At 41.8% G+C, this 72089-nt stretch overlaps 2 protein-coding genes across 4 annotated transcripts; one reads left to right on the top strand and one right to left on the bottom strand.

Moving 5' to 3' along the window:
* Positions 1-3073: 3073 nt before the first annotated feature.
* On the bottom strand, positions 3074-5087 carry rh50 (Rh50-like protein). Its single transcript, XM_078236130.1, has one exon. It carries the CDS (start codon positions 5083-5085, stop codon positions 3655-3657), a length of 1431 nt encoding a protein of 476 aa, XP_078092256.1. The 5' UTR covers positions 5086-5087; the 3' UTR covers positions 3074-3654.
* Positions 5088-32139: 27052 nt separating this feature from the next.
* Positions 32140-71839, top strand: arfgap1 (ADP-ribosylation factor GTPase activating protein 1). 3 transcript variants are annotated; one of them, XM_078236546.1, is made up of 14 exons: positions 32140-32306; positions 33559-33652; positions 42119-42183; positions 43611-43720; positions 44979-45147; positions 48926-49026; positions 57269-57349; positions 57456-57567; positions 59238-59294; positions 62100-62132; positions 64027-64083; positions 68033-68092; positions 69149-69231; positions 70059-71832. In XM_078236546.1, exons 3-14 carry the CDS (start codon positions 42124-42126, stop codon positions 70357-70359), a joined length of 1224 nt encoding a protein of 407 aa, XP_078092672.1. In that variant the 5' UTR covers positions 32140-32306; positions 33559-33652; positions 42119-42123; the 3' UTR covers positions 70360-71832. The 3 variants fall into 3 exon arrangements, with proteins under 3 accessions (XP_078092672.1, XP_078092674.1, XP_078092673.1); XM_078236547.1 differs by lacking the exon at positions 32140-32306 and adding an exon at positions 32546-32873; XM_078236548.1 differs by lacking the exon at positions 64027-64083 and having other exon boundaries at positions 70059-71839.
* The last annotated feature ends 250 nt before the right edge of the window (positions 71840-72089 follow it).

Raw genomic sequence — 72089 nt, 5'->3', positions numbered from 1 at the left:
TACTTGCTGATACAACTTGAATCCACATATTCTGGTGGATGGACTATCAGAGAGGATTGCTATAATATATTTACTGCTAATGTGCACAGAGCATATACCTTGCACGAAACACCTTTGAGTGTAACGCATAGTTGCATTTTTAAAAAAATCATAGAATCGGGTTGCTATGCCAAAAAATATTTCAATGTCTATTTTGTACAAAATTCTGCACTTCATGTGTACTAAAACATAATATGATCCAAGTTTCATGTAAAATGGTGCCCATTATGGTATTTTCTTCTGAACAACAAAATGTCATATATGTTTAGGCTTGTAAACATGTGAAATTGATTCTGTTCATATGTAATAGACTATCAACTTCGGCTTTTAGCTAAACTATAAGGGCACCGTAAAGTCATAGTGGTCTGATTAAGCTGAGAACCCAAGATCATTACCACATTAGTTTCTGTACTTGGGCTTCATGTTTGTAAACTGAATGCTAGCAGTTCATATAAGATGACTTTTCTTAAGCCGGAGCGTAGGAGAGATATTGGTTTTGCCTAAACTGTCAACAGTGCATGCAGCAGGAATATGGCTCAAAAAATGAGCAAACAAGGGATTTTAGTTCTTGGTAGCAAGTCTGGTGGAGAGTAATGGGATGAAAAGGCAAAAGAATATTAAATTTTGACATAGAAAAGTCAAAACAGAAAAGGAAAACTCCAATTTGGGGTGGAGGGGTGGGAATTAGAACAAATGATTCTGTTCACATGTAATAGACTATCAACTTTGGCTTTTAGCAAAACTCTAAGGGCACTGTAAAGCCATAGTGGTCTGATCCAGCCTGGAAGGGAAGATTTGAAAAAAGGATTAGGTAGATGTCTATAGAAGAAAATATCCTTACAAGAAAACGATAAAGCTTCATTTCTCAAAGAAACTATAACTGAAAGAGTCCCGGAGTTGTGGAAAAGTGGATTAATTAAGATAAGACCTGAAAATTTAGGCTGGATGCTCTGGAGCAGAGAAGGTTAGGTATTCAAAACCTTGAGGAGAAGTATTAAATAATTACTTGTGAGTCAGTAGCAATGGTTATGAGAAGAAGGACAGAAATTACAAGAATATCACTTGTGTGAAAGGTTATTAGAGTATGGAATGCAGTCCCTGCAAGAGTAATGAAGCTAATCAATCCTGGCATTCTAAAGGGTATTAAATAAACTTACGAAGAAGAGGAAAATAACAGAGTATAAAAGAAAGGAAATGGGATTAAATAGTTCCACTGCGCAGCTGGCACTGTTTCAAATATAAACATGTGCACATGGAATGAATGGCCTCCCTCAGCGCTGTAATATTTAAGTCTCTGTCACACACCTATACCACTTGGTGTGGACCATACAGAACAGAAAAGTTTCCATTTCAATTCCTGATTGTGTTATATTAACTGCTGGGGCAGTGGTGGGAATGCTGCAGTGTCCCTGTCCTAAGAAGATGAAGAATTAGCCCAAGTTCCTCCTCCTGTTGCTATTGAATGATTCTTGTTGGAAAGCTTGTGAGGATAGATGATTCAAAAGGGTATGTCTGAGCTCAGGTATGATAATGTAAATAGCTGATCAACACTCCCTCTGAGCATACAAAGCGTGATTGAGTGGGCAAGGTGCTACTTTCTGTACCTTGGGGTGAGGATTGCCTTTATGAGAGGTAGGTAGAGAGAAGATAAAGAAAGTAAGTTCGCTGGTATACAGGTACTGAGAATAACAGAAGTAGTGCAAAAGTTCAAGCATAAATTTAAAAATCAATACCTGAAAAGGAAAAGGTTGAGACTACTGAAAAATTAACCACTTCAGAAATCCTTCAAGATCTTTAAATTCAACCTTAAAATTGAAGAACAAAACAAGGGAGGTATAGAAATTGGAATGGATGATGGTGTGTCGGCGGGGGGGGGGGGGGGGGGGGGGGGGGGGCAGGGAGAAAATGAAGGAGCAGTCAGATAAAGTATTTATAATGAAGACAAATAGTTGTAATAGAGAAACAAAGTATTGAGACGGGTAGGAAAGGTCAGAGCTGAAGAAGGAAGCAGAGCTGACTTGATTTAAGTTAGTGAAACAGGCCAGAGGAGAATTGCTCCAGTGAAAGAAAACAGTGTTAACTGAAGAAATAAAAGGAAAGAATGAAAGGTCACCCATAATCAGTAGACAAATGAACTGGCCGATACTTTAGACTTGTTTTGCTACAATTGTTGGTAACCTTCAGAGAGGAAGTAAAGGTCACAAAAATAAGGGGCTGTAAGTAGAAGCTTCAGGACTTAAAGGTGAACAGAGGGCAATGAAAAGCATTTTTTTAAAAAACACTGAAGGAAAGTTTGCTCTTGCAGGCACAGTTGGCAAATGCAATACAATCCTGATTTGCAAACACAAAAAAGACACCAATTTTGATTCCACATTGAGTTATTTGCTGTTAGCAGCTGGGGTGTCTTTAGGGTTCTATATCTGACCTCAGAGTCTATTGGCTAGGAAGGAAAATTGGGCAAGGTTCCTGCTGGCAGTGTCTCCTGCCAGAAATGGTATTGGAATGGGGAGGTGGGGTTGGGGGGGGGCGCGGGGGTTGGTGGTGAGGCAGAAGCGGTGTAGTCTGAGTGCTTAATGAACTGAACGGTTTCACTTCAAGATGATGACAGGATCTGGCGTGAGTGTGAGCTCTCCCCCGCACCCCCCTCCCCCCTCCTCCCTGCCAATAACCTGCCAAGTGTCATTATCGCAGCTTCCACATTAAGAACGGTTTAGTTGTGAAACATTCTGGAGGATCCCAAAAAACTTCACCATTTTGGGAGAGGGAGGGTTGGGGGGGGGGGGGGGGTGGGGGGGAAACATTGGCAAAGATACAGATTTGGGTGGGGGGAAAAAACTGAAGCAATTAATAAAAGTGAAAAAGAACAGGTTGCTGGAAACATTGCAAGACAGGAAATTACTGAACACTCTTGATCATTGTGTTTGAACAATTTTATTTGAATTTCTTAAAACTATTCATTACCTTAACCAGAGTAAATAAAATTCTTTTAATTTTATCTTTTTAAAAAATTCTCCATTAAATTCTTAACGGTGTGCAGTTTAAGAGCAATCAGTTACTGACTTTATAAAAAGGAAAAATAGAAACTCACTCTTACACAAGTACTGGCTGAATGGCTCATCTGTGTAGACTTGACCTGGCTGGCAGATAGACACTGACATTAATGATTAGCATGTCACTCTGTATGTTAAAAGGCAGGTACCCCAGACTTGTGAATTTGTACCTCATTCGCCGAATGTTGTAGGCGGAAAAATACAGTAATCATTTTTTAAAAAAAGACAAGGCATGAGAAATATTTTCTGATTCACATTCCGAGTAATGTGTTATTGCAAAAGCTCATAGAATATGCAGGAGCTGTGAATGATTGTTTTTTTTTGGTTGGAGGAGTGGGGCACATCCTGATTTTGGAGGTTTGTGCGATCCTGAAACAGTAATTTTCAACTCAAGTCAGGTTAAAGGCTTCTCTTTAATAAGTATATATCTGGTAAAGTATTGGACAATTAGCATCAAGTATGCTAACCACAAGGTGTCGTTTTTTTCTCTCTATGTTGGCATGGGCACGTCCCGAAAACTGGTGTAAAGACACGATGCTCGGACATACAAAAGTGAAGTTAGAAATCAAACCGGCAGTTTAAGGCGCTGGTTATTGTTCGCGTTGTTTTTATTGGTAAATTCAAACTCTTCTTTCTCTTCCACCTCGGGCACTTCGAAGTAAGGGTCGTCATTGAAACAATACTCGTCTTTAGGCTGTGCCAGAAAGGGGAGTTTTAGTATGAAGCCAGTCACTGTCCCTCCCAGGACAGCGATGCCCAGGCACACTCCGATAGCCGCCGCCTGGTACTGTGCTTGGTCCCAGGCGCTGCGACCCCCCCCAGGCTTCAACTGCGGCAGAAGCCGCACCAACTCGGCCAGCTTCCTATCCCCTTCCTTGGGCACCCTCTCGGGGAAGGTGTCGTACAAGCCGTGGCCGTACCTCTCGTCCGCCGCCAGCAGGATGGTGACGATGCCGGCGATCGCCCCCACGAAGCCGGGGATGCCGTGCAGGTTGTTGATGCCGCACACATCTTGGATTTTGAGTCTCTTGGCCAGGAAGGGGGTCAGGTACTTAAATCCCACCGTGCAGAGGACGGAGGCGATGCAGCCCAGGGTGAACGCCCCGGCCGGGGTCACCATCATGTCGGCCGCCGAGCCCACCGCCACGCCGCCGGCCAGCGCGGCGTTCTGGATGTGGGCAATGTTGATCTTGCCCCGCTTGTCCAGCAGGCTGGAGATGGCGAAGGTGGTGAGGGTGCAGGAGCTGAGGCCGATGTAGGTGTGCAGCACCGCCCGGTGCTGCCCGTGGCCGCTGGACGCGAACACCGAGTTGAAGCTTGGCCAGAAGACCCAGAGCAGCAAGGTGCCCAGCATGGCCAGCTTGTCCGAGTTGTAGTCCGCCCCCTCGTCCTTGTGGCCCCCCTTCAAGCCGGGTCGGTACAGCACCGTGGTCACACTCAGGCCAAAGTAGCAAGCGAACAGGTGGATGGTGATGGACCCTCCCACATCCTTGATCTTCAGCAGCTCCATGATAATCCACTCGGTGGCGGTGAAAATGGGCACCTCCAGCAGGGACAGGATGAGGATTTGCACCGGGCTGGTCTTGCCCAGCACGGCCCCGAAGGAGATCATGACGGTGGCGCAGGCAGTCTCGGCGGTGAGCAGGTTGTACACCCCGATGTGGATGCGGCCGTGGTGGAAGTGGTAGAACCAGCCCTGCACCAGCAGCGCCCACTGCACCGAGAAGACGGCGATCAAGAAGTTGAAGGCGATGCCCCCGTAGCCGTACTTCTTGAGGAAGCCCATCAGCAGCCCGAAGCCCACGAAGATCATCACCTGCACGTCCTGGAAGACGGGGAAGATGGCATAGAGCTGGTTGTGCTTGTGGTCCGTCTCGTTGCTCTGGGCTGCGGCGTCCGAGTGCTCATCGTAGGTGACGAACAGGGCGATGAGTACCAGCAGAATCCCCTCCAGGAAGATAACAAGGAAGGGCAGCCGGCAGCGGATCGCGGACATCTCCCCAGCCCTGAGCTTCCACTGTGAGGACTCCACGGAGAGTGCAGCGGCTCAGCTGCTCTGCACTGGGCACTCTGCACCAGTTTGCTGTTTGTGTTGGACTCCGAGCGCTGACTGGCTGCAGAGGGCAACTCAAACTGCACTTTTATACCTGGACAAGGGCCACGTGATGCTAACTTTCAGCATTCACCGCACCCGCTTATCTTCTATTCGGTAAGGAGTGGAAAGGATCAATTATTTGCATTTTAGCTCAGCTCCTCTGCAAATTACTTTCTAAAGGAGGGAGGGGGTGGGGGAACCGAATGTCAAGTGTCCACCTGGGTATGGCACAATAACGCTGCTTATTAAAGGCGCCAGTTCACCATTTCCACCGTTTTCTGTTTCGTTTACATACCTCGGGGGCAGACTCTACCCCCTTTCGGCAGCTCAGCGACTTTGTCAACTTGTCACCATTCCTTCTGCTGCGATTCTAGCCAGTGGGACTTGAGCACCGGGATGAGTGGAAGTGCACGGTAGCTTGTGGCAGCTAAAGTTGACTATAGTAAAGTCTCATTGTGTCCGGAATTTGTCGCGGCCGATGACTTGGAACTGCTGCATGTTTGGGAAAGTGCACCGGGTGTATTGCCAGGGTTTCTTTCCCGCGATGGGGGAGAGAGAGAGCTGGCCCTCGGGGTGTTAAGGTCATGCTGACCTGGGGGAGGTGAGGGGGGATTTCCAGCGGGGGGCGGGTGGTGTACAGGTCTGGCTGACTATCCCTCCCTGCTGCACAGAGTGAGGACAGTAAGAGTTTTAACAACACCAGGTTAAAGTCCAACAGGTTTATTTGGTGAGGGACAGGGCTACTCGTGACCCTGACATGAGCAGGATCCGGCTTAATTGCTTCAAATCTTGTAGCAGAAGATCCTGATCACGTCCACAACACTGATCCTCGGAGCGTCAGAGGCTAGAAATGAAAGGACTTGGCAGCTTTGATGATTTCAGGAGCGCTTCAAGGGCCAACGAAGTGTTTTAGAAATATGGTCAGTGTGTGGGAGGGAGGTCTTGTGGCACTAGTGGGTAGCTTCCCTGCCTCTGAATGCAGAGATTCTGGGTTCAAGTTCCACCCTAGCACTTGAGCACCAAGCAAGATAACGTGGTCAAACCGATTAGTCCTTTATGGCAAGAGCGGGAGAGTCTCTTGGTCAGTCAGCACCAGTGGAAGGTAACAACTAACTACTGAGATAAAGGCAAAATACTGCGGATGCCGGAATCCGAAACAAAAACAGGAAATGCTGGAAAATCTCAGCAGGTCTGACAGCAGCAGTGGGGGAGAGAATAGAGCGAATCTGGATGTCCCCTCGTCAACTCTTTTCCAGCATTTTCTGTTTTTGGACAACTAACTACTGCCGTACCTTAATGTAGATCAGGGAATCTCTGCAGCCAATACAGAGGAATGTTTCTTACTAGACTTGTAGAATGGCAAGACTGGCAACAGCGCAACTTTCAGGAATCTTGCTGACCCAGCAATTTTGCTAACTTCATTCACCAGGACAGCGAAGATCAGTTGTGAGTACAAAGTCTCTGAGTATCTTGAGTAAAGAGAGCTTACTACTGGTACTGAGCAAACACGTGTTTTTAATCTGTCTCTTCTGAGTGTTGTCTTTTTTTAAATCACTGACCTAAACTCTGGTCTGACATGTGTTCCTAACACTGGCTGCCGTGGTTGTGGCATTACTTGATTTGGGATCACAAAGTACAAGGTGCTGTCATTAGTAAACAAATAACCAACTACCTTTCCCGAAATGTGCATTCTCTGAGTTAGTCATATATGCCGTTTCACAGCCCCGGGGTTCCACAAATTCTATCCCTTTTGTTCAGGGCGTAGAGATGTTGTTTCTTTATTGGGGCACTACAGCGAAGACTTCCTGCAATGATCGCCTTCAGAATTTTCCATCCCAACCTGCACCCCCCCCCCCCCCGCCCCACACACACATATCTATTTCATACTGCTCTGCGATTCATTTCAAAGAGTCAGTTTCTACAGATATATAGGATACTGCCAACATCAAGCTTTCTCACTGTTTCGCTTTTCTGGACCCCACAATCATTTCTCTCCTGTTAGGCTGTATGTTTGACATTGTTGAGACAGAAATTCCTCCAGCTAAAGTCCCGGAGGTTTGTAGCTATTTCAGTCCCGATCCAAAATTCGCCTCCCTGCCATTAACTTTTGAAGTTTATTTATCAGTGTCACAAGTACATAAGTCACAATATACACAGCAATGAAGTTAGGGTGAAAAAGACACAAACTCAATTTACAAAATAATGGTTGGAATGCGAGTCTTTACAGGTAATCAAGTCTTAAAGGTACAGACAATGACAATGACATTGTTTGTGTCTTTATATGCCCAGTTTGTGAACAGAACTCCCACTTACCTGATGAAGGAGCAGCGCTCCGAAAGCTAGTGGCTTGTGCTACCAAATGAACGTGTTGGACTTTAACCTGGTGTTGTGAGACTTCTTACTGTGTTTACCCCAGTCCAACACTGGCATCTCCACATCATGGCTACCATCTCTCTCAGGTGAGCCAGACCATTACAAGCTTCACCAGGCTCCTGACTAAGGTATCAGTTTCAAAACCCAGAACGGTAATTTTCCGACTGCACACTCCCGTTGCGAAACCATGGGGACAAGAGGGTACATATCAGGCACGGCTATAGTTTTGCAGGAGCTTTAATGGATAGTTCCTGGTTGGTAAAACTCCACGCTAGGAATAAATGTTTTTTAAAAATAACCCTTATAACCGATATCATCAAAACTATTTTTCAGCTTTTCACCATCACCCACCTCTACCTTTATTTAATCCCAATTGCTATCAACATTCTTACCCATAACTTACTTCAGCTCCAGACAAAATTCATCTGAAGGGTGCTTTAACAACTTTTTCAAATGGCAAACACCTCTTACAATGCAGTATTCCCTTAGAATTGCACATATTTGTTACTTCCTGTGATTCCCTCTTTAAACCTTTCCATTGGTTTGTCTTTAAAAGCACACTCAAAACGCACCGCTTAGACCAAGTCTTTGGTTATCACTTAGCTATCCCATAAAAGAGTTATCTGTTCCTCTTCCTCTGTTCAGGATGTACTTCACTCCCTCGTCCATTGACCCATACACTTCCAGCAAAACTCATTGGATAGTGATCAACATCGTTAGTTATTTCTACTTCCCTAAAGGGAACAGAGGACTATTGTAGAGGTGAATGTGCTCCAACATTTACTAATCTGGTGCAGATGAGGAATCAAACCTGACTCATTCTTCATTGATGCCACTCCACACTGGATAATTCACCAAACCATGGATCGATGAAGAATGAATCCCTCATGAAGCTGGTTGCTGTTCTTAATTGCAAAATACTGGAAATTATTGCTCTAACTCCAGACTAGGTATCAGAAAAATTACTCCTGGATTTTAAATGGGAAATGTCACAAGTGAACTGATTTATTGACGATGAACATGGTTCTGAGATTGTGGAAGAATTACTTTAGGAATTGATAAAAATACTAAAGTTTACAGGGGGTCTGATGGTCATATTCCATTATTCATTCAAATAAAGTATTGTCAAGATGCCACAGGTGGAGTGAAATGCGGTTCCCTACTCTGTATTTCCCTCTTTGGTCATTGTCTCATGTTGAACTAAACTACTCATCTTAGTATCTGACCTGGCGATAAGCCTCAAGCTATATCCTCTCCATCACAAAGACTGCTTACCTCTGTAATATCATGTCTCCATCCTTGTCTCAATCCATTCGAGGTCCTATTATCTTCAGAATCGAATATTCCAGTACTGTCCTGGTACTCCTCCCCTGATCATTCTCCACAAATTGAAACTCATTCAAAACTTTGCATCCCATATCCCAACACTTGCCAAATCCTATTCATCTGACATCTTTGTTCTTGCTGACTGACATTGGTTCGTGGTTGACGAATAGTTTGGTGTTAAAGTTCTCGAACCGGAGTTCAAATTGGTCCCTAGATTCATCCCTATCGCTGCAGCCTCCTGTAACCAACGTCTTCGCTAAGCTGTACAGATGTACGGCCATGCAGCAGCCTGGAAAGTACAATGAAGGCCTTGTTCCATGATAAATTATGGGTCAGCATGGCTGTGCAATTCATTCGAAAAGACTGCCCATTGACAAAACTGTCCCAGCATAATAACTACATTTCAAAGAAAACATTACCCATAGCGCTCTGAGAACGCTGTTCCTTCAAGAGGGTTTCTTGTGCAACCCTTCACATCCTTCGTGCCACTACTGGCAGCCATTCCTTCAACATGCGATGCCCTGACTTCTCAAATTCCTCAAATCTCCCCTTCTACTAAAATACTCCCAAAAGTCTATCTTCACCTTTCCCAAAACTGTCACCTTCTTCAGCATGAAATTCTTTTTTGTCTGATTAAACCACCGTGAAGCACCCTGTATCATTTTACTATGTTGAAGGCATTATATAATTTCAAGTTGTTGCTGTTGTATTGATTGTAACCATTTGATACAGAATTAATGCAAACTTTCACATACATTTTTCATATACAAACCAGCTTCCTATCCATTGACTGTCTACACTTCCTGCTGCCTTGGAAAAGCTGCCGGCATAATTAAGGACCCCAAACACCCCGGACATACTCTCTTCCACCTTCTTCCATCAGGAAAAAGATACAAAAATCTGAGGTCATGTACCAACTGACTCAAAAACAGCTTCTTCCCTGCTGCCATCAGACTTTTGAATGGACCTACCTCGCACTAAGTTGATCTTTCTCTACACCCTAGCTATGACTGTAACACTACACTCTGCATTCTCTCTTTTTCCATGAATGGTATGCTTTGTCTGCATAGCGCGCAAGAAACAATACTTCTCACCGTATACTAATACATGTGACAATAATAAACTGAATAAATCAAATCAAATTAGCGGGTCATAGCATCATTATATATGCTGCTGTTATCGAGATGTGACAGATTGCATACACATGATATGCTTTTGATCTTGAAGTGAATTCACAGGCAGTGAATTTGCTGCTGATTGTGTGGATGTTTAGGTCATTTGGAAGAGTCAGAATTATCCTAAATTACCTTCTCTGTATAATCATGGAATCGTTATCTGTCTTAGTTCACATGAAGGTTGTTTGGAAACATCTACTCAGTATGTCAACAGACCCATTTGGGCTTGCAATTCGTAAAGTAACTTGCCAACTGGTCATTTTTTTTTCATCATTGAACAATAATGACCTTTGAGACCAAAGACTGCTTTGGTTCAATGGACATGTTCAGATGGTTTAGATGATTAAACATTGACTAGGAATTCAATTGTCGAAATGGAAAGCTTCATGGTTGATAACAGAAACAGCGTCAAATACCAGCAAGGTTGGGAACTTCTGGATCAACAGAAATAACAGGAATCCATGAACACAGAAGGTAATTGCAGCATTTTGGGACATACTGAAGTTACTGCTGCTGCTCTTCTATATCCATATTTTCAACAGTTTTCTTCTTGTAGTTGTTAATTGAGGAAGAGTTAAAGAAATGCAACAAATTCAAATAATACAATATATTTCATAATTATATTTAAAAAAGCATCAAGTGTTACATCCAAGGTACATTGTTAAGTTTATTTATTAGTGTCACAAGTAGGCTTACATTAACACTGCAATGAAGTTACTGTGAAAATCCTCTAGTCGCCACACTCCGGCGCCTGTTCGGAAACACTGAGGGAAAATTTAGCATGGCAAATGCACCTAACCAGTACATTTTCGGACTGTGGGAGAAAACTGGAGCACCCGAAGGAAACCCACGCAGACATGGGGAGAACGTGCAGACTCCGCACAGACAGTGACCTAAGTCGGGTCCCTGGTGCCATGAGACAGCAGTGCTAACCACTGTGCCACCGTTAGGAAGTTGGGGTGGTCATCATTTCCTCTTTAAGGTATATGGTTAGATTCAAGGGCAAACAATATAAAATACCAAATGACAAATATATTAAATGAGGCATTTTCAAGTTAAATTACGTACTTTGAATTCATTTTCCAGAAATACACAGTAAAATGTAAAGAGTATATCAGTTGCGCAAGTCTTGTTCACTTGTTGTGATGGAAAAGTTAAGTGGACACCATTTCATTGAGCTTGATGCAGTTTTGTAGCTTGTGTAAATAGCATGTCTGCCAAGATTCTACCTTCAAATCCCAAACCTTTACAGATGGTGTTTAGTTCCAGCTTTTTCCGTTTTTATTTAAATGTTAGCACCCATCACAGTGAAGACACCTGTGTGTATCTTAACTTTCAAATAAGGGGAAACTGTATTCTGGATGTAGCTTAAATTTCAAGCTTATAATTAATTATTTGGTTAATGGGAGCAAGCAGCATTTACTACTAAATTTAAATTGGTTAATAACATAAGATGATAGTGAATGAAAAATTAATATGTTTTGATGATATCAAAAACATAGAAGGCTTGAGCTATTTTCAATGTTATTAGAATCCAGGTTTAAGTTCTAGTAAAGTGGACGTTCACCAAGTGAAATCACACTGCAATATCAGTATGAGAAAGTGTTAACATACCTATGTAACATCCAAACCTGTGACCTCTACTGCCGAGAGGAACAAGGTCACTGGGTGCAGGGCAACAGCACCAACTTCAAGTTCCCCTCCAGGACACACACCATCCTGAATTGGAAATAAATCTTTTCATCATGCTGGGTCAAAATCCTGGAACTCTCTATTTAATAACACAGAGTTCTAGGAGCCCTGTGAAGGATATTTAGGGATCCACAAACTTTGCTGGCTTTGCCAGTGACACCTACATCCATGAACGGATAAAAAAGAAAACTGTGGTCTATTGTTTTACCAAAGTTTTTTACTTATTAAAAAAAGTTCATCCTTTATCAACATAATCGACAGAGGAAGTTGTTATTGATGCATTTGTGAAGCAATGTCACATAGCACAAATTTATTCCATTGCTTCCTTCCTACACTTGAACATATATAAATACATTAACAACTTGTAAATGGAAATGCTAACATAGATTTTAAATGATTCAAATGGAGGAAAATGCAACTAAATGTGAATTTGCCATAAATGAGTAATTTTGATTCTGAATTACGTTAGGCTGTCATCTACACCCACCATCAATCTCTATTTGTAAATTGATGAATAAATTCAGCATTTTTCAAGAAACCTGCTAGGGCTCCCTCATGATCTGGAGTAAAAACAGAAAATGCTGTAAAATGCTCAGCAGGTCAGGTCACGTCTGTGAAGAAAGAACCAATGTTCCAGGTCATTAACTTTTCTTAAGAATTGATTTGATTTGATTTATTATAGTCACATGTATTAGTATACAGTGAAAAGTATTGTTTCTTGCACGCTATACAGACAAAGCATATCATACGTAGAGAAGGAAAGGAGTGGGTGCAGAATGTAGTGTTACGGTCATAGCTAGGGTGTAGAGAAAGATCAACTTAATGCGAGGTAGGTTCATTCAAAAATCTGATGGCAACAGGGAAGAAGTTGTTTTTGAGTGGGTTGGTACGTGATTTCAGACTTTTGTATCTTTTTCCCGACTGAATAACATGGATGAGAGTATGCCCAGGGTGTTTGGGGTCCTTGATTACGCTGGCTGCTTTCTCGAGGCAGCGGGAAGTGTAGACAGTATCATTGGATGGGAGGCTGGTTTGAGTTATGGACTGGGCTTCATTCACGACCCTTTGTAGATTCTTGCAATCCTGGACAGAGCAGGAGCCATAGCAAGCTGTGATACAACCAGAAAGAATGCTTTCTATGGTGCATCTGTAGAAGTTGGTGAAAGTTGTAGCAGACATGCCAAATTTCCTTAATCTCCTGAGAAAGTAGAGGCGTTGGTGGGCTTTCTTAACTATAGATTCCGCATGGAGGGCACAGAGCAGGTTGTTGGTGATCTGGACACCTAAAAACTTGAAGCTCTTGACCAGTTCTACTTCATCCCTATTGATATCGACAAGGGCATGCCCTCCACTATGCTTCCCGAAGTCGATGACTATCTCCTTCATTTTGTTAACATTGAGGGAGAGATTGTTTTCATTGCACCAGTTCACCAGATTCTCTATCTCTTTCCTATACTGTGTCCCGTCATTGTTTGAGATCCGACCCACTGGGATCCAGTTGCAGAGGGAGGAGCCGAGCCCCAGGCCACGATATTTGGAGATGCGTCTCATAGGAATAATGGTGTTAAAGGCTGAGCTGTAGTCTGAATAGGAGTCTGACATAGGTGTCTTTGTTATCTAATTGCTCCGGGGTTGAATGTAGGGCCAGGGAGATGGCATCTGCTGTGGACCTGTTGCAGTGATAGGCGAACTGTAGTGGATCCAGGCAGTGCCATGATTCGTGCCATGACTAACCTTTTGATACACTTCATAATGTTGGATGTCCAGAGCCACTGGGCGATAGTCATTAAGGCACGTTGCCTGGCTTTTCTTTGGTACTGGGATGATGGTCATCTTCTTGAAGCAGATAGGGACCTCAGATTGGTATAAAGAGAGGTTGAAGATGTCTGCAAATACCCCCACCACCTGGTCCACGCACGACCTGAGTGCTCAACCGGTTTCCCCATCTCGGTCAGTTCCTTTCAATGGGTTGACTTTTGAGATGGCTGCTCTGACATCAGCAATGGTGACCTTGGATACAGGTTTGTCCCAGACTTCCAGGATGGAGAGCGTGCTGTCGCTGACCTCTTGCTCAAAATGGACATAGAATGCGTTGAGCTCATTGGAGAGTGGTGCATTGGAGCAGCAATTTAACCTGCCTTCATTTTGTAGCTTGTTATGTCTTGCAGACCTTGCTATAGTCGGTGTGAGTCCGTGTGGCTAGCTTGGGACTCTAGCTTGGTCCTTTTGACATCTTTGATGGATCTCCGTAGAATTGGCATCTCAGTCTCATTACAGTGGAGGCCTATTAAATGCTGGTTGAGAAAACTAAAGGATTTAATGAACCACGTGAATGGGACCATTGTACATCACCTCGCTATTGGTCGGGAAGAAGGTGCTTTGTCTAAACTCCTAAAAACAGATCCAGTTGAAGGTGGGAAGGATATTGCAAATCAATACCCTGATCCCTTTGGAAGATGTGCTTCTATAATTCGGGAGATATCTGTTTATGCCTGACTTTAGCAGAAGAGGCTGCCGAGCTTTCATAAACATGACAAAAAGTTGGTCTCCTGTGATCTTTGAGCGCTGCACCATTTGTGTTAACGGTGTGCCCTGTGGGCATTGTATATTCTGTGGAAGGTACCTCCTCCATTGAGGATGAGTGGAGGAGAAGGGGAATGAGGAGGCCAGCTGTCCAGGGGCAGGAGCAACATGAGGTTCAGGAAGGTGGGCAAGCAGCTGTGGAGCATAGGGCTGCAGAGAGGAAGCAGCAGAAGGCACTCCGACATATCACATTTACAGGGTACAAATGTTGTACCTTCAGATGATGGAGTGACAGTGTCTCCATGGGATTCACTTTCACGAGAGACCATCATACCGCTACGTGAGATGCTTGTGCCTGAGACAGCCTCCAAATGTGTGGGTGGCCACCAGATACCTTGGCATGAAAAGTGAAAGTTGTCTTGAATTTTTCACCACTGTGTCATTTAAGGTCTCCTGTGGAGACTTGAGTGGTTTCACTCAGTTTGCAAGACAGCCCAAGAAATATATTTATTTCACTAAAGACAGCAACAGTCAAAAGGAACGAGCCATAGCCTTTGCAGCCATGGCTGTCTTCCCAAAGGCATAAGGGTCATTGATTGTACCCATGTAACATCAAGGCACGAGCAGAGTAGCTTTTAGGGCGGCACGGTAGCACAGTGGTTGGCGCTGCTGCTTCACAGCAGAGTAGCTTTTGGGGCGGCACGGTAGCACAGTGGTTGGCGCTGCTGCTTCACAGCTCCAGGGTCCCGGGTTCGATTCCCGGCTCGGGTCGCTCTCTGTGTGGAGTTTGCACATTCTCCTCGTGTCTGCGTGGGTTTCCTCCGGGTGCTCCGGTTTCCTCCCACAGTCCAAAGATGTGCGGGTTAGGTTGATTGGCCAGGTTAAAGGGTTGCCCCTTGGAGTCCTGGGATGTGTAGGTTGGCGGGATTAGCGGGTAAAATATGTGGGGGTAGGGCCTGGGTGGGATTGTGGTCGGTGCAGACTCGATGGGCCGAATGGCCTCCTTCTGCACTGTAGGTTTCTATGATTCTAGAGGTTGTAAGGGATACCATTTCCTAAATGTGTGTGTGTGTGTAACTACAATCAGCAAGTCATGCAGGCGTGTGCAAGGTACCTAGAAAGCAGCTACGACTCATATATCCTCAGACATTCACAGGTGCCAGGGATGTTTATGAGACTGGATATTGTATGGATGGCTGCTCAGAGACAAAGGTTACATCCTGAAAAGTGGCTGATGCAGTTCAAACTGGATGGAAGCTAAGCACTGTGACAATGAAAGACATGCCACAAACAGGTCCATCAAGATGACATTCAGATGTCTGGGCAGATCAGATGGATCATTCCAATACGTTCAAGCCTGAGCCCCCTTATGGCTGTAGTGCTGCTGAAGAGCAGGAGGATAAAACACTGACTTATCCTGGGATTCTGCATAGGGCTGAGTGTGTGGAGGACAGTTACACACTCCAGTGAAGTTGCCACACACATCTGCTATGCAGCATACAAGGGTCTGTCTTCTCTTCAATCATCTCCGTTGTGACCCCAATGTCTGTTACATATTTTATAGAACCATAGAATCCCTATAGTGCAGAAGGAGGCCATTCTGCCCATCGAGCCTGCACCGACCACAATCCCACCCAGGCCCTATTCCTGTAACCCCACATATTTACCCTGCTAATCCCCTTGACAGTAGGGTCAATTGAGCATGGCCAATCAACCTAACCCGCACATCTTTGGACTGTGGGAGGAAACCGGAGCGCCCGGAGGAAACCCATGCAGACACAGGAAGACTGTATAAACTCCAATGACCCAAGGCCGGATTTAAACTTGGGTCTCTGGCGCTGTGAGGCAGCAGTGCTAACCATTGTGCCACCGTGCCGCCCCTATTTTGAGAAAGATTTTAGTGAATATGCACAGCCGGATCCATGATTTCCAGGCCTGTCTTTTCTTCAGTCAATCATCTCTGTGATAAGGAACAGAGGAAATTATTTTCCATTTCCTGATTATCCATTCCCCTCATGTTTTGTGAATTAATTGGTACAATATTCTCATTTACAATGGTAACAGTCTCCAAGTTGGCCCGTGATGAAAGTGATTAAATTGACATAAGGTGAAGGAGTACCAGATATGATAAAATCCCTACAGTGCAGCAGGAGGCCATTCGGCCCATCAAGTCTGCACCGACTTTCTCTGACAGAGTACCTTACCCAGGACTTTATCCCACCCTATCCCCATAGCCCCATACATTTACCATGGCTAATCCATCTAACCTACACATCTTTGGATTGTGGGAGGAAATCGGAGCATCCAGTGGAAACCCACACAGACACGGCGAGAACATGCAAACTCCACACAGTCACCCAAGGCCGGAACTGAACCCAGGTCCCTGTGAGGCAGCAGTGCTAACCACTGTGCCACCATGCCACCTCTGTAATGAGATGGCTTGTCAATTACAGAGAAGGATATTGGAGAGGAAATAAATCCTGAGATGGTTAGAAGCTGGATGAATGAAATTATAATAAGTAAACTGGAACGTATGAGGGAAATTAAGTATGAAAAAGAGGCAAAATATTGAACCTGAGAAAACTGGTGAAAGATATAATGGAGGCCCTAAAAATGATGTGTTGAGTTTTTCCAAGGGCTTTGAGACTTTGGAATCAGGACCAAACTGAGATCTTGAGTTCACGCTTGCTTGTAGTGAGACGGACACAGGGATGTTCCAAGCAGACAAACCCTTCTGAATGACTCACTGTGGATGCAGGGGCTCCCTTCTTTCCCATGGCTACCTCTTTGCAACATGGAACCCCTGGATTTGATAGCCCATGGACTGCTGCACGGAGGCTGCATCAATGGACTCACCTGATGAAGGAGCAGCGCTCCGAAAGCTCGTGCTACCAAATAAATCTGTTGGACTTTAACCTGGTGTTGTGAGACTTCTTACTGTGTCCACCTCCAGTCCAACACCGGCATCTCCACATCAATGGAGTTGGAAGCCTCCCCATGTGCCAGTGGGCTAGAATGCCGGTGGGCCATCTAAATCACCCATAACTTGGACCTTAAATATTGTAAATTGTTGCCTGCCAAGTGGAGATAGATAACTCATCTGGGTCACTGCACACTGCTGGGAAACTTCCCAGTGGCAGAAATATGTTGGGAAGCTATACTGATGTAGCTACGCCTGCTACTCCTGGACCGGGAAAATGTTGCCGTATATTCCAAAGCCCTTTTGAGAGTGGATGTATGCCAGGGGAACTTGAGAATGACTAATGTAATATGCACTATCAAAAAAAGGAGACTGCTAATTTAAGTAACTAAACTAAGGGCCACTGAGTTTAGCATCTACGGGTAGAGAAAATGTTATAACCTTTAAAATGACTAAATATCTAGATGGAGAGAAAATAATTACAAGCTGCCAATATAGATTTCACAAAGGAGAATTGTGCTTTGCAAACTTGATAAGAGTTCTTTGAGGAGATGACAGAGATGGTGGATGAGGAAAATGTAGTCTAGACAGGCTTTCACATATTTTTGATAAACTAGCAAATAGGGTATAAACAGAAATGTTTTGGGGGGTTAGAATTAAGAGTTGAAAATTGGCTTAAACTGCTCAGAAGGGAAGAAACAGTAAAAATAAGTAGTAGCGTCCCACAGGATTCTGTCTAAGACCACTATACATTAATGACTTGGATGCAGGAAGGATTTTGAGGCAATAGCGAGCATAGTGTAGGCTCACTACTAAGCTTCTGGTATCAAGAAACACAAATGCAAAGAAAAACTTGAAAAAAAAACTGATGCTGTTTTCATTAAACAGGAAAGATTATAGAATGATTTGATAAAGCTGTTTTCATTACGAAGAGGCTGAATGCCCTATCTCTAGTTCCTATGTTCACTATTGAATGTAATAGTACATAAGAAGGCTGCTTGCACCATCAAGCCTGCACTAGTTTTCTGATACAACTATCTAATTGATTCAATTTTTTGAGACTGTTTTTTTCTTCAAATATTTATCCACTTCCCTTTTAAAATGATTATGGACTTTGCTTCACCCACTGTTTCAGACAGTGCCTTCCATGTGCTAACAATCCTCCACTTAAAAGAAATCTTCTAACCTCTCTTTAATGACTTCATGATAAAGTTAAACTTATAAATGAAGGGTCATCACGATCGCGAATGTTAACTCCAGTTTCTTTCCATGGTGCTGTCTGACCTGCTGAATATTTTCAGCATTTTTGCTTGTATTTCCGATTTCCAGCATCTGCAGTGCCTTGTGTTAAATTTATGCCCTCTAGTTACTGAATCACTGATTATGGAAGTAGCTTTTCCTATTTACCTTGTCAATGCTTCTCATAATTTTGAACACTTCTGTTAAAGCTCTTCCTAACCTTTTCTGTACTAGGGAAAATTATCCTTATTTGTAGTCTCTCATTATAACTAAAGCCTCACCTCTCTGCTATCATCTTCATAAATCTCTTATATACCCTCTCTATGGCTTTTAGAACTTTCCCAAAGTGGAACATCCAAAATTAGACACAGCATCCTAACTACAGTCTAGCCAATTATATGTAGTACAAAAACAGAAAATGCTGGAGAAACTCAGCTGGTCTAACAGCATCTGTGGAGAGAGATAATATGTAGTATTTGTATTCGCGTTACCGCTATCAAATTTAAAATTGAGTACCTCTTTTTAGTATAGCTTATTTCCCTGTCCTCTCACTGACAAATATTTGTACATTTGAAATCCTAAGTCTCTCTGTTCTTTAACTCTGTATCAGGCAAACAGACTTCACCTGTATGGGTTTGTCAGGAGCTTGGTTTGGGGTTTTTAATGAGTTTTGCAGGAGACACCAAACTGACTAAAGAGTCAAAATCAAATTAACAGCTACTACACAAAATAGCAAACTTAACAAGGTGCAAACTGCTCTGCTGAATTGAATGCAGCCACGGTAAATGATTTTAAGATTAACAGCAGATTGATAGCAAACACTACACATAATAGCAGAATTAACAAAGTACAAAATGTCTCGATTAATTTACTGTCGCTAAATCATTTACAATTGTGTCAACTGTTGATTTATTAAAATTGATTTACTAAAAGAGACCTACCACGGGTTTGAGGCTTGGCAAGGTTAATCGATTTAGCTACAAATGAAAACTTGTGGTAACTAGTTTAAAACTGAATAACACTGGAAAATACAGTGAGGTTTTCCTAATCTCTCAACACTAGCTTAGAAGACATCCTGAAGAAACAGTATAACCGGGGTTTTATAGTCATATCTCTAGGGGTTTTGCCAATCTTTGGCTGGAAAACCCTTTTTGAAATTCCATATGGTTGTAAGTTAGGAAGTGAATTATAATAACTTATTACAAATTTTAAAAGTTGCATGATATTGAGGGATGTAGGATCAAAAATAGGCCATCTAGCCCTTTGAGCCTGTCTGCCATTCAAAAGGACATGACTGATCTGTATTCTCAAATTTAAAACTATTAATTAAATTGGCATGTACAGCTCTTTGTTGGGGAGAGTTCCATACCTCTATTACCCTTTGCATGAAAAAAAATGTTACCTAACTTCTTTCATAGAATCTTTACAGTACAGAAGTAGGCCATTCGGCCCATCGAGTCTGTACGGAACACAATCCCACCCAGGCCCTATTCCCGCAACCCTCATTTACCCTGCTAATGCCCATGACACTAGGGTCAATTTAGCATGACCAATCAACCTAACCCAACATCTTTGGACTGTGGGAAGAAACTGGAGCATCCGGAGAAAACATATGCAGACATGGGGAGAAAGTGCAAACTCCACACAGACAGTGACCTGAGGCTAGAGTTGAACCTGGGTCCCTGGTGCTGTGAGGCAGCAGTGCTAACCACTTTCCTGGATGGCCTGGCTCTTGTTTTACGGTTATATGTCCACTTGTGTTACAGACTCCTCTACCATCTGAAAAATATGCTATCTTCTATCGGGAGTCAGAGGCATGGCTGCCGACAATTAATAAACTTGATAAGACAATTAAAAGTGCAATTGACTAGTATTTCACTTTTCCCATGCAATTTTTAGGTTGGCACATGGGCAGATGACCATCCCTTTTTTTCACATTTCTCATCCAAGGGCGGGATAAAAACAGGGTGGAGCATTGGCTGTGTGAGTTGTTAGTAAGGTGAGGTAAGTGTGCTGTCGCATTAGTCTTAAGATTTCAGACTTTTGTTTTCTTGAAGTATTTGCTTTGTTAGCATTGTTGTGAGGATTCTTTTTTTCGTCAACTTTGTTGAAGCATTTCTGCCCTTTGCAGCCTTCAGGGGATGGGCAATGAATGCCATCTGTATTTCAATAGATGGGGTTTGTGTACTCTACTGGAAGCATCTCACCTGAGGAGGAAGAGAGGGGCCAAAGGGAGAGGAGGCCAGGTTTCCACAGGCAGCATTGCAGGGAGTGTCCTGTGGGGGAGAGGTGCAGGCAAAGAGGGTGCAGGGCCTGCAGAGAGAACAAGGTAGACAGCACCACAGAAGATATCACTATCCTGCTGTCAGAATGTACAGGCAGTGATCAAGTTATCTCAACATGTCCGAGATCCAGTGCCGCAAGAGGCTTCACTTCTCAAGAGACACTGTGACTGCATTGTGCCATTTGATTGGGCTAGAGTTCACCTTGTGTGGGTGGGCACCCAATGCCAGGAGCTCTAAAGGCTCTCAATTTACATGCATGCGCATCATTCCAGGAGTCTGTGGGGGATCTGTTCAGTCTTCCAATCAGCTCCTCATTGCTGCATCATGCCCATACCTGACACTGTATTCAGATGGGTCCACATATTCATTAATTACTGGATGGACCAAGCCAGCCAGGCTTAGTCCATCAGTAGCTGCCAGTAGCTGCAATTGGCATTGCAGCTACTTCTGGGTTCCCCCACATCCAGGGTGTCATGGACCACATTCATGTGGCCATCAAGGATCCAGCGGGTCAGCCTTTGTGAATAGAAAGTGTTACCACTCCATGGACATCCAGATCATATGCAACCACAGGACCCAGATTTTTCATAACTGTGCAAGGTACCCAGGCAGCTCCCACGATGCATACATTCTGCGACATTCCCAGGTGCCAAGGCTGTTCATAGCTCCAGTTCAGCTGGATGGCTGATTGTTGGGTGACAGAGAGTATCTGTTGAAAAGGTGGATCCTGACACCACTCCAGCGCCCTAGGACAGAGGCAGAAGAGAAGTACAATCAGTGTCATGCCTCTACAAGGGCGGTGGTTGAGAGGACAATAGGTCTACTGAAGATGAGGTTCTGCTGCCTGGACTGTTCCAGGGGTGCTCTGCAATATCCTCCAGAGTGAGCATCACTTATCACTGCAGTCTACTTCGCTCTACACAACCCGGCATTGGAAAAAGGGGAGCCACTTGAGGAGGTGGATACCGAGACAGCTTCAAAACCCTCAGTCGAAAACTCTGCAAATGGATTCAATGAGGAGTGCAAGCAGGCACAGGGTGAGGATGAGAAGCCAAACAAGAAGAACCTTCAGGGAGGCCAGGACACAAGGGAGGCTTTGATTCAACGCTCCTTCAGCTGGGCTGCCAAGACTTGCCTTCCTTCTGAGACCAAATGCACTGTTGCCTTCACAAACATTTAAGGCAATGCCCTGACCTCAATGTTGCCTCATGATCTCTATAATAAAGTTTACTATCCCTACCATCAATTATAGAATCCCCACAGTGCTAAAGGAGGCCATTCAGCCCATCGAATCTTCACCAACTGTCCAACAGAGCATCTTACCCAGGCCCACTCCTTACCCGTAACCCCAAACATTTATCCTGCTAATCCCCCTAACCTACACATCTGTGGACACTAAGAAGCAATTTAGCATGGCCAATCACCTAATCTGCACATCTTTGGACTGTGGGGGGAACTGGACCACCCGGAGGAAACCCACACAGACATGGGAAGAACGTGCAAACTCCACACAGACAGTCACCCAAAGCTGGAATCGAACCCAGGTCCCTGGCATTGTCAGACAGCAGTGCTAACCACTGTGCCACCCTGATCAAGCCCACACCAATAGAAAACGTGAAGAACACTAAGGGCATTGACACAAAATCTTGAAATATCTTTATCACAGAGATGCAATCTAAAAACAAAACATACAACAGTTGAGATCGTCGCATAAAAAGAATACATTGCATTGGGACAAACAAGGCACCTGTGAAAGTCCCTTCTTGTGCTCAATGTGCCTTAAACGTGAGCTCCTGAGTGCTATGCCTTGGTGCCCTTACACTCATCCCATGTCGGTGGCAGCAGCTTGGTGGCAGATTGTTGACTCTGCTGTTGTGTCGGCCTAGATGACTTTGGCGGTCATCCTCTGGCTGCCGGGGCCTAACCAAACTCTGTCTGGAAAGGTGCGCCTAGCGACATGGCTGGCACTCAGTCAGCGTGGCCTCTGAAGATGGTACGGTGATTGGCAGAAGAGCGGAGGAGCTGCCCCCCTTGTCTGAAGCCCGGTGAGAGAACTCCACAGAGACAACAGGCAGCTTATCCGCCAGTGTGAGATATGTCTGTACCTCCCTGCTCATCAGTGAGGTGCACCTAGAAAAGAAACTAGGTACTACATACATCTCCCACACTGATCATGACCTCCTGATGTAATTGCCTACGTGAAGACTTGTAGGTTCAAGCCCCACCCCAGGAACCCATTATTTTATTCCTGGAGCTGCCTTTTCATGAGAGTTGCCATTCTCTCAATAGGGGAGGCAGTGTGTTCGGGGTCAACACAGTACTCATGCACCACATGCACACCTCCGTGACAGTGATAATGGCACACAGACCCTCAGGGATCTCAGCCAGATCTTTCTGCACATCCAACTGGATATCCAGCATCTGCCTCCTGATGGACAATTCCAGAGGCTCATCATCTGCCTCAGACTCAGTGTGCCCCGTCCTCAGCAGTCCTGTGAATGCCAGCATCCATGCCACTCTCTGCCTTTGCCAGCTCCTCATGGGAGCATGATGTGCCCTCACCACTGTGCACTACCAACTGAGTTGATGCACTATTGCCCACCGTTTCTGTGCTGGTGCTTGGTGCGGAGAGTGTGACCTGGGTGCATCTGTCATCAATGCTGGAGGGTCCCGGAGGTCCCAGCTGGCTCTGCAGGATGGCTCGTCTGAGAGAGGAAAACAATTGGTCAATATTATCACTCATCACACAGTCAATGTCCATGCCAGGTGGCCAGGTTCCGCTGATATCAACTACATCATAGGACTTTGTGATTGCTGAATTACTGGGTTCTCCTTTTTAAAAGTCATGAGGGATGAGACAACCCTACATTCTTTTCGGGCTCTTCCTGTCCTGCTTCTGCCCACTGGACTCTTACCTTCCTTGAGAAACCTGCCTCTCTGCAATCTGAGGACCTGAGGCATACCTCCCTTAAATGGACCTGGACTTATCTCCCAGTCTTAACACACACAGGCAGATGTGTCTTCCATAACTCTGATTCCTACACCCCAAGCACAACTAAGGACAGACACCCTTCCAGACTTCTTCACCTTGAATCATGCCAATTTGGTACTCACCCTTGCTGAGCCTTTTCCAGCACTGTATCTATGTGCGCTGCACCACATCATGCCAGCTGACCTCGGCAGCAACCTCTACCCAGGCCTTCTTGGTGGGGTGGCTTCCTCTTGCCATGCTGTAGCATAAAGATGTCCCACCTGGCACTCATTGCGTCCACGAGAGTGTGCAGGCAGTCATCAGAAAATGGGGTGGCGGGGCGTTGAGGGCCCACCTTCATTGTTCTCCTGCCTGGTGGTCCCTGGGTGCTGATGCCATGGTTTCTGGAGAGCTCACTATGCTTCCTCTAAAGTCTTCTGGGGTCTCAAATAGCCGCTTTTAAACTTCCTGCTGAGTCCCCATTAGAGCCAACATCTGCCCCTGCCCGCTTCGCTGCACCATGTCCAGGGGTGGTGGTTCACACTGGCTGGTGCTTAAATGACCAGCAACATAATAATGCGTTTTCTTATCAGTATCAGATGGAAACGGAAAACATGGCTACTTCCAGTCCTGCTCTTCTTGCGTGCCCAATATGCACAAAACTAAGATCCAAGTCTTAGATAAAGCAACATTCCTCCCATTTAAACATTCAGAACACTGAAGTCATTATGTTCAGTCCTTACCATAAACGCCATAAACCTGTGCTATCTGTTCGATCTCTAGCTGAGCTTCCAACCCACGTTCTTTCCCTAACTGTTGGTGGCAACGCCACTGTGCTAAATGGGACAGATTTAGAACCGATCCAGCGGCTGTAAACTGGGCATCCATTACCGACTGCAACTAGCGGCAGAACTGTATTCCACCACATTCTGTAAACTCATCACTCTGCATATCCCTAAATATCATTACCATCAAGCTAGGGGGCCAACCCTGGTTCAACAAATAGTGCAGGACAACCTGCTAGGAGCAACACCATTTCGAAAAATGTGATGCCAATATGGTGAAGCTGTAACACAGGAATACGTACATGTTAAATAGCAGAAGCTGTATGATATAAACAGAGCTCAGTGATTCCACAGTCAACAGATCAGGTCACATTTCTGCCATCTTGCCCCATCCAGCTGATTGGTGGAGGATAATTAAACAACTAACTGTGGGGAGGCCGCTCCATAAACATCCCCATTCTTAATGATGGCAGTCCAGCAAACTGAATCATTTACAACCATCTTCAGCCAGAAGTGCCAAGTGGATGATCCATCTCAGCCTGTTCCTGTCCATCATGATAAATGCCAGTCTTCAGTCAATTTGTTTCACTTCATGTGATATCAAAAAATGACTGAAGGCACAGGATCTGCAAAGGTCATGGGGTCTGACAACATTCTGGCTGTGTTCCTGCTGATTTGTGTTCCAGAACTAATTGCCCACAAATGTTCTGGCCACAAGAAACAGGACAATTCCAATCTGGCCAATTACCACCCTATCAGTCTCTCTCAATCATTAGCAAAGTGATGGATGGTTTCAACAACAGTGCTAAGGAGCAACTTACTCAGCAACTAAGTGTTTATTAATGCTCAGTTTGGGTTCCACTAAAGCCAGTTGCCTTAAATTAAATTAATAAATCTGGAACATAAAACTAGTTTCAGTAATGGTGAGCATGAAACCATCCATCAATTACTGTGAGACCCCATCTGGTTGAGGTTGACACAATGGTTAGCACTGCTGCCTCGCAGCACCAGGGACCCAGGTTTGATTCTGGCCTTGGGTAACTGCGTGAGGTTCCTCCGGGTGCTCCGATTTCGTCCACAGTCCAAAGATATGCAGGTTAGGTGGACTGGCCATGATAAATTGCCCCCTACTATCCAAAGATGTGTAGGTTAGGTGGATTAGCCATGGTAAATGTGCTGGGTTATGGGGATAGGGCGGGGGTGGGCTCGCTGAGTCAGTGTGGACTTGATGGGTCGAATGGCTTCCTTCTGCACTGTAGGGATTCTATGGTTCACTAATCCTTGAGGGAAAGAAATCTGCCATCCTTACCTGTTCTGGTCTACTTGACTCCAGACCCACATCAATATGGTTAACTCTTAATTGTTCTATGAAATGGCCAAACAAGCCACTCAGTTCAAAGGCAATTAGGGGTGGGCAACAAATGCTGGCTTTGCCATCAACGTCCACATCCCATGAAAGAATAATTTAAAAATCTCTCAAATATTTTGTATGTTTCCATCCAGTGGCACAGTGCACCAAGATACATTGTACACATAACCACTCAATCGCACAGCACACCTCACTGGACATCCTGTGCACCATCCACCAAGCAACACACTCCAACAGTTACTTTGCACATATCATCACTGGGTATCATCAATGCAGTAGTGAGAGAAGGCTGCATTACTGGAGGTGCTGTTTTCCCAATGAGATACTATACTGAGGTCGTATGAAGTGTACACTTCAGCTAGTCCATTGGGGTTCTTCGGCAGCACTCTCCAGAGGGGTGAAAGCATGCAGATAGAAGTAAAAAGCACCAGGAAGCATGGCATCAGCTGTGCTTGTTGGTGGCCTCTACACCAGAACCACACACTTTTCCACAGTACGAGCTCTGTGTAGCAGTCCCTTCACCTGCAGATTAAGTGGACTGCAGTGTAACTATGAGGCATCAGTGTATCGAATGAGAAGCCCTTTATGCATGGGCAGCACAGATGGTGGCCTGGCCACTGCAGCCCATGTCTCAGTCCCCCCCACACTGAGGTAAGTTTGAACAGTCAAGGTTTCACAAACCCAGCAGCGTGGATGAGGTCGTTCATCCTTTTCCTTCACTGTGGAGCTGTCCTCTGGTGTGAACTGTTCGCACTCAAAACCCTGGCGACTGCCTTCCATGCAGGGTTGCTGAGTCCATTATGCCTCCTCCTTCCATCCCTGTGCTACAGAGACGTTCCTCCTGTCCTCCACTGAATTCAGCAGTACTTTCAGGGATACATCACTGCATCTTGGTGCTGGTGCTGCCGGGAGGCTTTGAGTCATTTCCTGGGCCACAGTGGGGTAAAGCTGCAGCAGTCCAAATATGATGGCAGGGCTTGCATTCCTGCCCACCTGGCCGTTAACAAGTCAGAACATCTCTGGCTGCTTAACTAAGGAGCCAAGCATTGTACAATTTCCCACTAGTATTTCCCAGAGGGAAATACCTGCACTTCCTGTCCCACAACGGGAACAGAAAATCCCAGGCAATCTTTCAGGTCGGTGTCCCTTCATCAGAAGAAGTTTGAGATAGGTTTGAGTAAGAGATGCGTGGGACAAGGACAAAATTTCAATGGTCTCCTGTCTGTACTCTTCGTAAATTTGAGCAATTTGAACATTGCTGCCTGTAGCCCAACTTGCACCAAGTTTCAACTAGGACGGAATCTTCCCCTCCTGCCATAAGTTCCATGGCGGGATGAGAAAGGTGGAGTGAATCCCACTGTAGGGCAGGGGGGGATTTTACGCGCAATCGTGCACTTCCCACATCATTAGTTGTGCATGCATGCATTCTGCACCGAGTCTCGTGGCAGGGCGGGCAGGAAGTCGGGCCCCCCGCCATCATGAAAGCTCATATTTGAAAGGTTCCCAGGCAGCCTTTCACTAATGGGAAGAAGGAAAGCCATTGCTGCTGCTTCAGTGATACATCCCTCGAGTATCTCCTGAAGGTACTGCAAGAAAGGCAAGATGTCCTCTTCCGCATGGATGACCCTGGAGGCCGTTCCAGCTGTCCAGTATAGCCCGGGAGGAGGTAGTGAGTGCAGTCCATGCTCGAGCAGTGCAGAGGAGGACTGCCCTGCAATGCAGAAAGAGGGTCAATGATTTAATTTGCATTGCAAGAGTAAGTGAACCTTTTACCCTTCCAACTATCGCACCCCATCTGTGTTTGTCACATAGGACCTAGGCATTACTGGCAAGATGGTGGGCTGCTGCCTTATTGAACATCTGCAGCCCATGTGCTCTGCTATTAGCAAGGGGATTGTAGGGTTTTCATCCAGCCACAGTGAAGTTACAACCATAGCGTGTCAAATAGAGGGCAACATGCAGATGTTGCTGCCCCCGTCCCTCCAGCTAGTAGAGCTCGCAGGGCTGTTCAAGCAGCCGCGGTAATTTGCTGCAATGCATCACTGCCACTGAGCACAGTTGGTGGAGGTTGTGAGTGCTGGATGGGATGTCAATCAAGCAAGCTGCTTTGTCCTGGATGGTGTCCAGGCTCTTGAATGTTCTTGGATCGGCACTCATCCAGGCAACTGGAGACTACTCCATCTCACTCCTCACTTGTACCATGGTTGTGAATTGGAGAGTCACAAGGTCAGTTAGCAGCCACAGAATTAGCAGCCTACAATCTGCTCTTTCATTATACATACTCACAATCCTTCTACTTGTCTTCATGTAGAAGGCAGCCCACAGCAGGAGGGAGAGAAAACAAAAGGGGGCATGCCTGAGCTCTGGCTCCGCACACAAGTTGAATAGCCCACTGTCAAGCTGTCAGGAGAGGACCATTACCATGCCTAAATTCCAACAGTGAGGTTGGCATCCCCCAAGCATCTAGTGATGAAGCGTGAATAATCCAGACAGCCTCGAAAAATCAAGGTGAGTTCCAAGTTTGAACCAGCTCAGATAGTCCCTTATTCTCTCTTCTCTCCATTCTAGATGCCAGCAGGAAGAGGGGGAGGCCAGCTGCCACACCTGAATTCAGCCCCAGCCCACAGGAGACCTCAGAAGAGGAGATGTGTCAGAGGCCCTCAATAGAGTGGCACATGACACGGAAGAATCCATTCGCATGCTCGTTGATGTATTGGCTCCAAGATGTGAGCATATGAAAGTCTCCATGGGTAGGATGGTGGACGCCACACTCCCGCAGAACACCCAATTGCTTCCAGAGATGTGCTCAGAACCGCACTCCATCACTGTAGCCATGGGTGAGCTTTCACAGTGATTATGTGTGAGTGGGATGGGGCAAACTGATCCTCAAGGAGTCGGGGGTGGGGTGGGGGGGGGGGGGCCTCAGGTACCCAAAGGGAGGAGCATCAGGTGGACACTCCAGGGTATCCACCCAGGATTTTGCAAGGGTATCTAGGCATTCCCAACCCTCAGCTCCAACTGCTCAGGCTGAGGAGGGTGCACCAGCACCTGAGGACCAGACCCAAAGCAAGCTGGGGTCCTCCAGGCCTCGGTCCTTCATAGGAAACCCACCAAATTCATCATAGATAACATGGCATGCTGGGCAGCCTCCATCTCAACTGCGGATGTTGGCGAAGTACCTTGATGTAGCAGCAAAGTAAGAAAATTTAAAAGTAATGAATGAGTATGGGTGATCAATCATTGTAAATCGATTCTGCACTCCCAAATATCTGTAATGCTGCACTGTTTGGAAGCCCCCTGGATTCATTCTTGCTGTGAGTAGGTTTAGTGGTCGCAATGACTCCACCCCTTTTGGGGGGGGCGGGGGAAAGACACCAAGAATGGGGTTTCCTCCTCCTAATACATGACCGTGCATGGAGACATCGATCATTGACAAGGGTGATGACTGCCATATGCGAAAAGCCTCACACAATTCCACTTGCATCCACTGTTTCTGATACTATGTGGATAAACCTTGTCACAATGGAAAAACTAACTATATGAGCCTTGTCAAGCAAGTCCTTTTCCATGGGAGGATGGAGGTTTGCAGTCACGACTTGGCTGCTATTCACTTACACACCCCTTGTAGGCATCGCCCTCTCTACCTCCCACCCTCCCTTCTTCTCTAACTCTGCCTGGAAGTGATGACCAATGGCTCAGAGTGAACAGCAGCTATACACCTTGTTGGCATCTTGTGATGAGAACAGTTTGCTGCCGTCTGGCCTTCACCAAATAGTGAGGAATAGAAAAACAGAAAGCTCTCATAATTCTCCACAGTTATTAGGGTTCCCTTTAGTTGTCCGGTTGTACTTAGCTTCAGCTCCACCCACCTCAGTCGACCCTTGCCCTATCTTGATGTTTGTAATTGGACATCAAGGGCATTGCCTTGGCCTGGAGCTAGCTGTCTCTGGATGGTGCATATTTCATTTCAAACTGTCTTCACTACCTTTTAAGCCCCCCCCCCCCCGATATTTTCCCCCTTCACCATCAACAGCCACCCCCACCCCAATGTCACCTTCATTCTCCCCTTGGTTACCCTTGAGGCCCCCCCACATCACACTGAACCCTATCACTGTTAATCAGCACAACCTTTACCTCCCCAATGAGCCCACCCTGAGCCTCCCTATTCCTGTGATCCTTGTCACCCCCAATAACTTCCCCAGTATATCCGTTATACTTGGACACTGAGCCTTCCACTCTAACGAGCCCCACTTCCCTCCCTCAAAGGCACCATTCCCTCATATCACCATTACCCCCAATTCACTCCCTCAGGATTCCAACTTTGACTTGTCTGACCCTTCCCTCTGAAGCGCTCTCCCCACCCCCCCATGCTTTCTTTCCCCCCTACCATTCCATTGTCATTTGGACTCCCTTTTCCTTTGCCCCCTTCTTCTGTTCTGGACACCCCACAATCCCCCTCCCCCCAATTCTTCCTTCTCTTCTGAAACCACTATCCCCCGTTTTGTGTCTTGCACCCACCATCCGGCCCCCTTTGTGTCTTCCACGTACACCGTACCTGCAGCCAGCTCTAGTCGTACAACTAGCTTCATTTCCAACTAAGTGCTTTAGAATTCTCTCTTGCCGGGTACACACCAATCAGATTATGGAACAGCATAAATTCCTGCTGATGGGGTGGAAGATTTGATGGAGGCAGACAATTCCAGTTTCTTGGGGTTTTAACGACAATGCATGAGATGCAAAGTGGGTTCTCGCTGACCTTCAGCCGAGACCCAATCTCCCATCAACCCGCCATGAATGTCGGGAGAGATTGATCCTGACCTAGTTTCTCAACATTGGGAAACCAATTTTTCGCTCCCTGCCATATGTTTCACCCTGCCTGCTACAAATTCCACTGATGGCAGGAGGCAGATTCCAGCCCCAAAATTTGTTGTCCTGCATTTGGGTCCTTATCTGGCAATGCCTCAGTTTTAAAATTTTTATCCTTGTTTGCTAATTCCATGGCCTCACCCCTCCCTAGCTCTGTAACCTCCTCCAGCTTGATAACTCTCCAAGGTTATCTCTTCCAATTATGTTTCTCTTATGAATCCCTGATTTTAATCATTCCCCACTGGCATCCAAACCTGTGATCACTTAAAGTTTATTTATTAGTGTCACAACTAGGCTTGCGGTTAAATGAAGTTACTGTGAAAATCTTCTAGTTGCCACACTCCGGCGCCCAGTCAGGTACACTGAGGGAGAATTTAGCATGGCCAATGTATCTAACCAGTACGTCTTTCGGACTGTGGGAGGAAACTGGAGCACCTAGAGGAAGCCCATGCAGATTCAGGGAGAACAGGCAGACTCCGCACAAACAGTGACCCAAGCCGGAAAGCGAACCCCGGTCCCTGGCGTTGTGAGGCAGCAGTGCTAAACACTGTGCCACCGTGCCGCCCCTTAAACCCCAGCGCTGGAATTTCCTTGCTAAACTTTTCCACTTCCCTTCTTCTCTCCCCTCCTTGAAGATACTTTAAAAAAAAAATCCTACCACTTTGTCCAAGTTTTTGGTCACTTATCTGGCTTGAAGTCAATTCTTGTTTGAGAATGTTTCTGGAATTTGTCTTGGAATGTTCTATTTTGTTAAAGGAGCTATTCGCAAATGCAAGTTGTTAATTCTGTGAACAGGATGGACAAAGCTCAATATTCCGGTTGTCCTCATCACACTACTATCAGCTCGGCACGCCCAACAAGTTACAGTATTAACATTTTTCAAGCTGCGGGTGGAAAAAAAAAGTCTAATGCCCACTGTGAGCTCTGATGAAGGGCCATCCTGACTCGAAGTATTGGCTCTATTCTCTCTCCACAGAGAGAATAGAGCTATCAGACCTGCTGAGTTTCTCCAGGCATTTTCTGTTTTTGTTTCAGATTCCAGCATCTGCAGCATTTTGCCTTCAGCCCACCTCGAGGTGCCCAACCCAAAGAATTTGTTCATTATTAAGTCTTCGGTCTTGTCAAGGATGTGCTGGGTGTCTTTTTTCATCAAGTTTTGTTTTTGGGCTTTCAGACTTGCAATTCCTAGATCTGTATTCATATGGGTCAAATTGTAACTGCCTTATTTGTAAACACCCTTGGCAGCAATCCTAAGCAGATTTATTGACAGAAATGTTGATCTTAAATGGGTTGAGACAGGGAGGAGCTAATGTAAATGTTGATGTACCTGTTGTGTATTATTGGATATCTTATGTACTCATCACTGACACCTCATACACACACCTCCACCCCCAGTTACACATCATCAGGCAACTTTGCAGAGGCCACTTTACCCAAAAGCCTCTGTAAATGCAACGTCCTCAAGATGGCGGCCGCCTCTTCCTGAGGCAGTTTTCAGACTCGCTTCTTTCTCATTTCCGACACGGCGCGTCGTTGTTTTTGTTCCTTTCCTTGAACGGCGGATCCGGTGCTACCGAAAGCGGTGACTTTTTTGAGAGGTGACTGACTGGGCGGCTTTTGGCGGTTGAGTCTTTCTTTCTTGTCTGTCGGCGGGCGGGGATTGCGAGGGGGGAAATAAAACCGCCGGTAAGCGAGTCATCTCAACCTAACGCGCTGGCGGCCACGTCCCGCCCCATCTACGGCACCTGATTGGCCGAAGAAGGGGCAGCGGCGGTTCTGATTGGTCGGCGGCGGCTGCCTGTCAATCGGGCTGAGGACTAAAAGTTAGGTTGTACTTGCCGGCTGAGGCCTCGAGCCGGTGTTTAGCTCTGTTCCTGTGCTGAGGAGAGGAGAGGGTCAGCCCAAGCCCGTCCCTGCACTCAGGAGAAGAGGAGGTTTAGCTCTGTCACTGTACCGAGGGAGAGGAGAGGTTCAGCCCTAACTCCAGCCCTATGTTCAGGGAGAGGAGAGGTTTAACTCTAGCCCTATGTTCAGGGGGAGGAGAGTTTCAGCTCTGTCCCTGCATCCAGGAGGAGGAGAGGAGATTTAGCTTTGTCCCTGCGCTCTAGCTCTGCTCCGGGAGAGGAGAGGTTCAGCTCTAACTCTAGCCCTATGTTCAGGGAGAGGTAAGGGTCATTTCCCTCCCTGCGCTCAGGAGGAGAGGAGGTTTAGCTCTGTCTCTAACTCTGTGATCAGGGAGAGGGCAGCGGCTGCTGCTGCTGTTCAGCCATATCCTGATCTTTCACTCTCGTTTTCACCATTTGGCTCCAGCGGTTAGGCTTTTGCCGGCCACACACACACCTTCACCGAGTGGAGCCCGTTGCCTGTCCTCTCTCTCATTCAGTCTGGAAGCCTTCCACTTTGATGAAGCCGGAGACCATAATTGTTGTGCCACGTTTGCACCAGAGCAGAATTGAAATGTGTTAAAAGCAAATCAAAATTGCACAGCAGTTCCACGAGCATTTGTAAATAGAAATGTCCAGGTTCGTAGTTTTGATTTGGACTGTTAGACTGGCCTTCAACACAAATGCTGGCAATTCTAAAGCGAAATTGTAATGTTGGAGATCAGTTAGGAACAGAGGACTTTGGAGCAGGAATAGGTCATTTGGCCCTTTGAACCTGCTCTGCCATCCGATAAGATCATGCCATCCGATAAGATCATGGCTGATCTGATTATGGTCTCAATCCCACTTTCTTGTCCTACCTCCATAACCCTTGACTCCTTTGTCCATCAAAAATCCACCCAACTCTATCTTGAATAAAAGGCTGATGGAAAATTCGGATGAAATATTGATTGTGTTTTTTTTACAGATTTTGAATGAACTGCAGTAGATTTTCTACCCTTTTCTGTTTTCAAAGTTGGAAATGACATCCTAGAGTGAATCCTTTACAACCAAGCAAAAATGTATGTGATCTGTTACCTACTATTATAGAACTTTAAAGCATAAAAGGCAGCCATTTGACATGCCTGTGCTGGTATTAACTCTTCACCTGGAGCTGTCTACTGTAATTTCAATTCATGTTATGTCTTTCCTTTTTAGATACATGTCTAATTCTATTTTAAATGGTATAGCTGCCTTTGTGTTCCTTTCATTCCAAGGTTTAATTTTTTGGCCACTTTTTTAAGTTACTCCTAAACTTTTGCTTCATGGCTCTGTCAGTTTTCCTTATCTCTTAATAAAGTGTCTTGGGTTTTTAACATTGTGCCTTTAACATAATTCATGCCTCTTCTGTTTAAATCACAACTGGTAAATCATTGTGCTGCAATAACCTTGTGTTGGGTTACATATACTGGATTTGTTTTTTATTGTCACATCCATGTAGTAGAGCTGTGCTGTGGTGCCACTCTTAAAAGCAACCTGCAATTATATTGTATCTTTAATGCAACTAGGCACCCAAAAGTACTTCACAAAATGGGGTGGTTAAGACTTTTCCTTCACTCGTTGGTATCACTTCAAGTATGGTTGAAAAAGTTTGAGATGAATGGAATCCGGGATTACATTCTAGAATGTAAAGGTGCGACTGGTATTGGAATAGTGTAGGTTAGATGGGCTTTAGATTGGTTTCACTGGTCGGCACAACATCAAGGGCCGAAGGGCCTGTACTGCGCTGTAATGTTCTATGACTGAAATGACTCCAACCAGTTTGGGAAGTTAGAAGAGGGAAGAGTTTGGGGAGCTGGGAGGAGGATGTAGTGAGACTCATGTAATGGTGGAATGTGTTGAATTTAAGGTGGCAAAAGCAGAGAAGAGGATATCAATGAAACAGGAGTTTGGCAAATGCAAAGGTGTAACAAGGCATGGCTATGGTATGCTCCTATGAAGTTCATTACAGGCTTAAAAAAATGCACTGAAGTTTCCAAATGTTGGGTTCTTCCTGAACACTCATCCAGAGACGGAGTCGAATCCAGGGTTGAATGTGGCATTTCTGACAGGAGTAAATTGATTTCAATCCAGTCTGTGTTTAATTGGAAAAGCATAATTTGCCGAGAGGCACAGCACAGTAATAATTATGCAGTTGAGAATAGTGCTTTGAGATGGGCTGTGATGGTATAGGTGGACTTCATTGCCCAAATAATGTCTCATGTGGCAGCACATGGTCAAGTAAAGGAAAGGACAAGGATTGAACCTTGGACATGGCTAAGGCTTAAGTTTTCAGCCTGGAATTCCCCGGTGTTAGAGAGTCTGAGACCCTTTGATTTTTTTTGGTCATTGGATTTCTCCCCACCCACCATCAAATTTCCATTATTATTGATATGCTACAATATTTATTTATGATTTGATTTATTATTGTCACATGTAAAGGGATACAGTGAAAAGTATTGTTTCTTGCGTGCTATACTGACAACGCTGTTTATTAATAAACATTTTCTACAGTAATGACTGTTTTACTTTGGTTAGTTGATGTTGGGAATGATTCGTTATTTTTAATTGTACCATGATGTGAATGTAGTGTGAGTTATGCAAGATAAGGACAGTTTTATCAAATACACAGGAGCTAATCCAATACACACACTTCCTCCTCCTCTCTCTCATTTCTCAACACCCCCACCTTAGACCTTTGGTGAGTATTGCCCATCGGCGATAGTGTATGAATGAAGTCAACCGGCCAGTTTGCTCCTATGTCCTGACATTAACCATTTTAGGTACATGCATTGTGCTTTGCCTAGCTTCTGATATCCAATTTCTAGGCCAATGGTGTAAGTTGACCAGCCAAATGTGGAGAAGAGGTTGTGGGTTGCAGGTGAAATTGTAGAACCGTGAGAAGATGGTTTGAGGAAAAGGATTAGACGAAGTCATCAGTCAAGACCAAAAGAAATTTAAAAATTGGGGAGGCAAGGAATGATTTCCTTCAATTGTAGTCATAAGGAATGTAATTAATGCCTTTGTCAAAGGCCTTTTAAATGCTGAAGGCAAAACAGAAAGCAGACTGAAGGGATATTGAACAGCAAATGTTAGGAGAACTATATACAGAGCTGTTAACATTTTAATGCCTGATAGATGCAAAATGAGATACAAGTTAAAGAAATAGGGGGATTGATTGGAAATGCGTAGAAAATGCTGAAGTGGCACAAATTTTGTGTTCCTTTATCAGTTGAGTGAATTCCCTGTATGACCACTTATTTAGATTGAACCTGGCACAACTCTTACAAGCTGAGGTTCAAATTTTACGTCCTATCTATTTTTAGGTCTGACTGTTTTATGTGTACAACCTGCCTGCACCCCTAAATCAGTCCTTCCCCGATCCTCGTCCAAGCTTTTGTCTACTTTAGATTTAAATACTTTAATACCTTTTTTCTGGTCTTCCACACTCCCACAAATTCTACAATTCAGCTGCTTGTGTCCGGTCCTGCTCTGCTTATCAAATGGCAGAAAAGCATGTGCATGTTGGTGTGGGATGAAGGTGATATATGCAGTGGCAAGTGGATCCACTTTAATCAGAAATGCCAGATACAACTGCTCGAATCAACAAGGTTCACAGAAACTGCTGAGAAGGGCTATTGTGGCAGGATGGATAAACCACCAGATTACGAGTTCAGCAAGGCACCAAAGGAAGTGAGACATCCTGAAATGGACTGGGGAAGTTGATTCAGTGAAACCAGTTATCACTAAGCTTCAGAATATGACTGGTCTGTTAAACTGAGGCTGTCAAAGCTATTGCATTAAGAATTAATTGATTGCAAATAATCAAATTTATCATACAGCTGTTGTCAGTTGTATTTAATAATTCATTAAGTATGGTTACTTAACTAACCATAGTTAATTTTGATGTTTTTCGATAATGTAAATTTAGTGGATTGATTATGACAGTCAATGATGCTATTGTGTCAACTGACGAAACAATCAATATTTCTTAATTATTTCTTGATCTCTGGTAATATGTATGAAAAGTTCAAGAATGCCTGATTCTACTTTAAGTTATTTTAACTGATTAAAATGTTAACTAAACAAAATCCTGGGGGAGAGAGACCAGAAAAGATAACATGACAGCAGAAGTTGAGGTCCTTTCACTTTTATTGATTGAAGTACATTATTAAAACTCAATAGATAAAAGTAAATTTAAATACAGACCAAAGGTAATTCTGAGTAGATAATTATTGGCCCAGAACCTTTTGGAGCAGTACATTGCTGCAAATTGAATTTTTTGTCCTCACCTCATTTTTTGCACCATGATTTGTTGGAATGCAAATAATGGCATGGTGAGGTCAGAGACATCACATCAAATGGTACACTATTTGACCAATGAAATGACGGGGGGCACAGTAGTTAGCACTGTTGCCTCAGAGCGCCAGAGACCTGGGTTCGATTCCAGCCTTGAGTGACTGTGCAAACTCCACACAGACATTCTCCCTGTGTCTTGTGTGGATTTCCTCTGGGTGCTCATGTTTCCTCCCACAGTCCAATTGCCCCTTTGTGTCTAAAGATATGCAGATTAAGTGGATTAGCCATGATAAAATGCACCATAACCCTTATGGGGATAGAGCAGAAGGGTAGGTCTAGGTAAGATGCTTTTTTGGTGAGTCGGGCAGACCTGATGTGCTGAATTGCTGCCTCCTGCACTGTAGGGATTCAGTGATTCTAAATTATTGTATCTGTTTTCATATCGGAGGACACAAATATGTGCTAAACTATACTCAAATGGCAACTAATAAGTGAGGAACCTATCAGGCTGCAGTGTTGCCCAGACCTTTGCTGCCTTGTGTCAAAGGAAATTTTGAATGGGTAAAGGTTGTCCTGCTGGTGACCCACCTACATGGTGAGATGCTGCAGTGCGGTGATCTACCCAACCTTGCCCCCAATTCAATAAACACTTAAGTTCTTTAGCTATGCACGGTGGCACAGTGGTGAGCACTGCTGCCTCACAGCGCCAGAGACCCAGGTTCGATTCCTGGTTTGGGTCACCGTTTGTGTGGAGTTTGCACATTCTCCCCGTGTCTGCATGGGTTTCCTCCGGGCACTCCAGTTTCCTCCCATAATCCAAAGATGTGTAGGTTAGGTGAATTGGCTGTGATAAATTCTCCCTCAGTGTACTAGAACAGGCGCCGGAATGTGGCGACTAGGGGATTTTCACAGTAACTTCATTGCACTGTTAATGTAAGCCTACTTGTGACTAATAAATGAACCAACTTTTTTTTTAAAAAGTTGGTTGCGCACTTATTTCTGAGGCAGAAAGTTCTGGGTTCAAGTCCCACTCCAGGACTTGAACATACAAATCAGGATTGACATTCCATTGCACACTCAGGAAATGCTGCAATGTCAGAGCTGCCACCTTTTGGATGAAACTGAGACTCCATTTGTCCTCTTAAGTGGATGTAGACAATTCCATGACGACACACTTTTGAAGACCCATTGGGTCCCTGGTATCCTGGCCAATATTTATCCCTCAATTTATATCACAAAAACAGAGTAACCATCCATTACCTCATTGCTATTTGTGGGAGTTTGTCTTTTGCAGTTAGTCATAGAGGTTTACAGGATGGAAACAGGCCCTTCGGCCCAACTTGTCCATGCCGCTCTTTCTTTCTTAAAACCCCTAAGCTAATCCCAATTGCCTGCATTTGGCCCATATCCCTCTATACCAACATACCCATGTAACTATCTAAATGCTTTTTAAAAGACAAAATTGTACCCGCCTCTACTACCTCTGGCAGCTTATTCCAGACACTCGCCATCCTCTGTGTGAAAAAAGTGCCCCTCTGGACACTTTTTTGTATCTCTCACCTTAAACCTATGCCCTCTAGTTTTAGACTCCCCTACCTTTGGGAAAATATATTGACTATCTAGCTGATTTGTGACCCTCATTATTTTATAGACCTCTATGAGATCACCCCTCAGTCTCCTACGCTCCAGAGAAAAAAAATCCCAGTCTATCTAGCCTCTCCTTATAACTCAATCCATCAAGTCCCGGTAGCATCCCTAGTAAATCTTTTCCGCACTCTTTCTAGTATAATATCCTTTCTATAATAGGGTGACCAGAATTGCACACAGTATTCCGAGTGTGGCCTTACCAATGTCTTGTACAACTTTAACAAGACATTCCAACTCCTGTATTCAATGTTCTGACCGATGAAACCAAGCACGTCAAATGCCTTCTTCACCACTCTGTCCACCTGTGACTCCACTTTCAAGGAGCTATGAACATGTACCTCTAGATCTCTTTGTTCTGTAACTCTCCCCAACGCCCTACCATTAACTGAGTAAGTCCTGTCCCAGTTCAATCTACCAAAATGCATCACCTTGCATTTGTCTAAATTAAACTCCATCTGCCATTCATCAGCCCACTGGCCCAATTGATCAAGATCCCGTTGTAATTGGAGATAACTTTCTTCACTGTCCACTATGCCACCAATCCTAGTGTCATCTGCAAACTTACTAACCATGCCTCCTATATTCTCATCCAAATGATTAATATAAGTGACAAATAACAGCACACTGCTCCATAACAATTGGCTGCTCCATTTCCTATATTACAACAGTGACTGTGTTTCAGAAGTACTTCATTGGCTGTAAAATGCTTTGGGACATCCTGTGGTGGTGCAAGGCAGTTTGTAGATGAAAATCTTTTCTCTGTACTGGAAATAGCCGGGAATAAGGACACAATGAGAGTGAGGAACTTGAAGTAATGAATATGAGTAAAGAAAAGGTACAGGAGAAATTAATGTGACAAGTTGATAAATTCCCTGGACCTCGAGACCTCTATCCATTATTTTTATACAAACCTTGATTTGTTGGCAGGCGAATTGACAATGGGAGAGGATGTGTGTATCCTGGCTAAACCAGATTTTCCATATCGTCCTGGGTTTGGCAACACAAGTCATTGTGACTCAGTTGGTGCCTTGGCTGAGATTTTCAAACTCAGTACAGATATGGAATCAAATTTGGGACCGATTCCTGAGAACATCTTGATCTGTGTTGCTCAGCTACTCTAGGAAGCTTTTCAGATTTGTGATGACTCAACATAAACTTGCAGAATCTTTGCCGAAATGGTATTTTGCTGTGCTTTTTACTAGGGATGGATGGAGAGATGAGGGAGGATGAGATCAGAAATGCATAGGTATACATATCAGGAAAGGAATGACAGGCCGAGAGGTGACAATATAGGTCCTTAAAATTATGAAAGAATTTGATAGAGTGAGTATAGTGAGCATATTTCTTCTTGTGGGGAAGAGCATAACTAACAACCATCAATAGGCATCTGAGAAATCCAGTAGAGAACTTAGAAGAAACTTCTTCACCCAGTGGTAAGAATGTGGAACTCACTACCAAAGGGAGTGGCTGAAGTCAATCGTATCAATGCATTTAAGGGGAAGTTCGACAAACGTATGAGGGAGAAGGAAATAGATGGTTACAATGGTACATTTAGATAAAAGCTGGGGCAGACTTGAGCGGAGCATAAACATCAGCATGGAATTGTTGGGTTAAATGGGCTGTTTCTGTGCTGGATACCCCATGTAATCCAGTGTAATAGCTTATCTATGCATTTGAAGCATACCAATTATGCTCCTCAAATGTGTCAAAATTACAATGTAAGCACATTAGTCACCACAATCCAATGTCAAAGGTAGGCTTCAAAGCTCTGTCGTACATTCACAGCAAGACTGTCAGTATATTAGAATACAACATTAAGGTGCAGAAATGGTGAGTCTGTGAATCAGCAGTGCCACACTATTTCTGCCTTCAGTACAAGCTTCAAGTAAAGATACAGAATGGATCTCCTTTTGTGCTTAGCGATATAGTATAACTTTGTGACATGCTGGACTAATTCCTTCTCAGCTCAGTTTCAAAGCTTTGAAAGGAATTTTAAAAATTGCATTTGCATAGTACCATCTCAAATTCTCAGGTTGTCCCAAAACCGTTCACAACTGATGAGTTACTGTTTGAAGTACATTCACTAGTATTGCAAGAAAGGTTGGCAGCTGATTTGTACACAAAGGTCCCAGACAGCAATGACATGAATGACTGACTAATCTGTTTTCTTTTGCCTGATGTTGATTGCGTGGGCAAGGTTGGTTCAGAGCTCAGATGAACTGTATTTTTCCAATCTGAGATGTAGATGATTTAATGTTTTGCCTGGCACCCGTGAGAATGTAACATTTTCTCAGTACCGCATTGAATTGTCAAAATAGATGATTTGATCAAATCATGGCACTGGGCTTGATTCCATAACCTCACGGTATTACCAATTAAGCTAAGCTGTGTTTGGCCAAAAATATAAAAAGAGAAAATGGTGGAACTACACAGCAGGTTAATCAGCATTTGCAAAGGGAAGATGTAGGCCATAACATAGCTCTCCTGACAGATGCTGACTGACTTTGCTATGTATTCTAGTGTTTCCTGCACTTATTTTTGATTTTTTAGCATTTGTTGCTTTGTATTTTTATCCAGCTAAGCTGTAGTCAACTGCATTATTGTTTGGGATGTGGTTGGCTTGAGTAATTTTAATAAGTTATGAAAAAAATTCTGATAAACCCAGAAAATTATCTCTCATAATATTGTTCAAAGCAAAATCTAAGGATGGACAGGGAGGGGAAAAAAATGTTGTACTGTAAAAACAAATTGCATTATCTGTCTTTCCTCCTGTGTACTATGTAGCCCTCTAATTTGAACATTGGCATTAGTAACTTTGCACTATAGATGTATCTCCACTTGTTTTACAAGAGATGCTTGTAGTGTGGGTCCAGCAGGAGAAGCAGGTTGACATCAAGGTCATCAGAATGCAATGCTGCCAGAGTTTTGAACCTGTCATGTTGACCCTGTCAATTTTCTGCACTAATAGGCCTATCATTTTCTGTTGTAATTTCACACCTATATTTACAGCTTTCCCTTTTCTTTTTGTTTGTGTTCCCCTTATATTCTTTTTGTTTGTGTAGCTTTCTCCCATGTTTTTCATTGCCGTAGCTGTATAAATTTTCTTCTGGCTTCATTTTCTCACTGATCTTTCCATAAAATTTTCAAGTCTCCAATCCATCATGATCTTCGCTGTCATTGTTGTTGGTTCTCTATCCCCCCTTCTTTACCCTTTCTTTCTTTAATCTTACTGAAATGCCTACTTGTCTTTTAGGCTTCAAGTTTGATGAAGCGTACATCAAAACATGCCTCTTCACAACTACTGACTATCCAGTTATATTTATCCAGTGTTATATGTTAGTTTAGTTTTCCAGTATTGTAGCTTCTTTACAACTATTTGTTTCAAGTTGTTGTGACTTCTTGCCATTCTGTGAATATGCTTATTTTTTTATTGATATCAAGATTGAAAATGACATTTTTGGTTGTGTATTCATTCAACGTTTTACCTTTTCTGCGGGGATTGAACAGCAACTATCCAACAGTGATGTACTGTATTGTAATTGCTTCCTCCTTTTTGTTTCTAGACAATATGGCAAGTCCAAGAACAAGGCGGGTTCTCAAAGAAGTGAGAACTCAAGATGAAAACAATGTATGTAACCACAGGAAAATGTTAATATAACCTAACGTTTTGCAAGTAAAGTTTATTAGTCACAAGTAAGGCTTACATTAACACTGCAATTAAGTTACTGTGAAATTCCCCTTGTCGTCACACTCCAGTGCCTGTTTGGGTACACCTGAGGGAGAATTTAGCATGGCCAATGCACCTAACCAATGCACCTTTTAGACTGTGGGAGGAAACCGGAGCACCCAGAGGAAACCCACGCAGACACTGGGAGAATGTGCAAACTCCACACTGACAGTCACCCAAGCCGGGATCGAACCCGGGTCCCTAGCGCTGTGAGGCAGCAGCATTAGCCACTGTGCCGCCCCAAGTATTTAAAGTTCAGCATTTTATCTTGCGTTTTTGTATATTAAAACAATGGGGGCTGTGGAAACAAAATATAAAAAAAATTTCAGTTTAGCACATTTAACGTTTTTGTTTAGACAATGGGTGCTGTTTGTAAACATTGGTACACAGTTTTACAATCTAGTATATTTTCTATTGCATAATTATTTTAGGCAATTTAACATCATTTTACTGAAAAAATATGCTTTCATAGGAGGTAGGTGTCTTCTATTGCATGGTTTGATGACACAGTGGTTAGCACTTCTGCCTCACAGCACCTGGGACCTGGTTTCGATTCTGGCCTCAGGTGACTATCTGTGTGAAGTTTGCACATTCTCCCCGTGCCTGTATAAGTTTCCTCTAGGTGCTCCGATTTGCTCCAACAGTCCAAAGGTGTGCAGGTTAGGTGGATTGGCCATGGTAAATGTGTGGCGTTATGAGGACAGGGCGGAGGTGGTGGGACTGGGCAGGAGACATTTTCGGAAAGTCAGTACAGACTAGATTGGCCGGACTTTCGTTGCGTTGGCTGCATGTGAACCGCAGCACAGTGCTCTCCAAATAGATACTGGTGTGTACCACCAGCTGTCCATAAAGCCCTCAATGGAGTCGGAGGGCAGAAACTGGCCTGCCTGGGCAGAGAGGTGTTCAGCGCATCAGGAGCAGTGCAGCACAATGGCAGAAAGGCTTTGTTGCATTGATTTCGATGTCTCATATGATCTGAGGGTCATCTTCTGAATGCCATCTTTTAGCAATTGTTTTCTGACTGATATAATCTGGTGTGACACAAGATTGGAAGGCCTAATGAAACACCGGCGACCAGATGTTTAAATGAGCATTCATGAGATGCAAATGAATGTAAATTGTATTCATGCTTCCAGTCAGAAGGAAGGCCATCCCGCCATTGGGAGCATTGCAACATGATTTTACACTGGTGGGTTTCTTACTTTTTGGCACCCAATAGATTCTCTGTTCCCACCTGCTACCGAACCCCCACAGGTGGGATGTGAGAATTCCACCCTATATTTATATTTGTGTTATGTTTTGTATAATGTCTATTTTCTCTCTCCTAGATTTGCTTTGAATGTGGAGCTTTCAATCCACAGTGGGTCAGTGTGACCTATGGAATATGGATTTGTCTCGAGTGCTCAGGAAAGCACAGAGGTCTAGGCGTCCACCTCAGGTATAAGCATGGGTTAAAAAAAGAAGCAATGTTAACTGCCAAATGGAAGTTAAACATTGATTCCTCAGTTGATTTGTCTGGTGAAATTCTGAGCCATACGGGCCATTGTAACTGCCAGAGTTGTCTCTGGGTACAGTGAAAAATTTGATCCTGGTTCTACTCCTTTCTGGACTTTCATATGTTGTTGAAAATCTGCTGCTGTGTTGAGACTCGTATGATGATAGCCACTTGAATGATGCATTATGATTGAACTATACCCTAATACGGATTTAATACATTTAGGACACTGAGGGCACTATTATTCAATATTAAGAAATGTTAATATTGTGAGTGTTATATATTTGGTGAAGCATTTTAATTTTTTTGTAAAAATCATAGTTGGGGATGTTGCCTTTGAGGAATGGAACTCTTATTTCAGGGTCCCTGTACACCAAGTATACTCTGGGTCAAGCATTTCATAGCCATAACTCTATCCCAACAACATGACTTAGTCCCAATAGCCATTATGTTGTCACTGAGTAGGATTGCCAAATAGTACTAAAAGGTATGTTTTGCCATAGACCCATGTTCACAGGGAAACAGATTGGAACTGCCCAAATGTATTTCACAGAGACCTTAAGAGAGAGGGGACCTTAAAACCTATCAGCTTGTGTGGAACTTTAACATAGCTGTCAAAAGTGAAAGGCCATTGTCCCCATGTCCAACTTCATCTGTCATGTTGTCTAGCAGCAGTTTGTTAGGGGATTAGCTCTCAATATTTTTGTAGATTAATTTTGTTTCTTTATCCTCCTTGAGGATGCTGGTAGCAATTGTAGCACTCTTGCTAACTGTGCTTAGCTGACTTAACTGGGGGCTTCAATTCTGCCTCATCCACATTAAGGTAGCATGTGTCTGGAAGATATTTGCTTTGCCAGAAATCAGAATTAATATAGTAGGCCAATTTAACCTAATTTAGATAAGTTAATTGCATCATTGGGAAAACAGACTTTATACTAATCTCATTTTTTGGAAATAATCCCTTTGGTTTGTTTGGTCTTATGTTTTAGTGTTTTGGGTGGGAATAATTAATACAAAATTCAAATGTATTGTGTGTTTTAATGTTTCTATAATTGTGATTGTGTGGAGCCACTTTTATGTTGTTGATTTCACACCAGGCTTCCCTGTTTTCAATATGTGTGGCCACTTTTTTTTCCAAAAGCTTTGAGAATCGCATGTATGTTTAACGGGTGAAATAAAATAGTTTCCTACTGTCCTCTAGCTTTGTACGGTCTGTCACCATGGATAAATGGAAGGATTTAGAGTTGGAGAAGATGAAAGTTGGAGGCAATGCAAAATTCCGCCAATTTCTGGAGTCACAGGATTATGATTCATGTTGGTCACTTCAGGAGAAGTATAATAGCCGTGCTGCAGCTTTTTACAGAGACAAGGTACTATAGTTATTGCTATAATGGCATTTATATGCTGTTGAGTGGTCATAAATTATGGAGATAGAGACTTTTTCTTAAAATCAATTTGACTGTATTAGGCATAACTTACCAATGATTGAAATGTATAATCTTATTAAGCAAAGCTTTATTACTTCATTCATTTATCATTGCATAGATCCTTAGACTGCTTAGCTGAAACTCTCATTCATTTGTTTTTCTAACCTGATCCCAGTTCTTTGGTGTAGGCTATTTCTAAAATGTCAGAATCTTCAAAAGAATAGGTTTGCTTCAGCTCTTCTCTTAAGGTACATTTGGTCATATTTAGTTTATTGCCCAGTTGCCATACAACAAGTGATCATAATATATATGGCAGATAAGCGTGATGGATCACATATCTCAATATTTGTACTAAAATAAGCCTAAAAGCATAAATTGTCCTTCATTATGTTTGTTGCTAGTTAATGATGATTATAATGAGTTTTCATATATTGTCATCCAGAGTCTTGCTGCACAGATGCATGTCAATGAGTTGTTTATTTTCTGGAAAGCACATGTATTGCGCTTCCATTTTTTAAAAACAATTAAAAACCTGTTTAAGTTAAACTTCTAGGTATCAAGAAAGCTCTCGAGAGCAATCTTACCTTTGAGTCAGAACATTTTGGGTCCAAACTCCAACCATGAATATGAGAAAGTGCTTTGTTGCCACAAATGTTCTTCTTTAGATAAGACAGTAAACCAAGGTCACAACTTCATGTCCAGTGTCATACCTTCCTGTCCAGTATCCCACGTGATTATGAGGATTGCATGGTGCTATTTGAAAAGAGTAATTGTCATTCTTTCATTTATTGTCTGTGAAATACTTTGGGAGACACAGGAAAGCGCGGTGGAAAGAAAAAAAAATGAATTAATCTGTCCAAAGGTTCACAAAGTATGTATTGCTGTTATCTGACACTGGAGTGACCTGATTTTAAGCAAAATGTTCATCTGCTTTTGATAAAAGCCTATTGACAAGAAAACAATCTTTAAGGACAAGCATAAACATCAGAGTTTAAAATATCAGAGTTTAAATTAATCATCAAATATTTTAACAAATGTGCAAATAATCATCACACTTTACTTGCTAGTGCTGCTGTCTATCTGTTTTTCCAACTTAATCTTCTGAAGGTTCCTTCAGAAGATTTCTTCCTGGGGGAAAATTTCATGGATGTCATCCTTACGGAATCTTGGTCAAAGAGCTTCGACTGTGTGTGAATATAGCTTTGGCTACCTGCTTGATTGCCTGCTGATTTTCTCATTTAATTACTGTCAACGTGTGCAGACATCCAACAGGGGCTGCTGTATTGTGTTCAGGAGTGGGAAACCTTTTCCAATACTTTTCATTCTCTAACCTGGGAGTGATAGTTCAGGTTCATCTGAAGCCTAACTACCACCTGAATGAGACCAATTAGCACAGATTGGGAATTGAACTTGGATCCTCCTGATATGAAAGATTCAGCTACTCAGGCTAAAATTGCTGCGCTGTTTGGGAGTCTAAGCTTAAGACATTTGCATGGATGTTATAATATTGGATAAAGCATAGCAAATTGGAGGATAATATGGGGTCGTTGTGATTGGATTTATACTCTTCTATGGCACGGTGGCGCAGTGGTTAGCACTGCTGCTTCACAGCTCCAGGGTCCTGGGTTCGATTCCCGGCTCAGGTCACTGTCTGTGTGGAGTTTGCACGTTCTCCTCGTGTCTGCGTGGGTTTCCTCCGGGTGCTCCGGTTTCCTCCCACAGTCCAAAGATGTGCGGGTTAGGTTGATTGGCCAGGTTAAAAAAATTGCCCCTAAAATGCGTAGGTTAGAGGGATGAGCGGGTAAATATGTGGGGGTAGGGCCTGGGTGGGATTGTGGTCGGTGCAGACTCGATGGGCCGAATGGCCTCCTTCTGCACTGTAGGGATTCTATGATTCTATGATAATAGAAGAGCAACAACAGCAACTTGCATTTATATATAACTACTTTAAGGTAATAAAACATCCCAAGGCATTTCAGAGGAGAAAAATAGAAATAATAATTGGGATCAATAAATGCCTATGTATGTGCTTTGTATCCATTTTATCCACTTTAAATGTTTATCCATTTCTGCCAATTCTTTGATAGCTTGTTTACTTGTGTCTTCCATCAGCAAGTTGTCAGTGGGATATCATAAAGAATGTGTTTTTATAACAAACAGCCAACATGTATATATCCTTTAAAATAATTAATATTGTACATATTCATAGGAACACAGGAATTAGGAGCAGAAATAGCCAAGTTCAGCCTTTCGAGCCTGCTCTGCCATTCAACCAGATCATGGCTGATGTCTCCCTGGTCTCAAATCTACCTCCCCACCTGTTCCCCATATCCCTCTTTCCTTTTTTTTAGAAATATTTTTATCTCCCTCACTATGGAGCAGTGAGTTCCACAAATTTACCACCCTCTGCGAGAAGTAGTTCCTCCTCATCTCAGTTTTAAATCTGCCGCCTCGCAACCTGTACCAGTGTCCTCTTGTCCTAGATTGCCTCGTAAGAGGAAACATTTGGTCTACATTTACTTTATCAATCCCTTTTAAAATTTTGTATACCTGGATCAGACCCCCTCTCATCCTTCTAAACTCCAGCAAGTACAAACCCAAACTGTTTAATCTCTCCTCATTCGTGATGCAAAATGATCCACAACTTGAGATTAGATGAGCACTTTGCATGTGTCTTGGATTAACAATTAGTAACCAAACAAGCAAGAATTTTAATCAATTCAGAAAATAGCTACGACAAGGACTTTTCCCACAATTTTATGTAAAGAACATTTAGAAACTTTTTTGGGAGATAGAACATAGAACATAGAACAGTACAGCACAGAACAGGCCCTTCGGCCCACGATGTTGTGCCGAGCTTTATCTGAAACCAAGATCAAGCTATCCCACTCCCTATCATCCTGGTGTACTCCATGTGCCTATCCAATAACCGCTTAAATGTTCCTAAAGTGTCTGACTCCACTATCACTGCAGGCAGTCCATTCCACACCCCAACCACTCTCTGCGTAAAGAACCTACCTCTGATATGCTTCCTATATCTCCCACCATGAACCCTATAGTTATGCCCCCTTGTAATAGCTCCATCCACCCGAGGAAATAGTCTTTGAACCTTCACCCTATCTATCCCCTTCATCATTTTATAAACCTCTATTAAGTCTCCCCTCAGCCTCCTCCGATCCAGAGAGAACAGCCCTAGCTCCCTCAACCTTTCCTCATAAGACCTACCCTCCAAACCAGGCAGCATCCTGGTAAATCTCCTCCGCACTCTTTCCAGCGCTTCCACATCCTTCTTATAGTGAGGTGACCAGAACTGCACACAATATTCCAAATGTGGTCTCACCAAGGTTCTGTACAGTTGCAGCATATTTATAGATCTATTTGAGTTTTACCTTATGCATATATAATATTGGGATTAAAATTTTAAAATATCTCATTGTTGTAAAAACAATGTTTTTGCATCATTTCTGTGTCGCACCTTATTTATGTTCTGTTACTTTGAGCAAATACTGGAGGTTGGGGTTCAGCTTACGTTTTCAACTTGTTTCTTGGTAACCACCTAGTTTCTGCATCATTAACAATGTACACATTCATATCAATGTAGTTTAAAAAAAATCTCCAGATCCATATTATGTTCTAAAATTACGAGTAAAAAAATTGCTAACTGTCTCATCTGTCATTCTGAGACAACACTAATATACTTATTTTTCTTATTGATTTTCAGATTGCTACCTTAGCTGATGGTAGAGAATGGTCCATTGAAACGTCAGAAGCTCAGAACTGGACTCCACCACAGCCTAAAGTATCTATATCTTCAACTCATCGGTATTTAGACATCTCTTTTTTAAAATAAATTATCCAACGTTAGTATTCCATTGTTGCAGATAATATGTAACTAAGACGTGATGAGGTCACATCATCTTTTTTAATCTACTCAGTGGCCAAGCCACATGTAGACAATGATGACATCATATGTCAGTGATTTGACACCAACATTTAAATAGTTATTTTATTAAAATCAAAGCCGCATTAAATGCAAAGGAAATTAAAACAATGACATTTGATTGGTATAGTTTACAACATTGCCCACGGATCCAGATTTCCAATGACTCCCAATAAACAAATTGAACTTGGGCAGAAGTATGAGTAATTCTCAGTTGCCAAACCCTGATCAGCCTGATTTTTCATATAGTCATTTTTTTTTTGTTCTAGGACGAAGTGTCATCAGTCACCGTATTAGGTGGACCCATAATCCTCAACAATCTTGGGTGCATCCTTTTTCTGTTCAATATTTTCCTAAAACCATGACCTTGGAATTGTAACAGATTGTTCCTATATATCGGTCATTGAAATGTATCATGTCTTGCCTCGCGCGTTCTCCCTTTACAACACGCTGATTAAATCAGACTGTTACCAAGGTGAGGCACAACTTCAAACTAGCAGCTAATTTATACACAATATATGAATGAACAGGATACAGTTTCACTGTGAGAACAGCCACTTTATGCTCCTTGGATATGAAAAAAGACACTCATTACGAATCCACTAAATTTGGGTTCACCCGTTTTCAAGCTTTTCAAAGCCAAACTGGTTCTGATTATTAAAATGTAGACATCTTCTTGTTGCTGACATATAAATGCAGCTTACCATTTCTGTTTACGTGTAAAAGAGAATGTGAGAGGGCCTTTCCTACCCCTCCACAATACATCTTTCATGGTTTAATTAATCCACAATGTCTATTTCAGCAAAATTAGTTGAAATCAACAAAGACCATCTTCATTGGCTTAAAATTCTTTATCAATGGCTTTGATCATTTAGGTAATGGAATATTTACGTTATTTCAAAACAACCACAATTAACATGAGTAACAGTTTTATTGTTTTCATATTTGCAATTGGTTGCTACCTTTGCCCTCTGAAAAACTTTAAAAATTCAATCTTTTTGAACTGATGCTAACAGTGGAAAAAATATTTTAAGTCAGAAAGTTAAGCTCGGATGATTTGTTACATCTCAACGTTACAATGTGATTCTAGGACTCCTGTTTTTAATTACATTTGGATCAGTATCATTCCCTAACATGTACTTAAGAATTCTTAAGTACATTGTTACCAAGATAAATGGTTATGAGCACATCAATGTCAACCCCTAATAATGTCCAAATTTGTTCTGCCTCCAACACAATCATTAAATCAGAAGCTAACGATGGAAATCGAAAGAAATCAAAGAAAACATGATTGGTTTTTGCCTGCTTTTTGTATATGACCAAATTGATTTAACACATTATAGGATACTTATTTTCCAATTAGTATGTTGTATTGACTCAGACTTTGGATTTGTGGATGACTTCATTTGGACTCTTATTGTCTGTCCTTTCTCCTATGACTGAGATTCATAAAACCTAACATCCAGAACTAATCTATGGTTAGCTCTCGCATTTGGACTTTGGTTGATTATGTTCTCTGTGTCTCTTTGTCTTTACATCTATCCCATCGTTAATTCTTCTTGGACCCTTTTTCTGACTAAAACAAGAAGTTAAAAGTATCTGCTCTATTTGCATTGAAGCCCACACTTTGATTTGATTAGTTTGATTTGATTTATTATTGTCACATGTATTAACATACAGTGAAAAGTATTGTTTCTTGCGTGCTATACAGTCAAAACATACCGTTCATAGAGAAGGAAACGAGAGAGTGCAGAATGTAGTGTTACAGTCATAGCTAGGATGTAGAGAAAGATCAACTTAATGCAAGGTAAGTCCATTCAAAAGTCTGAAGCAGCAGGGGAGAAGCTGTTCTTGAGTCAGTTGGTATGTGACCTCAGACTTTTGTATCATTTTCCCGAAGGAAGAAGGTGGAAGAGGGAATGTCCGGGGTGCGTGGAGTCCTTAATTATGCTGGCTGCTTTGCCGAGGCAGCGGGAAGTGTAGACAGAGTCAATGGGCGGGAGGCTGGTTTGCGTGATGGAATGGGCTACATTCACGACCTTTTGTAGTTCCTTGTGGTCTTGGGCAGAGCAGGAGCAATACCAAGCTGTGATACAATCAGAAAGAATGCTATCTATGGTGCATCTGTAAAAGTTGGTGAGAGTCGTAGCTGACATGCCAAATTTCCTTAGTCTTCTGGCTTAACTATAGCGTTGGCATGGGGGGACCAGGACAAGTTGTTGGTGATCTGGACACCTATGAATTGTATTTGAAGAACTTTCCAATGTTCCTGAGAGACAATGGTAAATTGTTCAATAAATACAAGTCATTTACATAATAACAAATCTAAGGTTCAAAATATAATGGAGAGCTAAGCTGAATGGAAAAAGGGAATAAAGGACCAAAGGCAAAGTATGAGAATAGAGTAGCAGCTAACATAAAAGGAAACTCAAAAAGCAGACACACACAAACATGTATGGATGTGGGTGTCACTGGCAAAGCAGTATTTGTTGTCCATCCCTAATTGCATTGAGCTTAATTGCCTACGAGGCCATTTCAGAGTGCAGTAAGGAGATTTTTCTTATTCGTTCAAGCACTGCTGCTTGGATAAGCATTTATTGTGCACCACTAATCGCATTGAGAATATGGTGTTGAACTGTCTTCTTGAACTGCTGCCATCCATGTACTGCAGGAACACCCACGTGCTGTTAGGTAGGGAGTTCCAGATTTTAGACTCAATGACAGTGAATGGTGATATAGGTCCAAGTCAAAATTATATGCAACTTGAAGGGGCACATGCAGGTGGTGGCGTTTCCATAATCTACAGAGCTTGTCCACTGGGTGGTAGAAGTCACATGTTTGGAAGGTGCTGTCAAAGGAGCCTTGGTGAGTTGCTGCAATGCATCTTGTAGATGGTACACATTGCTGCCACAGTGGGTCGGTGGTGGAGGGAGTGAATGTTGGATGGGGTGCCAATCAAGGAGGCTGCTTTGTTCTGGATGGTGTCAAGCTTTTTGGATGTTTTTGGAGCTTCACTTATCCAGCAAGTAGAGAGTATTTCATCCCACTCCTGACTTGTGCATTGTAGATGGCAGATGGGCTTTAAGGAGTCAGCCACAGTTCAATTTCTTGTCAATGGTAACCCCCAGGATCTTAATAGTGGGGGATTCAATGATGGTGTTGCTATTGAATATCAAGGAGCAATGGTTAGATTCTCTCTTGCTGCAGGTGGCCATTGCCTGGCACTTATGTGGCATGAATGTTACTTGCCACTTTTGTCATATGGGCACAGGCTGCTTCAGTGTCTATGGAGTCACAAATGATACTGAACATTATGAAATTATCTGCAACCTTCCCCATTTCTGACCTTATGCTGGAGGGAAGGAAGATCAATGATGCAGCTGAAGATGATTGGGTCTAGGACACTATTGCGAGGAACTGCTGTAGTGATGTTCCCATACTGAGATGATTGATCTCTAACAGCCATAACCATTTTCCTTTTTGCTCGGTACAACTCTAAACAGTGTAGAGCTTTCTGCCTTATTCCCATTGACTTCAGTTTGCCTGTACCCCCAGATATCTGCTCCTCCACCCCACTATGATATTTCTTCAGTTTGGTTATGGCTACTTGGTGCTGCACTCTGTTCAAATACTGCCTTGATGTCAACTCACCTCTTGAGTTCAGCTCTTTTGTCCATGTTTGGATCAAGGCTATTTAAGGGGTCAGGAACCGAATGGCCCTGGCCATTCAGAGAGTTAACCGCATTGCTGTTGATATAGAATTAAATGTAGGCCAGACCAGGTAAGGATTTCAGATTTCCTTCCCTAATGTACTTCAGTGAGCCTAATGGGTTTTTATGATAGTTGGTAGTTTCATGATGACTGTTACTGAGATTAGCTTTCAATTCCAGATTTTTTTTGTGAATTAAATTTAAATTCTACCAGCTGCCATGATGATATTTGAGCCCATATTCCCCAGAGTATTAGCCTGGATCTCTCTATATTATTAGTTCAGTGATATTGCCACCATGTAATCGTTTCTCTAACACAAATACTATAAAGCCAGTCAAAAGAAGGGTGGGTCAAATTAGAGTCCACAATTGCGTTAATCTTGAGGAGACAGAATGTATGGCTGAGATGCTAAATGAACACTTTACATGTGTCTTCGCTGGAGAAAAAGATGCTACAAATGTAGGAGACAGTAGTACTATTAGATGGAGTAAAAATAGATAGAAGTGCTTAAAAGATTGGCTATTCTCTGGTCCAGATGCATCCTATGTTATTGGAGAAAGTGAGGGTAGAAATTGCAAAGGCTCTGGTGTTATAATTCGGGTCAGAAACTGTTTTATGAAGCCCGCCTGAATCATAAAGTTTTGCATTTTGAATTTGGCTAGGATAAGCATGATATGTTTCACCTCGGGTATGATTCTACTGACCAACTAGGGAGCTTTTATCAAACAAAGTTTATTTAAGAGTACAGTTAACATGTATGGAAGAAAATGAACAACTTTTACCAATTACAAACAAGAGAAAAAAGCAATTATGGTTATATAGTATAAGCCTTCATATATCTGTTCCAATCAAACAAAATTTCCTATAGACAAAAACACCCTTTCCACAGGTTTAACACAGCAAAGACTAATGCTCACATGATACTGGGACTGAGTCCTTTGGATCAATGCTGCATACACAAACAGGCTTGGAGTCAGAACAGCTTCCCGGAACACCAGGGAGAGACTCTGGTTGAGCCACCAACAGCAGATTCTCTACTCCAGGAAGGCAAGAAGCCTTGCTTTCAGCTAAAGCAGACTTTTCAAAACCATGGGAGAGAGAGAGAGACTCTTCTTTTCAGCTTGATGTCCCTTCTAAAACTAAACTGCTGCCAGCCAGAACAGAAAATGAAACCTTAAATTCACTATGAAGAAAAAAGGTCCAAAACACATGACTTGCCACCAGTTTTCCTCCTAACAATGCAGGGTCATAAAAGATCCCAAAGTAAAAATAAATAAGCCCCATTTAAACCACTAAAGGAGCAATAAAAGGACTTCTCCAGCCAACTCGGCAATAATGATAAGCTGTGGCTGGGAGAGCTGCAGAGAACATGATTTGAAAAAAGAAAATTCTTAAAGGTACACACTAACGTCACACTGGCCATTATCTTCCAATCCCCCTTGTATATGGGAATAGTACTGGAAGGTGGTGAATGTTACATGCCTGTTTAGAATAAACAGAAAGGGGGATCAATCGGCATAGTACAGACCAGTCAACCTATGTCAGTGGTGATGACATTTTTAGAGACAATCAGAACAATGTTAATTGGCATTTGGAAAAGTATGACCTCTGAAGAAAGGCCCTTGACCTGAAATGTTAACTCTGACCTGCTTAGTATTTCCAGAATTTTCTGGTTTTCTTCGGGAATTAACCAGTGGTTTGTTATTTTTATGTACTTATTTACCTGTATTACTATTAGTTTGTGCATTTATACCCCTGGATATCTGCTCCTCTGCCCCATTGTGGTATTTCTTCAGGCAAAGTGATAAATAAATGGTTTTCCAGGGTGTGATAGCAGAAACAAAAAGTCTGAAATTTTTAAACAGGCAATTGGGATTTGTGATGGAGGTGCAGGGATTTGTTTGGAATTATGGCCTTTTACCTGTACTCACCTTTGTGATTAAGATGTATTCGGAAACTCATTAAATCAAATGATTGGAACTGGTATTCTTTTTTCCAACATTGAATAATGAGATCTTTCTCATGGAGAAAATACACTTTACTAATGCTACAGTATTCCGTCAAACATTTTGACTATGAATGAGAGCTTTGCACTAATAGTTTCTTAATTTTAAAGTTGCAAATACAAAATTTGCACTATCACAGATAGTTTCCCTACCATAATGATACTTTTCTAACAATTATGTAATTTTCTTATTCTGCCTACCAAAAATGTACCACCTTATGCATATCTATATTTTAGAGATACATTAATGACCTTGACTTGGATAATTTCAAAGTTTGCAGCCAGAACATAACTCCTAAAAATAGTGTACAATGAGGAGGAAAATAATAGACTTCCAGAGGACATGGATAGACAAATGAAATGTGCTTTCACATGGAAGATTAAACTTAACACATAGGTGTGAAGTAATGCATCTCGGTTTGAAGAATAAGGAGATACAATGTCAACTGTATGATACAACTTTAAATGTGGTGAAGGAATAAAGGGACCTGGGGTGTGCGTGCACAAATCTTTGAAGAAAGCAAGGTGACAAGGTTGTTGAAAAGGGATGTGGGATCATTAGCTTTAATAATAGAGGAATAGAGTATAAAAGTGAGGAGGTTATGCTCAACCTTTACAAAAATACTGGTTAATCAATAGTTAAGCAAGTTGTGTGACAGAAACATTTACACTTGCCTCTCTCAGAAATTAGATATTGATGACATAAAGCTGTTGAGAGAATTGTTTGGTACAAAAGAGCAGGCAGTTTTAGTAGGGAAGGAGATCTAGGAGTTGTATATGAGGTCAGAGGAGATAGCTAGAGCAAGATATTGCCCGGTGAAAGACTGTGGTTGCACCATCAAGAGGCAGGAACTATAGGTCAGACTTGAATGAAACAAAAAAATTGAGTTTTGGGGAAAATACTTCTAACTACCAATTACACTCAACTGGTGCAAGCATTGATAGTATGCAATTCAAAGGAAGTTAACGTAGTTAGTGTGGATTCAGTAGCAAAAGAGTGGGTAGGGTTAAGTGAGGAGGGAAATATTTTCAAAGTATATATAATTTGAAGTGTAAGAAAGGTTTAATCTGGAGCAGTATTTCAGGTTAAATCATGATTGCAGGATAAGGAAGAATATAGTGAAGAACTGGCAAAAGACATTTTAGGGTTGATGTTTGGAGGCATTTCTTCATGTGGAGTAATTAATAAATGGTTTTCCAAGTATGATAGCAAGAGGCAAAAGTCTGTATTTTTTAAAGAGGCCATTGGGATAGGGGAGCCATGGATTTGTTTGCAATTATGGCCTCTTATCTGTACTCATCATTTTGATTAATATGATGATGAACTGGTTCAGGATTATTGGATGCATTCTGAAACTGATGAGATCAATTGATTGGAAAGGGTGCTCTTCTTTTTCAACATTGAATGATGAGATCTTCCCCATGCAGAAAATAAACTTTATAATTTACTACTTGTATAATACTCCATCGAACAATATAAAGGAGGTATTTGGGGTATAGCAAAATTCTATAAAACTAGTGGCATAGCAGAGAGAGAGAAAAATAACTGATGATACTGTCATCTTCCTGTGCAGCTGAGAATAAGCAATTGTAATGATCGAAAGACAAATAAGTTTGAATATCTATCAAGACTATCAACACAATTCCATTTTGACTTTCTGCATGAGAGCTTTGTACTAATTTCTTGATTTTAAATTTGCAAAATTTCCAGTATCACAGAGCTTGTGTATCTCTACCGTAACAGGAATACTGAAGTGTGAGCAGGTATTTTAATAACTGGTTGCATATGGGTATTGATTGCATGTGGCCCTCTTGGCTAAAAATTCTATTTGAACTAACAGATCTGTGGCGCTACTGTGAGTTGTCTGGAGATGTTTGCAAAGTTTAGCTGTTAATCTGCCTGTCTCTGTACTGCCGCTGCTCAGGTTTTACTGTAGGAACGTGATCTACATAAGTTGCTTTATCAGTTAAAGCCTAATTGTTGTCAGAAGCTTCTTTCATTTGGCAGCTTTTTGACCCTTCTTCGTCTTAGCTCAAATTCTATTTAAGAAGTTGATCAGCCTTTTCTCCTTTTGTTATAAATTATGTATATTTTAAGATTGCTTAGTTCCGATTTGTTGGCATCTTATTTGAAATGTGAACCAAGGAGTATGGCCGGTATTCTCAACTCTTCATGTAAATAGGTTAAAACATAAGCAGACTATCAATAATACTAACACGGCCATGCTATAAAATACAATGCAGCCTCATTACTTGTCTCTTCAACAAGTACCTTGTCAAGGAACCTATTCTTGAGACTCAAGTTAAAGAAGCAAATGAGAAATCTTAATGTGCCAGCTGGTTGCATCTATGTGTAATCACTCAGAGTACATTTATTTTATTCACTTATTCTATATTTTCATTCGTAGCTCTAGACCTAACCAAACCTCTGCATCATCCTCTGATAAAGTGTTTGAGGACTGGCTGAATGATGATAACTCCTATCAAAGGTAAAATTAAACATTATATCGCTGTATCTATGATGTGATTTGTTATTCCTCCTTTTGATCTTTTCAGTTGAAGGTGTGGTAATTAATTTCCTTTCATTATTTAAAGTGGTGGAGGATTTGGCAGTCAGGATAATCGTTATGTTGGATTTGGAAACACTGCATCTCCTCAGAAAAAGGAAGATGATTTCCTCAACAATGCCATGACTTCAATTTATTCGGTATGAAAATATCTTGGTTTTGTTGCAGTTACAGTTTTGCTTCAGAACGATAGTGAAAGGATTTTTTTGGCTGCTGGTTAATACCTGATTTTAATTATGCATGACCACTAAGTGCCACTGTTTTCATGTAAATTTTATCTTGTAATGTGATAAAGATTTGAGAGTAACCTTGCACCTGTTATCTAAAGTTTAACTCTGTACTCATAGTACAAATGAGATGTCACTTTATTGAAGAAAATTGATTTTAAGTTGGCTTTATCAACCTGCCATGGAACTTGAAATTTTTGTGTAGTAGAGTGATGTTTAATGAAGTATTGTTCTGTTCTATGAATGAAAGATCAAGGTAAAAGTACTGTTACATTGGTAGCATTGTACAATACATGGATGTTTCTTGTTGGTTTATGAACCTAATTGACTTTTTTGAAAGTTAACTACACTAACTTCCAGCAATTGCCAAAGTAGCTAAATTGTAGCAATACTATTTAGGCAGGTTATATATTATGAATATAGGAATACATGGGACAAATTGATTAATTCAGTTCATATCTTACCCAGTGCTTGCTTACAAATTTTCTAGCCTCAAGAGACAGTTTCCTGATAGCATAATAATACATTTCTGCTTTATAAAATATAGGATGGTTTTTATTATCAATAAAACTTGCAAAAGTGGAATACACCTACTTAGGATATCCTTATGTCTTGCAGTCATTTTAAAAAATTATAGTCATTGTTTTATAGGCAAAAATGCTAGCCAGTTTGTGTATACAGGAAGCAAGGTGATGAATGACCAGTTCAGTGCTCCTTCAGTATAGCACGGAAATGTCAGCCTAGATTTTGTGCTCAATTTCAAACAAGCTTGAAACCCATAACCTTCTGATTTGTGAAAGTCCTTGCTTGAGTCAAACTTGGAGTTGAGGGATCTGCTTATATGTATGCAATATAAAATAAGGATCCCAAGATAACTCTGAAGTTATTCTGCTCCTAATATTTTCAATAATGTAAAGTTTCAATTTTTGGCTACCCTATTTTGAAGAATATAAAACTCCAAACACTAACATGAATTTTTTTGTCATGTAAGTGCATATAATATTTAAATATTTAATGTTAGCCCAGTACCAAAACCTTTGAACTGTAGTGAATCTTCTCTTCCGGTTACTTGCAAGCACTGCTCAATTAATTGACCCATGAACTGCTTGCTTGGGGTTTAGGGGCAAGGAGGAGAGCTATAGTCAGCATGATTGAATATAAAGTTAAAATTAAAGTTTATTTATTTATTAGTCACAAGTAAGGCTTACATTAACACTGCAATGAAGTTACTGTGAAATTCCCTTCGTCACCACAGTCCGGCGCCTGTTCGGGTCAATGCACCTAACCAGCATGGCTTTCAGAATGTAGGAGGAAACCCACGCAGACACGGGGAGAACTCCAAAGTGACCCAAGGCTGGAATCAAACCCGGGTCCCTGGCGCTGTGAAACAGCAGTTCTAACCACTGCTACTGTGCTGTCCCTATCCTGAATATCCTGATTGTTGAAAGCTTCAAATGACTGGCAATTTTTATTACACTTGGAATTAAAACTGACATTACAGAAACCAAAAACTAGCATATTTGCTATAAATGATCAAGAATAAGGGACATAAAATCCTTTCAAATGTATTCACTGTTTTACAGGGTTGGAGCAGTTTTACTGTTGGAGCCACAAAGTTTGCATCAGCAGCAAAAGAAGGTGTAAGTAGCCTATTTCAACTTCTGATTTTAAGTCACAGAAACATTTCCAATTGGTTATTTCGAGCAATGCAGCATTTTCTGCAAACATTCAAGTTTATTAAACCTTTTCTATTCTGCTAATTTAGTCATTGATCTTCGAGAGATTCACAGGCCTGAGCATTTACTTAAAACATTTTATGTTCAATTGATTTTTTTTTTCTATTGTCATTTTTTCTGATGTCTTATTTTAAGAGGTAAATGTAATATTAAAATGAATAGGTGTAAAAGTAACAGGGTTGTTGTGGGAGATTTTAATTTCCCCTATATTGACTGGGACTCACTTAGTGCTAGGGGCATGGGTGGGACAGAGTTTGTAAGGAGCATCCAGGAGGGCTTCCTGAAACAGTATGTAGATAGTCCAACTAGGGAAGGGGCCACACTGGATCTGATATTGGGGAATGAGCCCGGCCAGGTGGTCGACGTTTCAGTAGGGGAGCAGTTCGGGAACAGTGACCACAATTCAGTAAGCTTTAAGGTACTGATGGATAAAGAAAAGTGTAGTCCTCAAGTTGAGGTGCTAAACCGGGGGAAGAGTAATTACAACAATATTAGGCAGGAACTGAAAAATGTAGATTGGGGGCAGATGTTTGAGGGCAAATCATCATCTGGCATGTGGAAGGCTTTCACATGTAAGTTGATAAGGATTCAGGACCGGTATATTCCTGTAAGGATGAAGGATAAGTATGGCCAGTTCTGGGAACCTTGGATAACGAGAGACATTGTGAGCATAGAGAGAAAAAGGAAGCATTTGTCAAGGCTAGGAGGCTGGGAACACACAAAGCAAGTGTGGAATTCAAGGAAAGTAGAAAGAATCTTAAACAAGGAGGAAGGAGGGCTAAAAGGGGTCACGGAAAATCATTGACCAGCAGGATTAAGGAAAATCCTTAAGCAAGAGCAAGAAGGTAGCCAGGGAGAGGGTTGGCCCACTCGAGGACAGGGGAGGGAATCTATGCACGAAGCCAGAGGAAATGGGTGAGGTATTAAATGAGTACTTTGCATCAGTATTCACCAAAGAGAAGGACTTGGTGGATGATGAATCTGGGAAAGGGTGTGTAGATAGTTGAGTCATGTTGAGATCAAAAAGGAGGTGGTATTGGGGTTCTTGAGAAACATTAAGGTAGACAAGTCCCCAGGGCCTGATGGGATATATCCCAAAATACTGAGAGGCAAGGGAGGAAATTGCTGGGGGCCTGAGAGAGATCTTTGTATCCTCACTGGTTACAGGGGAGGTCCCAGAGGATTGGAGAATAGCCAATGTTGTTCCTTTGTTTAAGAAGGGTAGCAAGAATAATCCAGGTAATTACAGACCAGTGAGCCTTACGTCAGTAGTAGGGAAATTATTGGAGAGGATTCTTCGAGACAGGGTTTACTCCCACTTGGAAATAAGTGGACATATTAGCTAGAGGCAACATGGTTTTGTGACGGCGAGGTCATTTCTCACTAACTTGATCAAGTTTTTCGAGGAAGTGACGATGATGGTGATTGAGGGTAAGGCAGTGGATGTTGTCTACATGGACTTCAGTAAGGCCTTTGACAAGGTCCCTCATGGCAGACTGGTGGAGAAGGTGAAGTCGCATGGGATCAGAGGTGAGCTGGCAAGGTGGATACAGAACTGGCTCGGTCATAGAAGACAGAGGGTAGCAGTGGAAAGGTGCGTTTCTGAATGAAGGGCTGTGACAAGTGGCGTTCCTCAGGGATCAGTGCTGGGACCGTTGCTGTTTGTAATATATATATAAATGATTTGAAGGAAAATGTAACTGGTTTGATTAGTAACTTTGCGGACGACCCAAAGGTTGGTGGATTTGCGGATAGCAATGAGGGCCATCAGAGGATACAGCATTATATAGATCGGTTGGAGGCTTGGGCAGAGAGATGGCAGATGGACTTTAATCCAGACAAATGTGAGGTAATAATTTTGGAAGGTCTAATACAGATAGGAAATACACAGTAAATGGCAGAACCCTTAAGAGTATTGATAGGCAGAGGGATCTGGGTGTACAGGTACATAGGTTACTTAAAGTGGCAATGCAGAGGTGGAGAAGGTAGTCGAGAAAACATACGGCATGCTTACCTTCATCGGCCAGGGCATTGAGTCTAAAAATTGGCAAGTCACGTTGCAGCTTTATAGATCCTTAATTAGGCCGCACTTGGAATATAGTGTTCAATTCTGGTCGCCCCACTATCAGAGGGATGTGGAGACTTTGGAGAGGGTACAGAAAAGATTTACCAGGATGCTGCCTGGTATGGAGGACATTAGCTATGAGGGGAGGTTGGAGAAACTTGGTTTGTTCTCACTGGAACGACGGAGGCTGAGGGGCAACCTGATAGAAGTTTACAAGATTGAGGGGCATGGACAGAGTGGATAGTCAAAGCTTTTTCCCAGGGTGGAAGAGTCAATTACTAGGGGGCATAAATTTAAGGTGAGAGGGGCAAGGTTTAAAGGGGATGTACGAGGCAAGTTTTTTTACACCGAAGGTGGTGGGTGCCTGAAACTCGCTGGCGGGGGAGGTAGTGGAAGCAGATACGATAGTGTCTTTTAAGGGGCATCTGGACAAATACATGAATAGGCTGAGAATAGAGGGATATGGTCCCCGGAAGAGTAGGGGGTTTTAGTTCAGTCGGGCAGCATGGTCGGTGCAGGCTTGGAGGGTCGAAGGGCCTGTTCCTGTAATTTTCTTTGCCCTTTGTTCTTTCTTTGTTCTTTAATTTACTGTTGAGAAGCGTGAAGATATTTGGGTGAAACTTACCATTATTTTGCTCAAACAGGCAGCAAAACTTGGAAGTCAGGCAACACAAAAGGTACTGTTCATTTATTTAATTTTGTTGCGTATTCTTTGTCAGATGTTGCCAGGTGTAGCCGAATTGGTTTAGTACCAAAGTTAACAGGATCTAGCAGACAAAAAAAACAATGGCATCTAGATTTTCTGTTTCAAGTTGGACAGCCTCTCAAATGTGATCAACATTACGGCATTGAGCATTTTCATGTTTTTGGTAGGGGAGGGAACTTGTGCATTCCTAAATGGTGCTTGTTCTATCCTTGTTGCTTTCTTGCTGGATAAAGGTTTGGGGCTACAAGCAGCAGCAAGAGCCGGTAAAGTGCCTGTTTTCTGTGCATGTCAGATTGTTTACCAGCAATGGTGTTCATTAATTGTGTGGCATCAGCATCCTCCTTTTACTTTGGTCAACATCGCTTTGATTTCATAAATCTCATGTAGGTACTAATTTTTCAGGAACTGATTTTGAACCGTAATTTGCGCAAGTAATACGTGTTTATCAGGTGTTTTGGAGCATATGGTAGCAGCCTTTATTATTTCTGAGCAGTGGTCCATCGCTTTCGTTTTGCAGTCTGGCAAAAGGACTGCTAGTGTTAACATCTGTTAGTGTAAAGGTCCCCATTACTTTTTCTCGCATCCTTCCCTCAATTTCCTATATTGTATTCCAGATTCATGTCATTAGGTAATAGGTGACATCCAGTATACTGTACATGAAAATATAGAAAAGGCGTTGGACCAAATGAGCATATTGTTTTATCATCTTTTCTGTCCTGAAGGCAGTTGTAGATGTTTGGGAAGAGATTTGGCTAACAGTACTATTAACCGCACTTTGTGTTGGTCTGGAACTTGAGTTTTGGCAGGCTATTTGACCTCTTCAATCATCTGATCCTTTTCGCACCATGACCATACAGGATATACTACCAGCAGAATCTCTGCATAACAATTTATGATTGTTAGTAACACTTTCTGTTTAAAGTGAGAATTATTGAGACAATTCCCTGCTGTTTAGAATTATAATTGCTCACCAATAGGTCCTTTCTAAAATTAAAATATTTCTGTAACAAAAACATACAAACATTGTTTTCCAGACACGCACAATCTTCCCTGCCTTTGTGGAAGACCTTTTTAGAGCTTTATTACAGCTTTATTACTGATTTAGATAGAAAGCTTCAAAGGTCATAGAGGCTGAGTAATTGCAAAAGTTAATGGCTTACAAATGTGATTACAAACTAGTACAGAAATTCCCTTCAACAGTGGAAGTTTAGCTAACTGGTCAACAATTTTTGTTAAATGAGTTTGGAGGTTATCCAGTAAAATTTTACTTTGAGCCCTGGGGTAAAATTCTACTTTGATGGAAATGGAAAACCAGCAGTTGTGAATTGGCCATCCCTCCATTCATTCCGCCTGACATGTATGCATGTAACATATATTTGATCTGCTCTTGCCCATTTTGCATCCCCATCAAAGTTGAACTTGCCTTATTGTATTTAAGACATTGCTGCACTGAAAATGAAACTTTGAACAAAATGTCCTCTGAACCTTTTAGAATTTTAAAAAGCTTTGACAATGCAACATAGACCTTTCACACAGCCACTAGGAAGAGACCTTTAGAATTTAGACTCAGCTGAAATGGAATTAGATTGTATGCCTGACTGAACTACAAACAGCAGTATGTCCTGCTTGTGTTTCATGTATGAAGTAAAATTCACAATGTGGTGAAATAGATGTCTCACTGAAGCCTTGCCTGCTATGTCATGAGCGCCTGTTGTATTGACGTTGTTGTGTCCTGTCTGCATGTACTGTGGTTCATGCTGAAGCTGAGGCAATTGTGTTCTTGAGCTATTTGCTTGCTGCATGTTTGACATATACAAGATGTACACCTTTCGTTACTGATAAATTCTTTTCTTGCTTTTAAATAGGCTACAGAGTTAGGTCACACAATTAATGAGAGTGTCATCAAACCTGCTCAGGACAAGGTAACATAGTCCTGCTTATGGAGCTCATGCTAATAATCAGTACATTAGTATGTACATTAATTACTTGAAATAAGTGGACATCAATTTTCCCAATCAAGTGCTATATATATAATAATGTACATATGATATACTCTGACACAAGCCAATTGTGGTTCAGATTTTGCTGCAGTGTCATCTGTCATTAGTTAGACTTGCCTCCGCACCCTTCAACTCAAAAGATTTTTGCCCTCTAAGTTGCTGAAGGTTTGAGCTGCTAATGACACAGCGAGGGAAACGGTGTCTGAGACCTGAGGTTGGCACCCAACCAGCAGGGTATCTCAATCAATGAGATTTAAGATTGGGAAATTTAATAGGGAAAGACTAAGAAGGAGGAAAATTTAATGTTAAATCAAGTATAGAAAAGCGTGAAAGAAAGGTTGGATTAAGAAAGTGAAAAATAAGACACTAAAGAAAAGTATGAAAAAAGTTAAAATTTGCCATGTTGAAAATCTAAAATAATTTGCAAACTAACTTATTTAATGAATTTTAATGCCAGTGAAATAGATTGGTATTAATGACTAACATGGTTACATGTAATCAAATGGTATTTGTGCTTTTAATTACTAACCCTAAATATTTGTAGTGAGTGTAGTTTATATCCACGATGCAAATAATAACTTCATATCATTCAATGCATGCCAGTTATGAGGCAGGCAGTGAACTGCCACAAAGCTAACATCTCAAACATCAACTTTTAAGAAAAGAAAGATCTGCAATTATATGGCCTCTTTCACAAACACAGGATACCTCAAATCACTTTTTCCAGCCAATGTTGTCACTATTGTAATGTAGGAAACATAGCTGCCAATTTGCACACTGGAAGCTTCAGCTAACAGCAATGTGATAATAAAATAACCTGCTTTTGAGATGCTTATTGAGGCATAAATATTGACTCGAATACTGGGGACAGCTCCCCTGCTTCTCTTCCAAATACTGCCATGGGAACTTTTATGCATACTTGGGAGGGCAGATAGGGCTTCAGTTGAAGGTCTCATTTAAAAGATGGCAGCACTCAGTACTGCACTGGAGTGCCAGCGTTAACTTTTCTGTTCAAATCTTGGAATGGGACTTGAATCCATAACCTGATATCTCAGATGCGAATGCTACTGACTGACAACCATAGCTATGAATATTTGCTTTGAACTGCGCACCTGACCTTCACCTGAAGTAGATAAAGCCATTTGCCCATAAATAACAGGGATATCTTCACAGCAAAATCTGACCCATTATCTGCATTGATTTGGCGTAGGTTTTTTATCTGTGCATTTCACAGTTTAGAATTTATTAGCTATAAAAATATTTTTCATTTTTGAGTATTGGATTTTGGAGTAGCTTCAAAAATTAAAAGTTTTAAACACTGAAGTTCTTTACTTTAGAACTAATGTTGTGAAATCATCTATAATAAAGTGTATTGAAAAGGCAAATTAATAAAAGTTACAACATTTGTCATTGCTTTTAGCATTTATTTTAGTGGTATTTTTGCTTATGAGCACATTCAAAAATTTTTGAGCAGTTTTGGAATTTGTATTCTGTTTTTAATTGAATATTCTAAGCCTCGTTCTATAAGCAGATTATTATGGTTCCATTCCATAAGGATACCTAAATAAACCTAATATGTGATACTTATTTCACAAATTATAAATTCCACTTTCATTACTTTCATTTGTACCTAGAATGACAGCACCAATTAAACTGTTTTTCAGAAAATTTATATGGTTTCGCTGTTGCTTAAATGCACATTGCTTCCATGGCAGTTTGTACTAGTGTACACTTTGTCATTTAATATTCCATTTATATTAGAATGTACAGCAGAGACATAGTACATTTGATTTATCAATGGGTACTGTTTCCATGTCCTTCCTATAATGAGGTGTCAAAAACGGCACACTATGTTCCGAGTTAAAGTCTGATTAAAGTCTCGATTTTCAAGTTTAACATTGCTCCATTGCTTTCGTATTCTGTGCCTCTAGATGCAAAAAAAACATTTTTATTTATTTCCATTGCCATCTTGTGCGCATATATGCATGATGTTCTTTTACTCCTCTATGTTTAAATTCTTTCCATTTAAAGTGTATTCCTTTTCACAAGGTATTCTTCCAAAATTCCACTTCTGATATTTCTGCATTGAACTGCATCGGCTACTTATCTGCTCATTCTGCTAGCCTATCTATTTACTATTCCAATCTTGATAATGTTTTTCACAATTTGCCATACTCTCTTCTCCCCACACATTTGACACAAATAATTATCATTCTTCCCTCAAGTCTTGAATCCTGATTATGCATATAGCAAATAAAACCGAAGGCTCAACACTGATCCCTGCAGAGCATCATTCAGCATACCTTTTCATTCAAAGAATTTCATTTTACCTTTATTTTTACATTTTGCCCTCCCAGGATTTTCTTTTGTTCATTTGGCCACATTCCCCTTCATTCCAAGTGCCATTATCTTTGCCATGAATCTTTTATGTGGTATCTTATCAAATGTTGTTGTAGATTGCTTCCAGTGTAATTGGTGTCACAGTATCACTTGGTCACCTGTTTACCAAAATTATCCCAGTCTGTGGCTTGATAGTATGGAAATCACATTGCTGGCTATCCAGTTAATCCAATGATTTAGTTCCCCATCAGCCAGCATTTTGGTGGCCCATTAACCTTTCCTATCAATGGAATGGTGTCCCTTGAGATAGAAAATCAAACAAGATTCAGCAGTGCTGCTTTTTTTTTGGAGATGTATACATCCCAGGTAATGTCTGCATCCCAAGCTAGCATCTTTTGAATGGAGAAGGGAAATCCCTGTTCCAGCCTGACGCTAGCACTAATTGCACCATCTGATATAGCTAACAATTTCCTTTTTGCCCTTTGTTTTGTGTAGCGGATTTTATCACCTAATATCTTAGTATGTTTTCTTTTAAGAAGTAAAAAAAGTGATATTATTGAAAGCTAACAACTTAATTTTCTGTTTTTCTTTGCCTGAAGGCACTGATTTATGCTGGGATACAATTCCATTGCTGCTCATGGCTTTCTAGTATCTTTTCTAAGTGGTCATTTTTTAAGTCTCATGTCTCAATTGAGACAATTACTGCCAACTGACTATTTAACTGGAAACTGACTGAGCCTCATCATCCCTGACCTCTCCTGCACCATGTCCAGATTTGTATCTGTTGCACATTGAAGTTATAAGTCTGATGACTGACGGCTGAAGATGAATATCAGTTTCTAATACATATCCTTTAATGGAAGCTTTATGTTTGCCTCTGTTCTTTAGTCATCACCTCATCATTAGCAGACATTCTCTGAGCCACATAGGCTCTATGCTCTAGAATTTTCTGCCTGCCTTTTCCCCTTGAACCCATCTATATGACCAAGCTTTGTTACACATCCTGATATCTTTGGCTCAATGTCCGTTTATTTCTGGTTGTGCTTTCGGACATTTTTCTTTGTTCAAAACACTAAAGCTGTATTGTTATGAAGTAAGTAAAGACACCATCATCCCAGATGACCATAGGCTGCTCTCTCTCTTAAAGGGATTGGTGATTGCCCCTGATTGGTGGTGATTTAAGCCTGAGGATCACCACACCTCAGGCGATGGGGCAAGGTTGAGAAGGGGGGGGGGGCCCTTCATGAATAACCTCAGCCGTATGGGAATTGAACCGATGCTGTTGGCACCACTTTGCATCACTAACCAGCTGTCTAGCCAACTGAGCTATAACCAGTTATATTCCCACTTTCAAAGAAGGATTGGAAATGTAGCCTCTTCCCATATAAAAAGAAAGTAACCACTTTAAAAAAAAAAGTACTCCTTTATTTCTGCCTCTTCAACATTGAAACGGGTAATTCAATCTTTGGCTCTATAAATTGGCGTGTCATTTGCAAAGCTTAATTAATTGGAGGTATTTTTACATACACAGGTGAAAGATGGAAAATTCTTAGATGATGTGACCATTGGTGTGTCACAGATTGCTAATAAGGTATGCAGAAGGATGCAACTGGTCATGTCTCAAAGCCAGCCTTCATATTTTGTACAACTGTTACTAGAAACTTAGGAATAAAGATGGATTGAAGGCCATTTTCTTAAAACAAATGTTTGAATTCCTTACTTAAGCAATACAAAACTAAATTTTATTCGGCAAAAAAATCCCCAAGTTCTAGAAATCATGACTGTCATTTGGGTTTGACACTTACTAACCTATTAATAACTAAAATGATTTAATATAAAATTGTATTAGTTTGCATTTATACCGCAATTGTGGTGTTGATATAAACCTGTTGTGCAAATAGTGTGAGGTTCAACCTAACTCCAGAGTGAAATAGACTGAAACTCCTTCCCAAATCTGGATTTATGTTATAACTTTAGCAAAAGTGCTAAGCAAAACCACTTCACATTGCAATTTACATCAAAGTTGTTGTGTAAATGCTGTTTTAACAGCACAGTTGATAGATATGGAGGCTGCCTTATTGTGACCAGACAAACTTTTCTGATTGGTGCTAATTTGTTTTCCTTTCGTTTTGCTACCATTGGTAATTGATGATGTGGTGAGTGTCAATATTGAAAAGTGATTTGTTAATCAAAATTTCAGAGGCAACCAATACATTATTTTAAAATTAGTTGTCTCACTCAGAGCCAGTAATTAAGGTTGTAGCTATTCTTAAAATGTGTATAGTTCTGGAATAATTTTGAAATGTAATATGTAATCAAATATATTGTTTATTAAGTAAAACTAGCTATTACTATTGATAACAGTAATCAAATAGCCATTTGCTATTGTAGGAGAGAGGCTAGTCTCCTTAAAATGAACCAGAGTCTGAATTTTAATAATGTACAGGAATATCATGTGGATTTGCTTTATATCAGTGTCAATTGTTAATGTCAGCAATGGTATTTTCTAGACTTAAGACCCAGAAAGCCAATAGCTATCATTAGACAGACTAATTTGTGTATGTGTATATGATTATGGTGAAAGTATACATGTTTTAAAATATCTGTTAATGTGAAAGATGTTTCACTTTTTTATTACCATCCATAGGTACAGGGAGTGACTGTAAAAGGATGGCAAGATGTCAGTTCTTTCTTTACCAATAAGGAATTTGAAACAGCTGCCTCTGAAAGGTAATGTACAATTAACTGCACCAAATCTTAATGCACGGTCACATTTCTACAACTCAATGTTTTGATACATCGTTATGTTTTTTAAAAAAAATCCAAAGTTTGTATATAGCAAAATTGTTCTCTGGTATTCTCTGGATGGTTTTGCCGTAGTAACTGATAGTAACTACTTGAATTGTTGTCTTAGGCCTAGCCAATATGCAGAGCTTCCTCTTTTTAAAAAAAAATGTTGTTTTTTAATTGATTGGATATCTTACTGATTCTAATCAGCATAATATTCTTCATGCATAGCTTTTAGGTTTGCTTCAGTGAAATTGTGTGCATTTAAGGTAAAATCGCATTTCGCAATATAAAAATTTGCATAAATTTTTCCCCTCATTGGTAATACATGAGCTTTTTTGTCCTCTCCCAGTTAAGGATCATTTAAAAGAAATGCAAGAATTTTGCCATTTTGGGATCATGAGAAAAAAATTGTTATCTATGGTTTGTGCATTTATATTGAAGCTTTGTAGCATTGACGTACTGTCAGGGCATTCAGCTTTTTAATTGGTTCTAAAATCATCCTCTTCTGTTCCTGAAGCAGGGCTACAGGACCAACATGATACCCCTGACTCTGAATTAGGTGAATGATTGAACTATTGTAGAATTTATCACTCTTTAATGGGATGTTTATGTGTAACATTCTCTAATGCAATAAAAATAGAATGTTAATGCACACTTTTCTCGGACGTACTTCTGAAATCTTCTTTAAAAGGTGCCGCTTGTATTGCAATTGTCCATTTTTCAAATACCCAATCATTTCTAAAGTTTTGGTATATTCTGTCCAACAGCCAGCCAGTTGGAGGAAGTTACCAGAACAGAGGAGTTGAAGATGGCTTCTGGGACAGTTTTGGTCAGGATGGGAATTCTAAGACGAAGATGGCCCCAAGTGCTGGTGTTTGGGGCTCAGGTGAAAAGAATGACGATACCTGGGGCACAGAGAACAACACGATAAAGCAAACCAACCATAGCAATGCCTGGGACAACTGGGACGATAACTGGGCTGCAGGTGGGGAAAGCAAGAATAAAAAGTCACCGAAAAAAGAAAGTGGAGGAACTATGGATGATGGATGGGACAACCAAAATTGGTAGCTTGGGAAAGTGCCTGACGGTGAAAGGACCTGCAGTTCACTTTGCTTTTCTTTGCTTCGTTGCTGTAGTAAACCAGTTTGTATTCCTGTCTATAAAGAATCAATGTTTCAGAAATCTATTTTTCTTTCTGGAAGCTGGTTCCATGCATATTTCACCAATAAAAGAAGTCTTCACAATGAACCATCAGTATTGTAACCAGAACATTACCCCTTTACAGTGTGTACTTGAGTTCAACTGTACTATTTTTACTCTGAATGCATTGACAAATACATTTTTCTATTTAAGGGAATATAATTTTTCCATTAATTCACCACTGATTTGTTCTTTATGTGTACATAAATGCTCATTGAAACCTGCAGGGTATCATGGAGAAAAATGTAAAGTAAATAGTGCAGTGATTAATTTTACCTCAGGTTTTCTTTCAAAAATACAACAAACGTAGTATTTACTGCATGTGCTGTATTGTATCTGTCTTCAGCTTTATGTGCAATTGTACAGGGCAGGTAGATTTTCAAATTCGTAGTGTTTTTGGTGTGATTATTATAGGTTTGGTATCTAGTTGATTGAAATAAAACTAGATTATTAATTTAAAATTGATCTATTCATAACTGTTTACTAACTTTTCTCCCCTTTCACTTCACATGCCTTACAAACCAATATATAAGCTTGAAGATACTGTTTCCAGTATTAGCAAACAAATACTCATTACATTTGTGTAACATTCCACCATCTAATTTCTTAACGCTAGTTGGTTAAAACTTCACTAAAGTAATGGATGAGGGAATAAATGAGTATATTACATATTCATCTGCTAATGTTGAAAGTAGTCCTTTTGAGCTTATGTCAATTTTAAAAGTATTTTATTTGGATAATTTTAATGACCGTTGTTGTCAAACTGGCACAGATGTGTTCTGTTTTAACTTACGGCACTGTGACATCTATAAAAACAAACTTTTTATTTGTTTAAAATTCAAAAGTGAAATGTTTTCTCTGGTCTCAGATTTTAATTTTCAGAAGTATAAGATGTATAAGTGTGGTGGCATTTCTTGTGTCTGGTCTGCTGCTGCCTCCAAAACCCAGCCCCAAACATTCCAATTGCATATAGTGTGGGTATATTATGAATAAGTGATCTTTCTGTAATGGATCTTTTGACAAAGTATGTGCAATATTTCTGAGCATGAGCAACAAGCTAGTGTGTTCTCATTTCTGTACCTTGGGGATGATTGAGCTTTTGTGCCCTAAAAGCTACCATGGAAGTTTTTGCTGCCGTGAATGGACGTCTGAAAATATGTATAGCAACTTAGATGTTGCTAATTACTTTGCACCCATTTTTGAGTGTGATTGCTTATTTGATGATGTATGACAATAAAGCAGGTGAAAATGGCTGAAATTTTATTTTGTTTAATTGCATGGAAATATTAACTTCCCAGTTTACTTTAAAACTTCATTCTGCGATTAAACTTTACATTTTGACATCCTGATGTATTTTTTGAACATTTTTCAGAATGTAAGTGATGGATAGGGGAGTTGTTTCTGGCCAATGTTTATTCAACATCACAGGGACAGATTTTGCGGTCATCATCACATTGTTGTTTGTGGGCGTTTGCTGTGCGCATATTTGATGCCACATTTCTTGCATTGCAATACACTTGGAAAATTCTTCATTACCAATAACACACTTTGGAACATCTGATCGTCATTAAAAACACCATATAAATGCAAGTTTTTAT

The sequence above is a fragment of the Mustelus asterias genome, chromosome 20 (genome assembly GCF_964213995.1).
Source record: "Mustelus asterias chromosome 20, sMusAst1.hap1.1, whole genome shotgun sequence".
NCBI classification, from domain to species: Eukaryota; Metazoa; Chordata; class Chondrichthyes; order Carcharhiniformes; family Triakidae; genus Mustelus; species Mustelus asterias.
This window is presented reverse-complemented; position numbering and strand designations above follow the sequence as displayed.

What these genes read in the sequence shown, in the direction of transcription:
- rh50 (XM_078236130.1), bottom strand. Translation starts at nt 5,085, where the DNA reads ATGTCCGCGATCCGCTGCCGGCTGCCCTTCCTTGTTATCTTCCTGGAG.
- arfgap1 (XM_078236546.1), top strand. Translation starts at nt 42,124, where the DNA reads ATGGCAAGTCCAAGAACAAGGCGGGTTCTCAAAGAAGTGAGAACTCAA. An exon ending in GGTCTAGGCGTCCACCTCAG is followed by an intron (nt 43,721 to 44,978) that starts GTATAAGCATGG and finishes ACTGTCCTCTAG; the next exon opens with CTTTGTACGGTCTGTCACCA. An exon ending in GAAGTCAGGCAACACAAAAG is followed by an intron (nt 62,133 to 64,026) that starts GTACTGTTCATT and finishes GCTTTTAAATAG; the next exon opens with GCTACAGAGTTAGGTCACAC.